The 72,089-nt window shown below is 34.8% G+C and overlaps 2 protein-coding genes and 2 pseudogenes across 3 annotated transcripts; 1 reads left to right on the forward strand and 3 right to left on the reverse strand.

Moving 5' to 3' along the window:
- The first annotated feature begins 36,507 nt into the window (after positions 1 to 36,507).
- On the forward strand, positions 36,508 to 37,364 carry LOC143539233 (uncharacterized protein At5g65660-like). Its single transcript, XM_077032605.1, has 2 exons — positions 36,508 to 36,819; positions 36,977 to 37,364. Exons 1-2 carry the CDS (start codon positions 36,583 to 36,585, stop codon positions 37,151 to 37,153), a joined length of 414 nt encoding a protein of 137 aa, XP_076888720.1. The 5' UTR covers positions 36,508 to 36,582; the 3' UTR covers positions 37,154 to 37,364.
- A 5,063-nt stretch (positions 37,365 to 42,427) lies between these two features.
- LOC143539216 (uncharacterized protein At4g37920-like) lies at positions 42,428 to 44,811 on the reverse strand. Its single transcript, XM_077032595.1, has 6 exons — positions 44,637 to 44,811; positions 43,679 to 43,956; positions 43,437 to 43,602; positions 43,111 to 43,355; positions 42,849 to 43,036; positions 42,428 to 42,768 (listed from the first exon to the last, which is right to left on the reverse strand). Exons 1-6 carry the CDS (start codon positions 44,809 to 44,811, stop codon positions 42,564 to 42,566), a joined length of 1,257 nt encoding a protein of 418 aa, XP_076888710.1. The 3' UTR covers positions 42,428 to 42,563.
- Positions 44,812 to 45,834: 1,023 nt separating this feature from the next.
- Positions 45,835 to 48,249, reverse strand: LOC143539234 (L-type lectin-domain containing receptor kinase IX.1 pseudogene; annotated as a pseudogene).
- A 757-nt stretch (positions 48,250 to 49,006) lies between these two features.
- LOC143539254 (organellar oligopeptidase A, chloroplastic/mitochondrial-like) lies at positions 49,007 to 53,311 on the reverse strand (annotated as a pseudogene). Its single transcript, XR_013136403.1, has 15 exons — positions 53,044 to 53,311; positions 52,726 to 52,893; positions 52,511 to 52,634; positions 51,767 to 51,986; positions 51,409 to 51,639; positions 51,225 to 51,315; positions 50,997 to 51,118; positions 50,796 to 50,903; positions 50,484 to 50,729; positions 50,250 to 50,395; positions 50,059 to 50,176; positions 49,831 to 49,990; positions 49,686 to 49,717; positions 49,391 to 49,528; positions 49,007 to 49,251 (listed from the first exon to the last, which is right to left on the reverse strand). The product of XR_013136403.1 is annotated as an organellar oligopeptidase A, chloroplastic/mitochondrial-like (transcript).
- Between the last annotated feature and the right edge of the window lie 18,778 nt (positions 53,312 to 72,089).

Here is a 72,089-nt window from a genome sequence, read left to right on the forward strand (position 1 = left end):
AAATTAGAGAGTCTCGTTGCATCATTCTAATCAGACTATGGTGTTTTAACTGAGACCACGTTGGCTTCAGAGTTTAGCTTAGGCATTCCCCTGGAAAAACATACCGCCAGCTGTCACTTGGCGGTCACTGTGTCACCACAAGAGCAGAATTCTTAGACATAACACACGGTGTGACGAAAATCCGGGTGGGCTCGGGATTCAAATTGACAACCTTGCATAAGGCTTAGCTCAAATCTTTCATTGCTTTAATCCACAAAAATTGGCACAAATGATTATCGAACTTGTATATCCACTTGAGAACCTAAACCTCCTACTATTAGGGCACAAGTGATGAATCACAAACTTCTTTTATAGTTGACATGTAACTTTTCTTTTGTTAAATACTGTAAAAGTATAAATTTATTAACACATTGATTAGATTATGTTTGAGTTAAGCCACCCAAAGATTTCAGGGAAGTCTTAGGTTCAAGTCTAACCCACGCGGTGGGGGGGGGGGGGGGGGTTAAAAGCAGCATTCTATGGCATAACACACAGTGGGACGGAAATCCGGATGCATTTGGGATTTGAACTGACAACCTTGCACAAAACATAGCTCAAATTCTTCATTGCTTTAATCCATAAAAAGTGGCACAGGTGGTGGTGGTGGTGGTGTGTGTGTGTTGGGGGGGGGGGGGGGATCGAACTTGGATCTCCAATGGAGAACCCAAGCTCTATCACCAGTGTTGCAAAAATCCCGACTATGCGCCGATTAATCGTTAGTCCTCACTTCACTAATTAATTTTGGGTTAATTGGCCAATTAACCGATCAATGGTCAAATCCAACCAAAATCAAAATTAATCAGACTTAATCGGTTTTTTCTAATAATGGAATGGAATAAAATGGCTTGAATGAGATTGTGATGGTTGATTTTATTCCATTAGTCAACCAAACACCTTTTTTTTTCATTCCCTATAATCAGACTTAGTGTTTATATTTATAAATTGAATATATTATTCATTTAAGAAAATGTTAACCCGTTGATTATGACATTTACCAACCATCTCTAATCTTATCCGGTTTCCAATTATTAAGAGTATATTTTTTTTCACCCCCTATCTCGCTCTCTCTAAATTTACAAAGATTTTAGTTGTTAGAAAGTCAAATAATACATTCTAAAATTTAAAGAACTTAAAAATGAACTCCTGAACTTTTTTTGTCTTTCAAAATAGAGTTTAAATCATTGCAAAATAGAGTTTAAATCATTGCAACTTGTAACTACAAGATCAAAGGAATTTTAAGTGGAAATCAATTTGTTGTTAAAAAAAAAGAAAAAAAGTTAAATAAACGAATATGTTTATCAACTTACACTCATTAATACAAACTCATGTCTCGTCTTATTATCATATCAATAATTCTAGTAAATTTGTAGTTATATTAAATAATATCAGAATTATTTATCAATATTTTGGAGCAATTTTAAGATTGCTATAAATATAAAACAGTAATATACTGTTATTCTTGTGTCAGCTACTATATTATTTGTTACTATATATAAACGAACTCAGATTTTCTAAAAAAAATCAGTTTCACTTACTTCAATTATTTTTCACCAAATCTTGAAACGGATATAACTTTTTTTTTTAAAGTTATATAAAAAAATTAATTTTATAAATATGACATGAGTGAGGTAAATGAATCAATTTGATAAATATGACATGGGTGAGGTAAATGAAGTAAAAATGGACACATGGCAATAAGGGTATTTACGGTCATGTACCACCAGTTAATACGATTTTGAGTTGTTTAACTAGTTATAGCTTTAAGAAACGGCAAACCAAACTCGTTGGGCTAGTTGAGTCAGCCGAACCGGCCAAAGTGTTACAATTTGACGGTTGGAGTAGTTTGATTCGGTTTATAAGAAGATAATGGTTGAAATCTCGAACAACTTGATTTGATTTGTTTTGGTTTGGTTTAGACGGTTGAGTCGTTTTAGTGACTTATGAACACCGGTAGGGGGGTGACAGGCAATGCTAATATGTTCTTTTAAAAGAATCCTTCTACCTGTAAGATTAAAACAAATTATAATATCAAAAGGAAATAATGAAAAGAGAAAATATAAGGATGCTAAATATAATCATTTTGACACGGATTTACCCATTTAAAATTGTTTTACTTTTTATGATTGCAATATTCGTTGTCTCCTTCCACAAATTCTTTTCTACAATAATTAATTATATACTTTTTGTCACTAGCTTTATATTTATTTTAAGACTAGGTTAGTTACCCGTGTAGCACACGTGTTAAAATAAATAAATTTATTTAAATAATAACATAATGTAAAATACAAAAAATATTTTCAATAAATATAAAGATATATTATATGGTATAATAAATTACAAAATACACAATATGGAAATAAAAAGTTGTAACAAAATTCATAAATTTTAAAATATTTCTTTGTACACAATATTTGTAATTTTATTTGTAACTTTATTTTATATATCAAAACTTAGTAGTTTCACATTGTTTTTGCTTTAAACTCTAAATAATCCAACACATAACTGACCATAAGCTAAATAAATTGCCTAAAGATTAAATTTAGTTTTTATTAATCGTCATTGCAAAACAAAAATAAAGTGAAATTTCATTATTTGAAATTGATTATTTTATCTAAAGGTGTAGGATTTTTTTTACGAATAAAAGTATGTGTTCCAATATTAATTTTGGATATGATTTCGGCTTTTATAGCACGACTATCATATTGTATTTTCATATGTAGTTTAGTTTCATTGCATAGACCAATTTTCTAGTTTTTTTTTATTTTAAGTAACATCACTTCAACATCGGCTTTAGGACTAATCTATGACTTGACAACCTTAGATTTGAGGCCATTTAAAACATCATAAAACTAATACTTTCTTGTAACGTATCATTTTACTGAAAAATGGTAATATTTTCATCTCCCGGACACATGGATAACAAACGTTTGCTAATTTTTTTGTACGACCTCATTTTTTTGGTGCAAGTACAACTCATTCACTAAAGAATTCTATATTTTTGAAAACTTCAATAATAGAAGGATATACAAAGTCAATTTTTCATCTAATTAACAGTGTGCTAATGTCTAACATTTGTATGCCAAAGATAAGAAGTTGTCTTATGTGACATCTGCCCGAATCCGACCCGACCCAGGTACCCGTTTTCTGATCCGATTCTTTTTATGATTTAAAAATTTAATTATTTTCTTTTAAAACTTGACATTTAAAATATTTTTATAATTTCTTTCCGCCGTCCCGCCTCTTTCTCTCTCTTGTCGCCGTCCCGCCCTTAAGCCTTGAACCCCTTATCTTATTTTGTTTGTCCTTTGTTTCTTCCCGCCTAAGGATGTCTGCGCAGCTCCACGCACCAGACTCCTTACAAGGAAGCCTGCGTGAAGACCATCTGTTACTGCGATACGCGAGGCGAACTGTCCCCGCAGCGCGCTATGGATACAGTTCTTCCCGCGGCGCGCTAAGGTTTGTTCTGTCTGCCTTCGCGCTCACGCGCTCGATGCCTTCTCGCGCTAAACCCTTTGAGTCTTCTGTTTAATCTAGCCGTTTACTTTTGTGATGTCTTATCTTCTGTGCTGTTGACCTGACCTATCTTATGTCTGAAAAGTTACTTTCGGCGCAGCATGCGCACCAACCCCATTGGTTGGCAGAAAAAGTGACTGACATTATCTTTTGAGATCTGCTTTTCCATGCTTGACCAATACCTTTATCTGACCCGCCCATGCCTGTTTACTGTTACCTGTCAGCTTTTCCTTGTCCCCTGCAGCTGCCATATCTTTTGATATCTTTTGCTTTTGGAATCTTTTGCTTTTTGGAGATCTTTTCCCCTTTTCTAGGGATTGTGTTCCCTAGGGTTTCCCTATAAATAATAATGCTATTTTCTTAACACTACACACACAAATACTTATTATCTTTCTCTTCCTTTGCTCTCTGCCGTTGTCCTCAGTCGCCTCCTCTCTCTGCCTTCGTCCTCTCTCCTGTTCTGCCCTGTTTTCCGGTAATCTATAATATATATATAATAATTTGTTAAAGATACATATTACTATGCTATCATATATTCAAGACATTAAAACAAATCGTTAAAACAATAATCTTATTTATAGGTTAACTTGTGCTTGTTTAAAGTTGGTTCTTGCTTTATCTTTCACCACACCGTTTATCAAGTGAGTAATCTCGTACCTAATCCCTTTTTATTTTTAATGTTTTGGGATGTTCATGTGTTCATACAAACTTAGAGTCTTAAACTTGTTTATGAACTTTAGTCGCGCAGTATCCCATGTGTTGAGGACGTAGACTTGGCTGTTTATTTGTATGTGTGGATCATTAACCGTCTTGTCGGTCTATTCCGCAGTTCTCATGGTACCATTAGATGAACACGGGAGAACTATCGTTTATGATTTTCTCTTTTGTTTACACTTGCACAGTTTTCTTGTTTTTATGCTCAATTGGGAGCACGGATTGACTATGAGCTATGAATCTTAGACTTGGTCCCGATCTGATTACACCCTTGTTGAAAACCAGACATACACATGTTGCGCGCAGATTTATTGTTATCTATGTATGGTATTAAACTTGATTTCTCACCAACATGCAAGTGTTTGACGTTTTATTTTAACACATGTTCAGGTTTGCTGTAGCTACATTTGGAGCTTGTGGACACGTAGGACGTTTTTACTTTTGGACCTAGATTAAAATGTATCAAGACAAGTTATTATTGTTCGAATATTTTGTCTTATAATATATTGATTTATGTTGATTTATGTTATCTTGTGTTTACGTTGCGCGTGCGCGAATGAATATATTTATTAAATATTGACACCCAAATAGTGTCACGAGTAATGAAACAATATGTGGCGCCCCGATGTATAATCCGCCTTTGGTCGGGGTGTTACAGATTGGTATCAGAGCTCGTTGACTTTAGGATAGGTGGTTAGACGTAACGGCCTAGAATACCTAAGAGTCCCTTCTCGCGCATGAGAGAAATCTCATGTTTGCGCGCTTATTGTTAATTACTCGTTATTTATAAATATGCTTGCGCAGACGCAGCGTATGGTTTTATGTTTTATTTCGCGATATTTCGATTTTTGCTGAATTTCGATTTTTATTGATTTTACTTACATATTCGTTTGTTGGGATTGAAAATCCGAAAAGTCATGGTGATACATGAATAGTTGATTTTCAAATTCCATTTACGATTATGTTCTGAGGTTGGAGACTTGAAAAGTCATGGTGATACATGAATTGTCAACCTCCAATACTCATTTTCTTGTATATTTTATAGAGGATTGAAAAGTCATGGTGATACATGAATCGTCAATCTCCAATACTCGTTTACTAGTCATTTTAAATTGAGAATTCGGAAAGTCATGGTGATACATGAATTGTCGATTCTCGATTCGAATTTGTTATCTGTATTAAGTTTGCATTCAAATTCATGTTTTACTTTAACTGTTGATGGTATCTAACCCCGCGAAACCAAGCTTTATAAGATTATACTTTGCGCTAAGATATTAACAAAATTAAAACTTTTATAGAATGCCTCCGCTATCTCGCCATCATCAGAGGAGAGAAGCATCGCGCAGGCGTAGACAGCAACGTTCCCAGGAAATGGCCGCCGCAATAGCCCAAGCCTTAAACCGAAATAATCCCAACCCCTCCGGTTACAATATTAAGTCCTTCAATGCGGGTAACCCTCCAAAATTCACAGGACTTGAAGTGTAACATCCTAAAATTTATAATGTTGAATAAAGAAAGTTATGTTAGTGATTTCGCGTTTTTAATTATTATTATCGGGTAGGAGCGGGTCATGGACTTGGATTAATTGAGATAGGATAAATGAGAATGGGATTTCAGGGATATAAATACCCCCAAAATCCCAAAATATCTCATTTCTCACCAAACTCCACACACACTCCATACACTCCTCAAAACACCGCTTTCTAACCGATCAAGATTCGAAGCCGAGACCCGAGATTTCGTTGATAGATCTGAGTTGGTAAGGTAAGAACAAACCCAACAAAGTTAATATTACTGAAAATGGTTAGGATTGGATGGGTTAACCGGACCCGAAACCCAAACTGCCCAAATCGGACCCCTAAAACGTCGATTTTAGGCCGATTTGATGGTTGGGATTTGTAGGCGCCGATCATACGATTCCGTGGGTACCAAAATCGAGTTATTTGGCTAAGAAACGAAGGAGTTATGGGCAAACAGATCTGCAGCGCGATAACTTCGCCAGCAAGATTAAATTCGCCTGATGAACTTCGCCTTCAAGCGTAACTTCGCCTTCAAGCGTAACTTCGCCTACGGCCAAGTTCGCCTAAGGTATAACTTCGCCTGAAGCCAAGTTCGCCTAAGGTTTAACTTCGCCTGAAACCAAGTTCGCCTAAGGTATAACTTCGCCTGAAGCCAAGTTCGCCTAAGGTTTAACTTCGCCTGAAGCCAAGTTCGCCTAAGGTTGGTTTAACTTCGCCTGAAGCCAAGTTCGCCTAAGGTTTAACTTCGCCTGAAGCCAAGTTCGCCTAAGGTTTAACTTCGCCTGAAGCCAAGTTCGCCTAAGGTTTAACTTCGCCTGAAGCCAAGTTCGCCTAAGGTTTAACTTCGCCTGAAGTGAAGTTCGTTTATAAAATAAATTAAAAAAAAACCTAATGGAAAATGTGTTAACCCCAGCCAGGGGCTCTGCCCCTTGGACCCCGCTAGGGGCTGCCGCCCCTAGAACCCCGCTGCCAGGGGCGCTGCCCCCGGACCCCCGTTCGTTGTGGGTCATGTATAGATAGAAATATGAAACGAGTAGTAGTTAATTGATATGTGTAAATATTATACAGTTAGCCGAGCCCAGTTAAAGAAAGGAATTACGATCAACGGCGAGCGTAACAGGATCCAGGTGAGTTTCTAGCCCCATTCCTTGTTATGTTTTCGGGGCTGTGTGCATACTTGATGTGTTGTTAATACATTTATCCTAAGTGATAAGTGTATGCCATATGTGATATATGTGATATGTATGAATGATTGCTTGATGGTTCGTGAACGATCTTCGGATATTGCACGTACTGTCAGGTTGTAACGTTATAAAGCCATATGTGATATATGTGATATGTATGAATGATTGCTTGATGGTTCGTGAACGATCTTCGGATATTGCACGTACTGTCAGGTTGTAACGTTATAAATATGGCAAGTATGATATGAATGTTTATGTGTATGAACGTAATAAAGTTAATAAAAGAAGGAAATGACGGTTGTATGGTTGTATGGTTACGAAAAAGGTACCGAGCCCTAATAATACTCGAGGTATGATGCATGGTTGTATGGTAACAAAGAGGGAATGAACCCTACTAATATTCGAAAGCAAGGGACCAGACCCTTATAATATCTGTGATGTTAGGGACCAGACCCTTATAATATCTGTGATGTTAGGGACCAGACCCTTACAATATCTGTGAGGATAGGGACCAGACCCTTATAATATCTGTGATGTTAGGGACCAGACCCTTATAATATCTGTGAGGTTATAGGGCGAAAGGCTCTTTAAAACGTATGATTATGAATGTAAAGAAAGTATGTAAGTAAGAAAGAAAGTATATAAGTAAGAGTGAAGGTATGAGTACTTATGTGTGTATGAAAGAAAGTTATGAGGTTAAGTACGTATGTATGTAATAAGGTATCGTATGGTATTGTATGATTAACTAGAACTCACTCAGCGTAGCTGACTTTTAGTATGCACGCAGGTGAGTAGGATGAGACAGCTGGCTTGAGTGGAGGACACATGGCAGAAGACTAAAGCCTGGCATCTGAAGAGCTGATATGTTTTATAAGTTATGTTTTGATTTTGAAAGACAAGAGGAATGTTTTAAGAGATGATTATGAATTGATATGTAATGTTTTATGAAAGTTTTATATTCCGCGTAAAGTTTTTAATTAACTCTGATATTTAGAACTGTGTTTATGAGTAAATCCAACACGAAAGTAGGGTTACCGGTAACGGGGCCTTACATGAAGGAGCCACCGTTATGCTCCAGTGGCTCGAGAAAATTGAAAACACTTTCCTCCATACCCAATGCCCTCCAGACCGACGAACCCTATATGCTTCCAGTGTCCTGGAATCTAGAGCGCTTACATGGTGGAATGGAGTAGCTCATACGCGTGGCGCAGAGGCTGCTTCCATCATGCTCTGGGAGGAATTTAAGGATCTCTTGACGCGAGAATTCTGCCCTCCCAACGAAGTAAAGCGCCTGGAGGAAGAATTTTGGAACTTGAAGCAATACAGTGGCGAAGCGCGCGAGTACGCGACGCGCTTCCATGAACTAAGCCTGCTTGTCCCTCACCTTGTTACCCCTTCCCGCCGAGCCATCGAGAAGTTCCTTGGGGGTCTCCCCATGGAAATTCAAGATTCTGTATGGGCCAGAAACCCACTAACCCTCTCTGACGCCGTCGAGTTGGCCGCTGTGCTCAGCGACAACCATGTCAGAGCAGGAACCCTGTTCCTGCGGGGAGCTGAGAAGACCAAACCCACCAAGACTGCCCCTGAACCAACAGAAACCAAACCAGAACCCTCAAACCATAACAACCCGAAGCGTAGGCGCAGACAAGTTTACGCGCTTACCAGCCCACCCATTGTCCAGCAACCCTACCTACCTCCAGTATACGCCCCTACCCCACTGTCAGCCTACCCAACACCTCCTGTAGTCCACAACTATGCCTTAACCAATCCCGCACTCCCTGCCCCGCCACCTAAGAAACCTTACACAGGAAACCACCCCTTCTGCCCAACCTGTAGATTTCACCACCCACCTCAAGCCCCATGTCGACTTTGTCACCGATGTGGCCGCGCTGGTCACATGGCGGAAAACTGTAGAATCCTTCCCGCCAACCCAATCGCACAAACACCACCAACCTACCCGCAAAACCCTCAACCAACTTACCCTAATCCACGACCCAGGTCATGCTTTAACTGCGGTGATCCCAGTCATTTCCGGAACGCGTGCCCAAGGCTACAAGTACAAATTACGCAAGCAAATCCGGTTAACCAAATCTCGAACCAAGTGACGCGCGGACGAGCTTTTAACATAACCGCGCACCAAGCGCAAGCGAATAATGACGTAGTTAATGGTACATTTTTGCTTAACGGACATTATGCTTCCGTACTTTTTGATACTGGCGCCGATAGAAGTTTTATTTCCCGCGCGTTTGAGCAGAAGCTTGCGCGACCGCGCGATAACTTAAAAGAAAATTTTTCAGTTGAATTGGCTAATGGTGAAACTGTTTTAATTAACTCCGTGATTAAGGATTGCACGCTTAACCTTAACGAAAACGATTTTCTAATCGACCTCATCCCCATGCCTCTTGGAAGTTTCGATGTTATCATTGGTATGGACTGGCTCTCGAATAATCGCGCCGAAGTTATTTGCGCCAAGAAGTTGATTCGCATTCCTCGAGAAAACGGTGATCTTCACATCTACGACGAGAAACCCTCCAGTGGTCTTAAGCTTATGTCTTGCGCCGAAGCCCAAAGACTCATGCGGAAGAAGTGTATTGCATTTTTAGCCCATGTGGTTAAACCCGATGAAGGAAAGAAGAAACTTCGCGAAATCCCTATTGTGCGTGACTTCCCTGAAGTTTTTCCCGATGATCTTCCTGGTATCCCTCCCGCTCGTGAAGTCGAGTTTCGTGTTGATCTTGTCCCTGGTGCTTCCCCCGTAGCCAAATCTCCTTATCGTCTTGCACCCGCTGAAATGCAAGAATTGGCAAGTCAACTTCAAGAGTTGACCGCTAAAGGATTCATTCGCCCTAGCTCTTCGCCCTGGGGTGCTCCGGTGTTGTTCGTTAAAAAGAAAGATGGTTCGTTTCGCATGTGTATCGATTACCGCGTGTTGAACAAACTCACCATTAAGAACCGGTATCCCTTACCGCGTATTGACGACCTCTTTGATCAACTCCAAGGTGCCTCTTGTTTCTCCAAGATCGATCTCCGCTCTGGCTATCACCAGTTGCGCATCCGCGATGAAGATATTCCCAAGACTGCTTTTCGAACTCGTTATGGACACTTTGAATTCTTGGTCATGTCCTTCGGTTTAACCAACGCACCCGCCGTTTTCATGGATCTAATGAATCGGGTGTGTAGGCATTTCTTGGATAAATTCGTGATTGTGTTTATCGATGACGTTCTGATTTATTCCAAAACCAAGGCCGAGCATGAGCAACATCTTCGGTTGGTGTTGCAAAAGCTTAGAGCCGAGCAACTCTTTGCCAAACTCTCCAAGTGTGAGTTTTGGTCGGATGAAGTACAGTTTCTTGGTCATGTAGTAAACAAGATGGGTATTCATGTCGACCCATCCAAGATTGAAGCAATCAAGGACTGGATTACGCCATCCACTCCTACCGAAATCCGTTCCTTCTTGGGCTTAGCTGGTTACTACCGGCGATTTATTTCGAACTTCTCAAAGATCGCATTGCCTTTAACAGCTCTGTAGCACACGTGTTAAAATAAATAAATTTATTTAAATAATAACATAATGTAAAATACAAAAAATATTTTCAATAAACATAAAGATATATTATATGGTATAATAAATTACACAATACACAATATGGAAATAAAAAGTTGTAACAAAATTCATAAATTTTAAAATATTTCTTTGTACACAATATTTATAATTTTATTTGTAACTTTATTTTATATATCAAAACTTAGTAGTTTCACATTGTTTTTGCTTTAAACTCTAAATAATCCAACACATAACTGACCATAAGCTAAATAAATTGCCTAAAGATTAAATTTAGTTTTTATTAATCGTCATTGCAAAACAAAAATAAAGTGAAATTTCATTATTTGAAATTGATTATTTTATCTAAAGGTGTAGGATTTTTTTTACGAATAAAAGTATGTGTTCCAATATTAATTTTGGATATGATTTCGGCTTTTATAGCACGACTATCATATTGTATTTTCATATGTAGTTTAGTTTCATTGCATAGACCAATTTTCTAGTTTTTTTTTATTTTAAGTAACATCACTTCAACATCGGCTTTAGGACTAATCTATGACTTGACAACCTTAGATTTGAGGCCATTTAAAACATCATAAAACTAATACTTTCTTGTAACGTATCATTTTACTGAAAAATGGTAATATTTTCATCTCCCGGACACATGGATAACAAACGTTTGCTAATTTTTTTGTACGACCTCATTTTTTTGGTGCAAGTACAACTCATTCACTAAAGAATTCTATATTTTTGAAAACTTCAATAATAGAAGGATATACAAAGTCAATTTTTCATCTAATTAACAGTGTGCTAATGTCTAACATTTGTATGCTAAAGATAAGAAGTTGTCTTATGTGACATCTGCCCGAATCCGACCCGACCCAGGTACCCGTTTTCTGATCCGATTCTTTTTATGATTTAAAAATTTAATTATTTTCTTTTAAAACTTGACATTTAAAATATTTTTATAATTTCTTTCCGCCGTCCCGCCTCTTTCTCTCTCTTGTCGCCGTCCCGCCCTTAAGCCTTGAACCCCTTCTCTTATTTTGTTTGTCCTTTGTTTCTTCCCGCCTAAGGATGTCTGCGCAGCTCCACGCACCAGACTCCTTACAAGGAAGCCTGCGTGAAGACCATCTGTTACTGCGATACGCGAGGCGAACTGTCCCCGCAGCGCGCTATGGATACAGTTCTTCCCGCGGCGCGCTAAGGTTTGTTCTGTCTGCCTTCGCGCTCACGCGCTCGATGCCTTCTCGCGCTAAACCCTTTGAGTCTTCTGTTTAATCTAGCCGTTTACTTTTGTGATGTCTTATCTTCTGTGCTGTTGACCTGACCTATCTTATGTCTGAAAAGTTACTTTCGGCGCAGCATGCGCACCAACCCCATTGGTTGGCAGAAAAAGTGACTGACATTATCTTTTGAGATCTGCTTTTCCATGCTTGACCAGTACCTTTATCTGACCCGCCCATGCCTGTTTACTGTTACCTGTCAGCTTTTCCTTGTCCCCTGCAGCTGCCATATCTTTTGATATCTTTTGCTTTTGGAATCTTTTGCTTTTTGGAGATCTTTTCCCCTTTTCTAGGGATTGTGTTCCCTAGGGTTTCCCTATAAATAATAATGCTATTTTCTTAACACTACACACACAAATACTTATTATCTTTCTCTTCCTTTGCTCTCTGCCGTTGTCCTCAGTCGCCTCCTCTCTCTGCCTTCGTCCTCTCTCCTGTTCTGCCCTGTTTTCCGGTAATCTATAATATATATATAATAATTTGTTAAAGATACATATTACTATGCTATCATATATTCAAGACATTAAAACAAATCGTTAAAACAATAATCTTATTTATAGGTTAACTTGTGCTTGTTTAAAGTTGGTTCTTGCTTTATCTTTCACCACACCGTTTATCAAGTGAGTAATCTCGTACCTAATCCCTTTTTATTTTTAATGTTTTGGGATGTTCATGTGTTCATACAAACTTAGAGTCTTAAACTTGTTTATGAACTTTAGTCGCGCAGTATCCCATGTGTTGAGGACGTAGACTTGGCTGTTTATTTGTATGTGTGGATCATTAACCGTCTTGTCGGTCTATTCCGCAGTTCTCATGGTACCATTAGATGAACACGGGAGAACTATCGTTTATGATTTTCTCTTTTGTTTACACTTGCACAGTTTTCTTGTTTTTATGCTCAATTGGGAGCACGGATTGACTATGAGCTATGAATCTTAGACTTGGTCCCGATCTGATTACACCCTTGTTGAAAACCAGACATACACATGTTGCGCGCAGATTTATTGTTATCTATGTATGGTATTAAACTTGATTTCTCACCAACACGCAAGTGTTTGACGTTTTATTTTAACACATGTTCAGGTTTGCTGTAGCTACATTTGGAGCTTGTGGACACGTAGGACGTTTTTACTTTTGGACCTAGATTAAAATGTATCAAGACAAGTTATTATTGTTCGAATATTTTGTCTTATAATATATTGATTTATGTTGATTTATGTTATCTTGTGTTTACGTTGCGCGTGCGCGAATGAATATATTTATTAAATATTGACACCCAAATAGTGTCACGAGTAATGAAACAATATGTGGCGCCCCGATGTATAATCCGCCTTTGGTCGGGGTGTTACATCTTATCTACCTGAAAACCAAAACATGTAGTCTAGTGTTTATATATATATTTTTAATTTTTATGATGATGAACTTAACATAAACGATTAGTTGATTAAATAATCAATTAAAAAATGAAGTTGTAAATGGTTAATTTTTAAACCAACCCGTGACCGAACTCGTTCTAATCATAAACTGCTTTAACCTTAACCATGTTTGATACATTAATCAGTTAAAAAACCGGCTCATTTAAACTAACATAAACACTGAATTTGTCTTTTAAGGTTTTGAAAGAAAAAACTTGAAATTTAGTGAACAGTCATATATATTTAGACCATGTGTAGTCATAAAGCTCCACTACCAGGGGTTATGCGTCACGTGGCGCCCAGTCAGAGTTATGGTTTTGTACAAAAACAGGCTGTAGTCATAACTCTCCACCCCCAGGCATTATGCGCCACGTGGCGCCTGGTCATTATTAATTTTATTTGTTTTTTTTAAATACTAAATCATTTAAATAAATTAACATAAAATTAAAAATTACATTAAACTTCCAAATAAAAAATACATTAAACTAAATTAAAAAAAATACATCAAATTAAAATAAAAAAACATAAATAATACTAATAAAACTAAAACTCATTTATATTTTTCTAAAATTTTCGCTCGTCGAGCGGCTTTTAGAGATTGGACTATCGGGTCGTCTTCGGATAGCTCGTTTGATAAACACTCGATGTCTTTGTCCATCTCATTCATTCGAAGTAGGTCGACGGCGTCCAAATTTACTTGAAGTCGTTGGGTTCCAAGTTGGTGTAAATCTTGGAGTCGAGAGTTCATTAATTAGAATTGGCTTTCCAATTCGGGATTCGAACCCGTTGCCGACGACGAACCGGCCCCTTTCCCCTTTCCTTTGCCTTTGGTTCTTCTACCCCCAGGCCGAGGCATGTCGGTAGTATTCACGGGGTCATTATCGCTTAAGTTGAAGTTTCGAGCATCGGAACTGGGCGTGTCTGGATCAATCGAAGACGATGTTTTAGACTTTTTTTTTACTCGGGCCACCGTCGTTCGGCTTCGACACCCAACACCAAGCCCCATTTTGGGTGAAACCTCAATAGGTCTTTCCAAATGCCAAAGTAGTTGAAGGTCCCGCCGACCTTATGTTGAAACTCAACCAACGCGTTATCCATGACTTCCGCGTCCGAGACACCGCTACTTCTAATTCGATTCATCTGAGAGAAAACCGTATGGAAAGCCATGCATTTAGTGTTTATGTCGCCCCATTTCGATAGTAATGAATCTTTTTCTCGACGCGAGTCCCCGCCAAGGTTGTGAAACCTCTCTATAATTTTGTGCCAAAATACCCCCGTTTTTTTATAGTTCGCTAAAAAAATAAAAACATTACAATTTTAATGTTTGTTATAAGAAATTTAAAAAAATATATATGCATGTTAAAAACCTACCGCATTTGGCATCTTCCGATATCTGGCACCAAGCACGAGCACATAGTACGCACTCGTCGGGACTCCACTAGATCACCGTCTTTCTAACCCGAGGTTCCCCGGCGGGCTTCTTTGCGTGTTTTTTCGAACGTCTGCGTTGGCTCGAACCGCCTACGGTCTCCGGGACGGGTTGTGTCTCCGGCCCGAACTCGACCTCGGGTTGGGTCTCTGGGGCGGGTTGGGAACCTGAACCGGCAAAAATGTTCGCCGTCGGGTTTTGAAAACCGGGCACCGCATTTGGCATAACGTTTTGTAGATATGCAATGTACGCGACCATTTGCGGGTCATACATTTGCGGGACGGGTACGGTTGGCGTCGGGGCGGTAGATTGCTTCGGTTGTGGATTTTTGTTGGGCTGACGGGCATATTGACCGAAACCGAGAATATTTTGGTTGTTGTTTGGAAACATGATGGTAGAAATATTAGTGTAAAATATATAAATATTTGTGTAAATTGGTATAGATTGGAAGGAATATGTTAAAAAATATGAGTTTAGTTTGTTTATAAAGTATAAATATAATTAATATAATTTTTTTAAAAAGCCCAACGGCTCCAAGACCAACGGTTTTTTTTGGATCTACGTGCCATTCTCCGCGTTTTAGATACAACGCACAAAAAAAAATAATCAACATAACGCGGGGGGCGGGCGAGGGGGGGGGTGTACCCCCCGCGTTTTCACCAAAACGTTGGCCACTACACCTGGTCTTAGTAGGTAAAAGTTTATTGAAATTTTAAATTTAAGTTAACCTTGTCTCTTCATCCAATAATATCATTTATTATAAAATCTTAATATTAATTAACTAATTTATAATATATTTAAAACATTAAAATTTTCAATCATTATTCAAAATCAATGTGAAAATTGGTTACTTACAAAAACTGATATTAATAACCAATACAATAAATTTATACAAAAAAATAACATATTTATGCTGGTATTTAATTTTTTAAAATCAAGAAAAAAATTATTAAAAAGAGAAAAATGAAAGATTAAAAAGAAAAAAAATGAAGTACAAAACTATTAATAAGAAGGATAAATGTATTTAATATGAAAGAGAGGAGGAAAAATTTGGTAAGAAACATTTTGGTGATGACATGTGGCATTAGAAAGCTTTATTTATTATATAATATAGATTCCTTTTATGTTAACAAAAATACATTAAATTTAAAAGTTATAAATTAATCAGTGCCCATGATTTACGTTAGTAAATTTTGACCTTAATTAAAGCAATTATAAATTGGGGTAAATATATATTTATATAAGTCAAAAGTTAACATAGATAATGGATTGAGCATAAATCAGTCAACCTAAAAAATTATATATTTAATATAAATTTACCTAATTAAAGAATTATTGAATGAGCGTATATTAGTCCGAATTTTAAGCTGCATAAGTATTCAATTTTCGTCATGATTAATATAAATTTAATGTCTTTACGAAAAAAAATGTGTATTATAATTTATTTGAATGTCTATTTTTTTTTATAAATTTTTCGTTTCTCATGTTACAAAAAAAGATTCTCTTTTTAAAAGTCCGTACTTAACATAGTAATTTGATTGAGCATAAATCAATCAAGTTAACAAATTGTATATATAAAATAAATTTAACGAACAACGAATGTATTCAAGTTGATGACAGAGTAATATAACTTGATCTAACTTAATTATATAAATAACTAACGAATACCGAAGATGACGCTTATTAATCAATTAATGCCTAAGTAGATAATGAAGTCGATTTAGTGTTTATATAAATAATTAACGAACACCAAATCAAATGAGAAAGCAACTTAACATACCGGCGGTCCGAACATGCTGCTGCAACACCGGAGAAGTGGAATCGATTAATGCCTAAATACATAATGAAATCAATTTAGTGTTTATATAAATAATTAACGAAGACCGAATCAAATGAGAAAGCAACAACTATAACATACCGGCGGTCCGAACATGCTGCTGCAACACCGGAGAAGTGGAATCGATTAATGCCTAAATACATAATCAAATCGATTTAGGGTTTATATTAATAGTTAAAGAACAACGAATCAAATCAGAAAGCAAAAACTATAGCATACTGGCGGTGGCGATGGCTGGTGCTGTGGCGGTGGCGGGTGTTGCAACAGAGTAATATATAAAATAACTTGATCTAACTTAATTATATAAATAACTAACGAACACCGAAGATGACGCTTATTAATCAATTAATGCCTAAGTACATAATGAAATCGATTTAGTGTTTGTATAAATAATTAACGAACACCAAATCAAATGAGAAAGCAACTATAACATACCGGCGGTCCGAACATGCTGCTGCAACACCGGAGAAGTGGAATCGATTAATGCCTAAATACATAATGAAATCAGTTTAGTGTTTATATAAAATAAATTTAACGAACAGCGAATGTAATCGAGTTGATGACAGAGTAATATAACTTGATCTAACTTAATTATATAAATAACTAACGAACAACGAAGATGACGCTTATTAATCAATTAATGCCTAAGTACATAATGAAGTCGATTTAGTGTTTATATAAATAATTAACGAACACCAAATCAAATGAGAAAGCAACTATAACATACCGGCGGTCCGAACATGCTGCTGCAACACCGGAGAAGTGGAATCGATTAATGCCTAAATACATAATTAAATCGATTTAGGGTTTATATTAATAGTTAAAGAACAACAAATCAAATCAGAAAGCAAAAACTATAGCATACCGGCCGTGGCGGTTGCTGGTGTAGTGGCGGTGGCGGGTGCTGCAACAGAGTAATATATAAAATAACTTGATCTAACTTAATTATATAAGTAACTAACGAACACCGAAAATGATGCTTATTAATCAATTAATGCCTAAGTACATAAAAAAAGGAAATCAGTCTTAACGCTACAAATTTAAAATGTATGTATGATACATTTTCTTTTTTGAAAGGCCAATATATATTATTAAAAGAACAAAAACCGGGAAGCCTTACAAGAAAACCGAAACATATAACACATTTATTTAACTTATTTTAACATGACTAAAAAGGACTAACCGATACGGCTCATGCCATAGTTTTGGAATTCATTTTCAAAGGCAGCTATATTTGTTTATACATATAGGGACCCAATTACCCAAAGACGACAAGAAGTTTCGGTTTCAAGATGCATGCTTTCTGCTTTAAATCTTTTATTTTTTTTTGTAATATTTGCCATGTACAATAGGATTTAATTTACAAAATGTTAGCAGACAAAGTTTGTTATGGAACCAGTAAATTAATACGAACCAATTCAATTAAAAAAATGCTCACCTATTATTGTCAACAAAATTAACACGCATCCAAATATAATAATCATTATCGTACTCAGTATAATCCACAAATAGTAAAACTATGATAGGGTAACATGTAAACAGTCATACCTCTACCCTTTGCTAGGAATAGAGAGGCTGCTTCGGTGAGACCCCGGCTCGATAGTAGTTTTGCATCAAGCCTTGGACATAAGACACATAACACTCAACCATCGGGACACACCCAAATATAATATTAAATATTTTTATAAAAATTAATGATAAATCTTTCATGTTTCATATGAGATCGTAACATGGGAAGGATACGTGAATGTGATGTGAACTTTTAAAAATTAACTTTATAGTTTATAAAAATAATTTTTTATCAATATAAATTATCTCAATATAAAAACTTACTCTTTTATCACATAGAAGTTATTAGAGTTGTACACAAGTGTTACATATTATTTAGAACCAGCTTATCAATTATCATGGTTTAAACGTGTTTAACGTTGGCAAAATTAGGCAATAGTACATTAGCATGTTATGATTTGTTATTTTTTAAGGTTAAATGCATGTTGATGGATTTGCTTAATATTGGTTTTATTATTATTATTATTTCGGGACAAATTTGGCATGGTCCAGACGAGCGTGAAGTCCTCTCTAATCAATACTGTTTAGTATGTATCAACTACATATACCTACGACTTATCGTCTCTATAGAATTAGTAAAAACCCAAAAATTATTAGAACTGCTACAAAAATGTCATAGTCATCTTTATAGGGGTGAACATAGAAACAAAGGAAAACAGCTGTACCATTTACATGTAAACGTAAAACCCACCCCCACGTCCCTTATATATATCCACCCCCACACCCACCCTTAACAAACAAACTACACACCGCCATCATTAATATTCATTCACCTTAGTTCTTCATATATCATATTCATATCTATATATATATATACCATATATTGATGGAAGTTGTGAGACTAATGGAGGAAGTAAATACTTACTCCCCACCACCACAACATCATGAGTCATCTCATCCAATTATAGGCTTTCCACTTGGCACCGCGTTGCTTTTAATCGTCGTGTTCGCCGTAAGCGGCATCTTCTCGTGTTGTTACCATTGGGACAAGTTTCGTCACCTACGTGGCGTAGTTGATCTCGATTCGGATTACTCACCTTCTAAGCCTAATCCTGTTTACCCTGTAAGTATTACCTCATATCCACAAATGTAATTTTTAAAAGACTTAGTTATGTTATTAAAAAAATAAAAAAAGCGACGCAGCTTATTGCCTGTCTAATGTTATTTTTTCTGTATTATTATTTTGTTGTACTTACTAGTAATAATATTGAATTGAACAGGAAAAAAGGCGAGAGGTCGAGGAGAGTTTGCCGGTGATAATGGCGGGAGATCGGTTCGCGAGGTTCATAGCAATGCCGTGTCCGTGTGAGCCACCGAGACAAGGAAAGATCACGGTCCAGGAGATCCAGACGACACCAAAACCACAGGATATTGATATAGTCATCTCGACGAATTGATCATATCTTAATATTGACAGGTGGAGGGCCGACACGAAGCATGAGACGAAACCGTTCAAATTGCGGTCTTGGTAAGCTTTTTGTGAATATGTCGGCAACCTGGAGATTGGTAGAGACGAATTTCGTGTGTAACCGACCAGAAGATACGAGTTCTCGAACAAAATGATAATCAATATCTATGTGTTTAGCTCGTTTATGAGAAACTGGATTTTGGCTAAGGAATATGGCACTTTTGTTGTCAAAAAGTAGTGTGGGCCGATCTGGTGGCAAAGCATGAAGCTCACGAAGCAAGTGAGTAAGCCAAATGATCTCGGCAGCGGTATTTGCCATAGCCCGATATTCGGACTCACAGCTGGAACGTGACACAGTGGGTTGTTTCTTGGCACTCCAAGACACAAGATTTCCACCAAGATAGATGGAGTAACCATAAGTGGACCTTCGCATTTCGATACATCGAGCCCAATCCGCATCAGAATAACCAACTAATGTTATAGTAACCGGTCGATCAAAGGTTAGACCAAAAGAGAGTGTTCCTTTGACATAGCGTAAGATACGCTTAACTGACTGAAAATGAGCCGTGGTGGGTAACTGAAGATGTTGACTTGCTTGATTGACGGCGAAAGATAAGTCCGGTCGAGTGATGGTGAGGTATTGGAGAGCTCCAACCAATGACCGATAAAAGGTAGGATCGTGAAACGGTGTCCCGTTGGAAAGGAAAGTGTCTGATGTGGTGAGTGGAGTGGCAACAGGTTTGGTGTCTAACAATCCAGCTCGAGACAAGATGTCATAAGCATACTTGGCTTGACTAAGGAACAGGCCCGATGATGTGTGGGTGACCTCAAGACCCAAGAAGTAGCTTAAGGCCCCTAAATCTTTGATATCAAACTCCTTGTGAAGCTGAGAAATAAATCCAGTGATAAATAATTTATCATTTCCAGTTAAAATGATATCATCGACATACACAAGGAGGTAAATAAGCAAGGTATCCTTTTTGAAAATAAATAGTGAAGTGTCGGCTTTGCTACAAGAGAAACCTTGATTTGTAAGAAACGTGCTGAGTCGATGGAACCAAGCACGGGGTGCTTGTTTGAGTCCATAAAGGGCTTTTCGAAGGAGACAAACATGATCGGTATGATGTTTGTCTTGGAAACCGGGAGGTTGTTCCATGTATACAGTTTCATTGAGGTGACCATTAAGGAAAGCATTTTTTACATCCAACTGGTGTAAAGGCCAGTTGTATATAGTGGCAAGAGCAAGAACAACCCGAATGGTCGACGCTTTCACAACCGGGCTAAAGGTATGTGAATAATCAAGCCCAGGTATTTGAGTGAAACCTTGTGCCACTAAGCGAGCTTTAAATCGATAAACTGTCCCATCTGATTTGTACTTTGTATGATAAACCCATTTCGAACCGACAACGTTTGCATTCAGAGGACGCGGTACAAGCTCACAAGTTTTATTTGTTTGTAGAGCAAGCATTTCCTCTTGCATGGCAAGAACCCACTTTGAGTGTTTCGCAGCCGATTTGTAGCCTTTGGGATCATGAGCTACAAATAAGGCATGATGAAAAAACCGACAAATCAGCATGATGTTTGGGTTTATAAATGCCAGACTTGGATCGGGTATTCATGGGATGAATGGGTGTGGGTGGTTGTTGGTACAAGGAGGTGAAGGGATTTGTAGGATAGGAGAATGTTGGTGATCAGGTTGGTTGGTTTGAGATGGGTTGGTGTGATGAGTGGATGAGGTTGAAGCACTGGTGAGTGGGAAGTGAAGAAACGTGGATCGACTCACTGGTAGACGATCTACTTTCCTCGGGTGTGATTATGCTATTTCACCGATGGTTCTCTTGGATCTGATGGATCTTCCACCTACAAAATGAACAGCACCGTGAACTTACCCCTCAGAAAGGGACAGAGGGGTCCTCTTTGGGGTAACCCTCCGGTGTGAGAATAAGTATTTGTGGGAGAAGATAATAATATGTGAGAGTAAGGAATTTGGAGTGTATTGCTTAATAGCTGAATACTCTGTAATTGTCTGTTTCAGTGTGTTATCTGATGATATTCGATGATCTCCTCCTTGTGGAGTTGATGTGGTATTTATAGTGCTAGGGTTTCTACTGATTGGGCTTAGACCTAATCAGGGCCTTGCTGGCCTCCTCCAATTGCTTTGCGCCACGTGTCCTTGGGGACACCTGGTGCTTTTTCATTGGTTATAATCACGTGGTAGCACATGGTTTATGCTGAGTTGTCCACCTTTCATTGGCAGCTGTCAACATCAGCATATTCTTATTCCTTAAAAAGATACCTTCTGGAAGGTTGTCTGACGTGCACAATCAAGGTTGCCCTAATCCTGATTTGGATAAGGACGAGGTTGATTATGTGCATGTGTGATATGCGCCAATCCTGAGGATGCGCGAGGTCTTCTCTTTATTCTCACGCGCAGATGTGATATGCACGAGCATGTGATATGCGCCGCGCGCTGATGCGCCACGCGCATATGTGATATGCGTGAGCATATGTGATGCCTGGGCATCTGTGGTGCCTGGGCATATGATGCCTGAGCATGTGTGGTGCCTGGGCATATGATGCCTGAGCATGTGATGCATGAGCATATGTGATATGCGCCATGCGCATAGGTTTTGGCTTTGTGCCTTCGTAATGTCTTGATTTCAAGCCTCTTGTCTATATCTTGTGGGTTGACCCGCCTTGCTCGGTGTTGAGGCGGGTACATACCTCTTCAGGAAGGTTGGTATATGTGAGGTAGGATAATGGGCTGGTGAAGGTTGGTGTAGTGGAGTGCAAGTCTCATTTAGAGGAAGTGGGCATAACGGACAGGTGGGTGAGTGTGATGGTTGATCCAATGGAGATGTGGATATAATTTGGATGGGGACGGGATTGATTCATCAAAGTTTGAAAAAACCAATTTAGCCTCGTCAATGGGTGGCACATGTCCGGTGAACGGAAAAACATCCTCATCAACTTGAGCATGTCGAGTAACATAAACTCGAGAAGTGAGAGGATCAAAGCATCGATATTCTTTATACTTAGGACTATAACCAATAAAGATGCATGAAGCACTTCGTGGTGATAGTTTATGTTGGGCATAGTCTCTTAAGTATGGGAAAACACGACACCCGAAAACCCGAAAGTTTGCATAAGTTGGGGCATTACCAAATAACACTTCAAAGGGAGATTTGAAATCAAGAAGGGGTGTGGGTAACCGATTTATAATATAAGTAGCCGATGTGAATGCATCAACCCATAAACTTGCCGGGGCGTTGGAGTTGAAAAGCATGGCAAGACCGGTTTCGGTAATGTGCCGACGTTTGCGTTCGGCTCTCCCATTTTGTGGAGCGGTGTAAGGACATGACAATCGATGATGAATGCCATGGTGTTGAAATAATTTTTGCACACGATTGTTTGTGAACTCGGTGCCACCATCGCTTTGAAACACTTTAACGTTGCATGAAAATTGGTTTTGTACAAAGGGTAAAACACAACCAATGCATTATAGAATTTCGACTTGCTTTTTAAAGGATAGAACCATGTAAATCGAGAATGATCATCAATAAAGATAGCATAATATAAAAAACCATCCAAAGACATAATCGGTGCGGGTCCTCAAAGATCACAATGAATTAAGTCTAAAACATGCAAAGAACTTTTGTGATTTAAATCAAACGATAAACGACGTGACTTTGATAGTTGACAAGACGAACTTAGTCCCGGTTTAGGCAATAATGAAGTAACACATAAATGACCCATTTTGTGAAGTTGGAAATTACATCAAATGAAACGTGACCAAGTCTACTATGCCACTTATTGAAGGAAGCTTTAAGGTGGTGAGAGGAAAGCGACGCAACGAGTGCTGTCGGTCCTTCCCTAAGAATATAAAAACCGTTTTCACACGTTCCTTTTGCTAGTACCGCCTTCGTTTTTCGATCCTGAACGTTAAAGTAGGTGTTAGAAAATAACACATCAACAGGGGAATCATTTGTGAGTCTACTGATGGATAGTAAACTCTTAGTAAGATGGGGAACCACGAGAACATTTTTTAAAGGAATTGCATGATGAATAGAGGTGTGACCAACTTTGGAAACATGTAAGGATTGTCCATTTCCGAAAGTCACAGAAGCATTACCAGGATTTGTGTAAGGAGCATAGACATCATCAGGATTTGGAGTCATGTGGGCGGTAGCACCAGAGTCGACATGCCAATCCGGATAGTTGTTGGTAACGTGACAGTGCGCTTGAAAGGCTTGTGCTAAGTTTGCATCGAGAGGCGGAGCGTGCTGAGCATATGTCGGTAAGCTAGGACAAGAAGTGGCAGAATGTCCTTCTTTTCGACATAATTGACAGGTTTGAGGTGACCGGCGACCACGACCACGAGCATACGAGAACCCGCGTCCGCGTCCCCGATTGGAATTGTGTGACCCACGGTAAGTGCAAGACGAACTAGTAGATCTGGGCTGGGCAACAAAGGCAGCCTGTGTGGTGGAAGACACATGTATTGCTTGCATGAAAAGTTCATGATTTTCTGCTTTAGACAAAAGTTCGCGAAAGGTTGAAGGGGTAGGGAGAGCGCGGTGAGTAGTGGAGAAATTTTCAAAAGCGGAACCGAGACCGCATAAAAACCAGTGACATTTGTCGTGTTCTTTAACCGGATGACCAATGGCTGCAAGTTGATCACAAAGGAGTTAAACTTCCGACCAAAGTCGGATACGGTGGACGACCCTTTCTGCAATTTACGAAGGGCGTCTTGAAGGTAGTAAAATTATGCTAAACATTAAACATACTCAAAAGATGGAGCATCGTTTTAAAGTTACTAGTTTTCTTGACCAATTAGTATTTTACAGAAAAGGTTTTATAACTGGAAAGATTCTTTGATTGTTTTCAACTTGATACATGATCATGCTTTAGTATGAAATTTAGCTTTCAACTTTGTTAAAATTCCAACTTGAGCAAGTAATTTATATCATTGCACACTATTAAGGGAGAAAGGGTCCCCGCCGTATAGCTCAGTTGGTTAAGAGGACGTAAGACTTTGAATAATAACCTAGAGGTTGTGGATTCAAAACCGATTCTAAACGCCAATTTGTCTTGCCTCTGAGAGTTTGAGTGAGGCATGTACAATGTGGATTAGTATGGATTTGGGTACTTTGGGCCATCCCTCCCTTCCTAAATTAATATTCCACAAATTTTACGTGGTTATATGTGTTTAATGGAATATGGAAATAAGTTTTTCGGTATTTTGTGTTTAACTAAAATTTCAAACCTTTTTTTATGATACTGAATTTGATGATCATATAAGTAGCTGATAATAGAACAAAAACCTAAACACGGGTTAACATGTTTTTAAACATGATTTTATGTTATCTGGTTTTACATATAAAGACTTGTAGAACAATATTATCTATTATACATATAAAGACATAAAACAATTAATATTCTATATGTGTGTTTAAACATAGATGGTTATCAACTTTACATTTAAATATATGCAATAAAAGGTATCTTTTTTTACAAGTTATTTTGTTTAAAGTATTTTGCTAAAATATTTATAATAGACTAAATATTGACATAAATTGAAGTATAACTTTTTATAATTTAAAAGAAATATTCTTAAATACTTAGACAGCTCTTTTCTTACAAATGTTTTAATATTATTTTAACATATAACTTTCATATCTAGTTATATCAATTAAAAAATAAGGATGAGCAAATTCGGTGTCGGTATCAGTACCGAAATCGGTGTCGATTGGGTACCGTCGATACCGTCGGTACAAAAGTTTCTAAGTTTTGTGATTGGTACGGTACCGGTATTTCCCGAATTTTTACCTTCAATACCGGTACTGTACCAGTAACGAACCGAATATTTCGGTACCAGTACAAAAATTTTGTGATTTTCGAGATCGGGATTTTCGGTACCGGTACGGTGTATCTCATCCCTAAATTTAAGTTTAATTTGAAATATAAATCTAACTATCTATATAGTTAACTGTCTACCATAAAATCCTACGTGTCGCTCTCACATCGCTCCCCACCCTTTTTAGAGCCACTAAATTGCTTGATTTATAAATAGAGACTACTCATAGATTTAACCCGATTTGACCCATATAACTCACACGGGTCATAACATCTCAAAAACTCTCAATTTAGTCATCTGATTCCTTTTCACGGGCATGAGTGTTCTAATGGTGATTATATTCTCTCAAGCCAAAATTCATTCCTGTTTTTCCATTCCATTCTCAATAATACTATTGAACACTCATCTATCCTTTCAAACCCTAACTCCATTCCATTCAATATCGTCTGATTCTCTTCTGACCATTTTATCCTATTAGGGCTAAAGCTTGGTGTCAGATCTGAAACCCTTAATAATATCTGTAAGTTATTCACGATTCGTGTTTTGTATGTTGTTCAATTTCATCTACTTGGATTATCAAATCGGGAATTAGGAAAGTCTAAATTGAAGACTGATACGTGAAGTTCTATCTAGCGTGCATGCATTAGGGTTAATGGTATTGCAGGTGTGTTCATTGGTCAAATTTTAGGGGTTTTCTGGTTTAGGTTTTATCAGTTTATGCATGTGCAGTGATATAAAGTAATAAGAATTAAGAAATTGGAAAAGATTATTGTCACCTACATGATTATCTGAATTTGTTACATAATTTCATGATTACACTCTTCAAATGCTATGATTAGGGCTTTAAACGAACCAAATCGTTAGCGGGAGTTCGTTTAATAAACTAACAAACATGAACAAGAAATGTCGTTCGATTAACTATATGAACGACACGAACAGAGATACATGATTTGTGTTTCTTGAACATAGTGACATGCCTAAACGAAGACAAACTTAAACGAGCTTTCTCGCATTGGTGCTTTGGGTATCTTCTTGGCTCTTATAGAGTTTATGGTTTTCTTCTCTTATAATCATATGTGAACTAAAATATAGAAATAAATCTGGAGAGAATGGTATATAAGATTATTTATAATTCCATATCTCCAATAAAATGGCAAGTTACATTCCTACTGCTCATTTTTTATCTAACATTTTTCTATTTGCAGAATGAGATATATTTATGCCATATCAAACTTCGTCACTTAAAAAGGAGACTGGAACTCTGGAAGTATTGTAAGGCAACACTACTCTGCTCAGGACTTTGTCAAGCAATATATTTAGGAACTTCCTAAATAATAAAAAGATTAAAGAGCGTCATGTCTTGATGGTTTAAGAAAATTAGTAACACTGCAGGTAAAATTGTTAAAAAAAATATATTTGTTGCACAACAATTTTGACTTTATGTTTCACCTTCTAATACATATAAGCTACGATTTAGTAACTAAAGATATTATTCAACGATGGACGTACCCGATGTCACGTTGTCATCGAACGAAACATGATTTATTGAGCCTCCGGAATATCGCAATCGCGTATGAATGAAATCGGCCCGTTTACGTGTATTGGGAAAGGAAGTAGTATTAGAAGTAAATGAGTTATAGTTTTATTTGTTGTTTGTTATTAATATATATTATTTTTTCAATAATTATTTAGACAAAGATGAGCTAGGATTATAGGTTGATTGGACTTATGATTTGAACATTGTGAATGAGTTATAGTTTTATTTGTTGTTTGACCTATCATTATTACCTTTAGATACCAATCAACCAATTTGACATATACAACCTTATATTGATCCCCTGAGAAAATGCCCCATTTTGGGTTGAATTGCATCGACTTTAATGTGGTTTACAAATTGTTAATAAAATGTTTTTATACACTTTTTTCATTTTCAAATTGCAAAGTGGCTTCTAATTGAGAAGAATCGAGTATGTGCAATACAATAAACAAATCTATGTAAGTATCATCAAATTGATCTAAAAAAAATTTAAGGTTTGAAAATATGAAAAACCCTCCATGACTGCCTTGAGAGCTAAGTCAAGTACGAGTAGCCATGAGGGTTGGCTGATAACCGAGATCAAGTGTTCACGCATCTCAGCTAGACAAACAAAATTCAGAGTGGTTCCATTTACCGATCCTGAAAGCTATGGACATGTTAGTAACTTCACAATTTTCTAAACAATCACATGTTTAGAATTTTCAAAGTGTTTATTTCTGTTTATTAACACCAGTCATAGTTCTTATGAATTTAGGACCCAATTTTTTTTCCCTTAGAGGCTCATTTTCTAACGGGCAGAAAGCAGTAAGAAACTAAAAGTTCATTATAATTAAATCTTGTCCTTTTTTGGTCCAAAGTTTTACTGTTAATATTCTGAAAATTTGAATCTTGATAAATGGGACGGTAAGCTTAGTAAACGTGCCTCCAAGTGACCAACTGTGTTATTAGCAGAGCGAGAAGAAGCTAAGGCTGTGTTGCACATATTATTGACAAATCAAGGTACTCTCTGTTCGTGTCGTTCATATAGTTAATCGAACGACGACATTTCTTGTTCATGTTTGTTAGTTTATTAAACGAACATAAAACGAACTCCCGCTAACGATTTGGTTCGTTTAAAGCCCTAATCATAGCATTTGAAGAGTGTAATCATGAAATTATGTAACAAATTCAGATAATCATGTAGGTGACAATAATCTTTTCCAATTTCTTAATTCTTATTACTTTATATCACTGCACATGCATAAACTGATAAAACCTAAACCAGAAAACCCCTAAAATTTGACCAATGAACACACCTGCAATACCATTAACCCTAAAATTTGACCAATGTTTCGGTTTCAAGATGCATGCTTTCTGCTTTAATTCTTTTATTTTTTTTTTTGTAATATTTGCCATGTACAATAGGATTTAATTTACAAAATGTTAGCAGACAAAGTTTGTTATGGAACCAGTAAATTAATACGAACCAATTCAATTAAAAAAATGCTCACCTATTATTGTCAACAAAATTAACACGCATCCAAATATAATAATCATTATCGTACTCAGTATAATCCACAAATAGTAAAACTATGATAGGGTCTGAAGAGGGTAACATGTAAACAGTCATACCTCTACCCTTTGCTAGGAATAGAGAGGCTGCTTCGGTGAGACCCCGGCTCGATAGTAGTTTTGCATCAAGCCTTGGACATAAGACACATAACACTCAACCATCGGGACACACCCAAATATAATATTAAATATTTTTATAAAAATTAATGATAAATCTTTCATGTTTCATATGAGATCGTAACATGGGAAGGATACGTGAATGTGATGTGAAACTTTTAAAAATTAACTTTATAGTTTATAAAAATAATTTTTTATCAATATAAATTATCTCAATATAAAAACTTACATAGAAGTTATTAGAGTTGTACACAAGTGTTACATATTATTTAGAACCAGCTTATCAATTATCATGGTTTAAACGTGTTTAACGTTGGCAAAATTAGGCAATAGTACATTAGCATGTTATGATTTGTTATTTTTTAAGGTTAAATGCATGTTGATGGATTTGCTTAATATTGGTTTTATTATTATTATTATTATTTCGGGACAAATTTGGCATGGTCCAGACGAGCGTGAAGTCCTCTCTAATCAATACTGTTTAGTATGTATCAACTACCTATACCTACGACTTATCGTCTCTATAGAATTAGTAAAAACCCAAAAATTATTAGAACTGCTACAAAAATGTCATAGTCATCTCTATAGGGGTGAACATAGAAACAAAGGAAAACAGCTGTACCATTTACATGTAAACGTAAAACCCATAACAAACTTTGTCTGCTAACATTTTGTAAATTAAATCCTATTGTACATGGCAAATATTACAAAAAAAAAAATAAAAGAATTAAAGCAGAAAGCATGCATCTTGAAACCGAAACTTCTTGTCGTCTTTGGGTAATTGGGTCCCTATATGTATAAACAAATACAGCTGCCTTTGAAAATGAATTCCAAAACTATGGCATGAGCCGTATCGGTTAGTCCTTTTTAGTTATGTTAAAATAAGTTAAATAAATGTGTTATATGTTTCGGTTTTCTTGTAAGGCTTCCCGGTTTTTGTTCTTTTAATAATATATATTGGCCTTTCAAAAAAGAAAATGTATCATACATACATTTTCAATTTTTAGCGTTAAGACTGATTTTTAAATACTGACAATATTTGTATTAATTATGTTTTCTGTATACTTAATAAGTTATTTTTTCCAATTAGTTGACTTATTAAATGAAGCATTAAATTCCGAATAAAATCTAGAACGTGATTATGAGTAAATGCTACTGTATTTATAGAAATAAAGGCTAGTTTGGGAATACCTTCTAAAAGAATTAATGAATTATAAAAAAAAATGAATTTCTTTTGTTTGATTTACCATTCAAAGCAAAACTAGTCAAGCAATGTATAGATAAAAAATCAAAGTTGGTACCATTTAGGTACAAAATAATGTAGTTAGAGAGACTAGCTTGTTGTTTAGCAGTATATGTATTGCATTAACTAAAAACAGTGAAGTTGCACATGATCAAATAAGGGTGATCAAAGCTCTTCATGAAGCATAAAGTAACAGGCAAAAAACATCTTGAAGAACCAGGCTTTTGGGATTTGATTAAAGACCATATAGATTCTTCTTTAGCAATTAATCAATCATACATGATACACTAGGACGTACGAGTCAAGAAAGCTGTATGGTTGTGCCACATAGATGTGTTTGTCAAGTATTCATATAAAGATGCATCGTTGACGATATATGTGACAGATTACAGATATCCTATCCATTACAAATAGGCTATTAAAAGAAGTGGTTCGTAGGTTAAACAATGAGGCTAGATGTATGCGTAACTAACGCCCTAAGACGAAAGACACCTTAAGCAACAAGGCATGCTTTGTATAAACCAAATGTACAATTGGGATTCTTTTTAATATTGTATGTCAATTTGCATAAAAGAATATTAGCTTGGGGAAGTGCATGCACCAATACTCAAGCACGATTCAAGTACACTGCATAAGTTTCTTTTCTCATAGTGTCTTATCATTTTGCCTTTTTTTTTAATATCTAGATCACTGAGAAGAAGTGATGTGATAAAAACATGATTATAAAAAGATCTAGGTTTAAGGTTGTGGTTTGCTGATAGATCAGAAATGATAGGATTGTGATAGAGTAACGATAAGATCGGGAAGACGATGAAGTACGTAGAGGAAGAGGTGAAGGTGAATAAGAAGAAAAAGAAATGGTGACTTGGTGAGAGATTGGATTGGATCATCAGGAGTATGTGAAGTAGAGGTGTGTCATTGAAACAATAGAGTGTGAAGAATTTGTAGATGGGTAGAGTTTTAGAGGCGAGATGATCATAAGAAGAAGAAGAAAAAAAGGTGACTTGGAGAGAGATCGGATTGGATCATCAGGGCATGAGAAGTAGAGGTGTACCAACTACCATTAAAACAATAGAGTGAAGAATTTTTAGATGGGTAGAATTTTAGATGTGAGAAAATTTTACGGGTATGTTTGGCAAAACTAGCTGGTAGCTGTTAGCTGAAGGCTGGAAGCTGGAAGCTAGAAACCGGTAGCTGGTAGCTGTTAGCTGTAACTTTTAAATATTTAGGTGTTTGGCAGAGTAGCAGAAGCTTTCAATAAAACTAGCTGGGTGCCCACATGGTGCGGCGGAGTGGGCGCACAACCTAACATCAACCGCATAATTAGTATCGGTACATGATTCACCTGATGACAGTGCATACATAACCTAAATGTAGGCGTGTGTAATTCATGGAAAATCAGTAAGCTTGTAAATGATGTCGAAAATCAAGAAACAAAGCTGAAATATACAGTAATTTTCAAATAGATAATTTTTTAAACCAACATATTTTGATATGAATCCCTTTCTGAACATGCATTGTTTTAATATGAAATATGTTCTGACCTTTCCCTTTCGACTCAAAAGCGTACCGACACGAATCGAAGTAATTTAACAATTTTTGTATCGACTCGTTCTGACCCTAATTTGGTCTTACACATGACTCAAGTTCATCTGACTCGACTCCTAATTTGGTCTTACACATGACTCGAGCTCATCTGACTCGACTTTTTACCGATCCTAACCGATAATCACGTAGTATGTTAATTTTTTTAAGTTAAAGAAGTATAGTAATATCATACTCAAATTAAAGAGAATAAAATGCTCATTTTTATGATGTAATTTGTTTAAAAAATTATTAACGTATGAAAAAATCATGGCTCCTAAAAAAGTCACGGGGATAATTAGTTTTGAATAAGGGTTGAATGTGTAACTATTATATAAATTAACAAAAATTGATATAAGTTCAAGTACCAAACTTGTAAATTCAAATGTAAAAACTTATAGAACTTTTTCTCAAACGTTTCAATTTTGTACTTTTTCTCATCCTCTAAAAGCTTTAAACTCCTCTTACCAAACAATATTTTTTTATTAGATATGAGCTTTTTCTAAAAGCTTGTAGCTTAAAGCCCCTAAAAAGCTCCTAAAAGCCCTTTGCCAAACACGCCCATATAATCTACGGGATTTTGAAAATTACTAAAAGTTTCTAAAGATTCAAAATAAACCATACTTTAAATAACTAAATTTATAACAAAATATCTCCCTCTAACAAAAATATGTTCTTTTTTATATAATTCACAAACAAAAGTGTCATTTTCTCGTGAGATTTTGGTTAAATTTTGCTTTGAAAGTTGACTAGATCTATTAATCAATTTCTTAGCATATATATTTATTTTATCAAAATTCCAAAATACCATTACTTTTAGTTGTTGGGTAATCTTATCCTATAATCAAGGATTTGTTTGTAACGCAAAGAAGATATATTCACTTTAAGGGTTGTTGGCAATTTTGTGTAGAAAAATTAAAAGAAGTGATGTATTAAGAGGTAGACTTGTGATTTTGAAACTTACCTGAACCATTAAGCTGAGTATTTTAACTGAAGTAAACACAATTTACATATGGCCGGTATTATATTTAAAAAATATTTATAGAATAGCAAACTTAAGAAGGATAAATAAATGCTATTTACGTATTACATTACTTTAGACATATAACTAGTTTATCACTTTTATTAATATATAATTAAATTAGTGTGTGAACGTTAAAAAGAACTAAATAAATTGTTTTTGTGAGTTTTCAAATATAAAATCTGATTACAATCTTTAGATAAGTAGTTGAATGACTGAATCACATACTTATCCTAGGCTTGTCAGGAAAATCACATGGGTTTTTACAACGTGGCATTTTCAAAATGTATTATTTTTAATTAGATTCAAGTAAAAAAAAAATGAATTAACCATAATGGGCCTTTGGGGATCTCAAAGGTCACCATGGACTGCATGGGGTGGTCATTTGTCTTCTCTTCGGACGTTTATTCTTCTTTCTTCAAAGAATATCTTTTTTGTGCTACGATTAAAGAAACCCGTAAGTCAATATATATATAAATACTTATGCGAAAAAACCGTATCTGAGGCAGATCTTGTAACCAATTTGTATCTGTTTTATTTCCTTCGACAGTTATATAATATTTGAGTAAACAACAAAAACAAGTGACTTTGTATGTCATGTAATGTCAAGGTACTACACTCAAGAATTACTAAAACTTATCCAATTTACTATTATTCTAATATATTTACACTAATAAATTTAAACAAAATGTTTGATCACGTAGATGTATGTAATTAAAGTTTTACGGTCATTCCACTAATTATTAAATCCTAGTGGTGGGAACAAGAGAACTTCATAGTCTATTGGCACGTTTTGCTAATTGTAATAGTCGTCAATTCCGCTCATTTTTTTCTATATTTTCATTTTATTTTGGTTAGTTAAGTCATTGATGTTCCCACAGTCGCAGCCGTCACGTATCGTTCTGGCTGCCACTTGCCACCAGCAACCTCCTCGCTCGGGCTATGTTGTCGTGGCGGCATATCTCCAGGTCGTCATAGATCAATTACAGTTTTTTTCCCCAACTCCATTAAGCACATACACCATCGCCTCCTTTTGTTAGATATTTTTTTCGGGGCCCATTTCATTTAAAAACGTACACATGAATCATGTAATAAGAACCTAAAAAGTGAGTATTTTAAACGACTACAAGTTAATAAATGCATATATTAATTGTTACATGATAAATTCATGTGCAAATTACTTTTATTTTGCTAATAGAAGTTACCGCTGCCGTTCAAAAAAAATAAGTAATCTATCTGCTAACTCAGAAAGTTGTATTAATGGCAGGTTGAGATTAAACCAACATGAAATTAAATATAGGTTCGACATCTTGACCATTAGCTGGTTAAGTTGACGATTTAATATAAAAACAGAGATGATGTTAACTATTTTAATACTGTTTGTTACTAGTTAGTTCTAGAATCTAGTCTAAGTTGTGAGTTTGTTACAATACAAAGTTAATATATTTGATATATATATCCTTTAACCATACTAGTTTTTAGCCCGCATGTCACGCGGATTATTTAGGTTTTTGTTATCATTTTGTAATTATATATTCTTAAATTAATTATTTAATTTTCCACCGAGTATTTTTTTAATTTAATACGTATATATTTCGTTGTTATGTTAACTATACTTTTTAACATTTGGGTTCTTTCTATTGAGATTAATAGGTTTATAGTTGGTTGTGGTTGAAGTTGATTGAGATGAGTATGTTTATAGTTAGAGTTTAAGTTTAATTTATGGATTGCTAGTATGTTCGTATGGACTTATTCTCACAAGCTTATTTTTGACTTACATGGGTTAAGGGTTTGAGTTTAAGTATATAGTTGTCATCTAAGAATTATTTAGTACATGATATTTTTAACAGGTTTAATATTTGTTTTTTGGTTTGTTTGTTATTAATATATATTATTTTTTCAATAATTATTTAGACAAAGATGAGCTAGGATTATAGGTTGATTGGCCTTATGATTTGAACATTGTGAATGAGTTATAGTTTTATTTGTTGTTTGACCTATCATTATTACCTTTAGATACCAATCAACCAATTTGACATATACAACCTTATATTGATCCCCTGAGAAAATGCCCCATTTTGGGTTGAATTGCATCGACTTTAATGTGGTTTACAAATTGTTAATAAAATGTTTTTATACACTTTTTTCATTTTCAAATTGCAAAGTGGCTTCTAATTGAGAAGAATCGAGTATGTGCAATACAATAAACAAATCTATGTAAGTATCATCAAATTGATCTAAAAAAAATTTAAGGTTTGAAAATATGAAAAACCCTCCATGACTGCCTTGAGAGCTAAGTCAAGTACGAGTAGCCATGAGGGTTGGCTGATAACCGAGATCAAGTGTTCACGCATCTCAGCTAGACAAACAAAATTCAGAGTGGTTCCATTTACCGATCCTGAAAGCTATGGACATGTTAGTAACTTCACAATTTTCTAAACAATCACATGTTTAGAATTTTCAAAGTGTTTATTTCTGTTTATTAACACCAGTCATAGTTCTTATGAATTTAGGACCCAATTTTTTTTCCCTTAGAGGCTCATTTTCTAACGGGCAGAAAGCAGTAAGAAACTAAAAGTTCATTATAATTAAATCTTGTCCTTTTTTGGTCCAAAGTTTTACTGTTAATATTCTGAAAATTTGAATCTTGATAAATGGGACGGTAAGCTTAGTAAACGTGCCTCCAAGTGACCAACTGTGTTATTAGCAGAGCGAGAAGAAGCTAAGGCTGTGTTGCACATATTATTGACAAATCAAGGTACTCTCTGTTCGTGTCGTTCATATAGTTAATCGAACGACGACATTTCTTGTTCATGTTTGTTAGTTTATTAAACGAACATAAAACGAACTCCCGCTAACGATTTGGTTCGTTTAAAGCCCTAATCATAGCATTTGAAGAGTGTAATCATGAAATTATGTAACAAATTCAGATAATCATGTAGGTGACAATAATCTTTTCCAATTTCTTAATTCTTATTACTTTATATCACTGCACATGCATAAACTGATAAAACCTAAACCAGAAAACCCCTAAAATTTGACCAATGAACACACCTGCAATACCATTAACCCTAAAATTTGACCAATGTTTCGGTTTCAAGATGCATGCTTTCTGCTTTAATTCTTTATTTTTTTTTTTGTAATATTTGCCATGTACAATAGGATTTAATTTACAAAATGTTAGCAGACAAAGTTTGTTATGGAACCAGTAAATTAATACGAACCAATTCAATTAAAAAAATGCTCACCTATTATTGTCAACAAAATTAACACGCATCCAAATATAATAATCATTATCGTACTCAGTATAATCCACAAATAGTAAAACTATGATAGGGTCTGAAGAGGGTAACATGTAAACAGTCATACCTCTACCCTTTGCTAGGAATAGAGAGGCTGCTTCGGTGAGACCCCGGCTCGATAGTAATTTTGCATCAAGCCTTGGACATAAGACATATAACACTCAACCATCGGGACACACCCAAATATAATATTAAATATTTTTATAAAAATTAATGATAAATCTTTCATGTTTCATATGAGATCGTAACATGGGAAGGATACGTGAATGTGATGTGAAACTTTTAAAAATTAACTTTATAGTTTATAAAAATAATTTATTATCAATATAAATTATCTCAATATAAAAACTTACATAGAAGTTATTAGAGTTGTACACAAGTGTTACATATTATTTAGAACCAGCTTATCAATTATCATGGTTTAAACGTGTTTAACGTTGGCAAAATTAGGCAATAGTACATTAGCATGTTATGATTTGTTATTTTTTAAGGTTAAATGCATGTTGATGGATTTGCTTAATATTGGTTTTATTATTATTATTATTATTTCGGGACAAATTTGGCATGGTCCAGACGAGCGTGAAGTCCTCTCTAATCAATACTGTTTAGTATGTATCAAGTACCTATACCTACGACTTATCGTCTCTATAGAATTAGTAAAAACCCAAAAATTATTAGAACTGCTACAAAAATGTCATAGTCATCTCTATAGGGGTGAACATAGAAACAAAGGAAAACAGCTGTACCATTTACATGTAAACGTAAAACCCACCCCCACGTCCCTTATATATATCCACCCCCACACCACACCCACCCTTAACAAACAAACTACACACCGCCATCATTAATATTCATTCACCTTAGTTCTTCATATATCATATTCATATCTATATATATATATATCATATATTGATGGAAGTTGTGAGACTAATGGAGGAAGTAAATACTTACTCCCCACCACCACAACATCATGAGTCATCTCATCCAATTATAGGCTTTCCACTTGGCACCGCGTTGCTTTTAATCGTCGTGTTCGCCGTAAGCGGCATCTTCTCGTGTTGTTACCATTGGGACAAGTTTCGTCACCTACGTGGCGTAGTTGATCTCGATTCGGATTACTCACCTTCTAAGCCTAATCCTGTTTACCCTGTAAGTATTATCTCGTATCCACAAATGTAATTTTTAAAAGACTTAGTTATGTTATTAAAAAAATAAAAAAAGCGACACAGCTTGTTGTCTGTCTAATGTTATTTTTTCTGTATTATTATTTTGTTGTACTTACTAGTAATAATATTGAATTGAACAGGAAAAAAGGCGAGAGGTCGAGGAGAGTTTGCCGGTGATAATGGCGGGAGATCGGTTCGCGAGGTTCATAGCAATGCCGTGTCCGTGTGAGCCACCGAGACAAGGAAAGATCACGGTCCAGGAGATCCAGACGACACCAAAACCACAGGATATTGATATAGTCATCTCGACGAATTGATCATATCTTAATTAATTTTTTGTCTGTACATATTTTGTCAGATTTACTTTGAGATTGAATTTGTGATTCTTCTACATACATTCATTCTATTTTGACTTATTAGGGGGGTTTCAAAGTTCAACGATGGAAGTTAAATTTTGACTTTTACTGTAGACTGTCAGATCTTTTTGTTAAATTGATTTTTTTTTATTTCCTTTTTTATTTGTGATGGTATAGAAGATGTCAGTAAAAACCAAATGTGTTGTAACTTGTAACTGTAAGTGTTTATGGTTCGATTAAAACCTTGAAATCGTTTAAACCGGTCATTGTTTTGACTTCTTTTTTCTTTTTCTTTTTTTACTTTCGGTTTGTTGGTCGGTTTCAAAACTTTCAAAATATAGTGAACGGTTGGTTCACGGTTTATACTGGCAACCAACCATATGAAACCAACCAGACTGTAAATATTGAATGCATTTTAATGTTTTTATTATTAATTATTAGATATGTTTTTGTAATATATATTAGATATAGTTAAAATTTAATTGAACATAATCTTTTTATTACAAATAACTTGGCTATACAACTTCAAATTAACATAATTGCAGTATGATTTTCATTTTATGATCTTTGTTGTTATTATTTCACGTCCTAGATCTTCCATTAATATTTACTATTTATGTGGCTAAAATTATCATTTTTTTATTTATAATCCTCTCAAGTATCATATTATGTTGGTGTTTAGTTTAAATTGATGGTACTTTTAAATTAATAATTATTTTAAACTAAATTTATTATTAAAGTTTAAACTGTGAAACCAAACTGGAACCATGCCGTTAGTAACGATTTGGTTTCAACTTTCAATGGTTGTTTTTGGTTTTGGACGACAAAAAAATCTATATTAACGGTTGGACTCACAAGTTTAACTTAAAAACCATCAAAAACGACACTGGAGCTGAAGCTTAGCTGCAGCCACGAGATCTTCGCTTATTTTGATACTTTGTGCTGCATTCCACTCTGATTCCTGTTCCTTACCCATATTACAGTTCTCACCTACAAAAATACAAACGACTCGCAGCCAGTTAACATGTGAATCTGACCAAAAAAAGAGTTAAACATGGTCTAAAGTAGGGGTGTGCATGGTCAGATTGGGACGGTTTTTATGCCAAACTGTTAGTAATGGTCTTTTGTTATTGTAAACTAAAGTCAAGCCGGTGACAATTGAAACCAAACCAAATCAAATAGTTTGTTTCGGTTTGTGCTGGAAATCATGCAAGAATAAATTTAAATATGGAAAAATAATAATGATCAAAATTGGTTCAATAATGCGAATTGTAAAAACTAAAAAGTTATCGGAATATCGGGCGTGAGCTATTCGGTTTCTTAAAAGTTTGAACTGAGCCGGAGACTGAACTGGATCTGGTTATGGAAATACCACAACCAGTTTGACTAAAAAAAGTCAACACTTATTACAAAGATTCATGTAAGTTTGATCACTTCAAATGTCCCAACGTGCAAAGAAAGCATCACATAAGATGATCAACATTCGTTAGCCAATCAAAACACAAATATCGTGTATCGTTTCCGCATAATCCTCCATCAGAAATACTCTGATCATGATTGTTTTCAGATTCAAGTTTTCTTTTTATAAGTTTTATAAACGCATAAACACTCGTTAGAAGCAACAACTTCAGAAAAACACAAGACGGATTTAATGCTTCTAATTAGTATATGTATTTAACTCTTTGTGTCAATAATATACTTTTCTACTTCCAAATTGTTTAGAACACGGATATTCATGCGTGTATATGTTGAAACTGTAAATAAAAGCGTCCAGTTTTAAACTGTAAATCAATATTTGGCAGTCATAAATCAATTATCAATAAATCATAATAGACAAAAGGTTTTGTTAAAATGGAATAATCAACCACATGATGAAGCAGTAACTAACCTGTTTATATTTAATGTCATGATTTGCAAACCAAAAACCATATTATTTAATCTTCCTGTAACGAAACAATATCAATAAAATAATTCCAAATAAAATACTAGTTACCTGAAGAACAAAACCACCTTCAGACTGTTTGATTCTGTAAGTTTAATGTTTGATGGTTGGGAAGTTTTTTGTAGGCACGATGATGATACTCTAACTCACGCAATGACGCAAATGTACTAACTGTACTACTCTCACCATTTCACTACATGTACTGCTTGTCTGCTTGTACGTGTACTTGTAGAATTGTTACTATAACTAATAATATAATAACTAGAGAGTCTCGTTGCATCATTCTAATCAGACTATGGTGTTTTAACTGAGACCACGTTGGCTTCAGAGTTTAGCTTAGGCATTCCCCTGGAAAAACATACCGCCAGCTGTCACTTGGCGGTCACTGTGTCACCACAAGAGCAGAATTCTTAGACATAACACACGGTGTGACGAAAATCCGGGTGGGCTCGGGATTCAAATTGACAACCTTGCATAAGGCTTAGCTCAAATCTTTCATTGCTTTAATCCACAAAAATTGGCACAAATGATTATCGAACTTGTATATCCACTTGAGAACCTAAACCTCCTACTATTAGGGCACAAGTGATGAATCACAAACTTCTTTTATAGTTGACATGTAACTTTTCTTTTATTAAATACTGTAAAAGTATAAATTTATTAACACATTGATTAGATTATGTTTGAGTTAAGCCACCAAAGATTTCAAGGAAGTCTTAGGTTCAAGTCTAACCCACGCGGGGGGGGGGGGGGGGGGGGGTTAAGAGCAGCATTCTATGGCGTAACACACAGTGGGACGGAAATCCGGATGCATTTGGGATTTGAACTGACAACCTTGCACAAAACATAGCTCAAATTCTTCATTGCTTTAATCCATAAAAAGTGGCACAGGTGGTGGTGGTGGTGGTGTGTGTGTGTTGGGGGGGGGGATCGAACTTGGATCTCCAATGGAGAACCCAAGCTCTATCACCAGTGTTGCAAAAATCCCGACTATGCGCCGATTAATCGTTAGTCCTCACTTCACTAATTAATTTTGGGTTAATTGGCCAATTAACCGATCAATGGTCAAATCCAACCAAAATCAAAATTAATCAGACTTAATCGGTTTTTTCTAATAATGGAATGGAATAAAATGGCTTGAATGAGATTGTGATGGTTGATTTTATTCCATTAGTCAACCAAACACCTTTTTTTTTCATTCCCTATAATCAGACTTAGTGTTTATATTTGTAAATTGAATATATTATTCATTTAAGAAAATGTTAACCCGTTGATTATGACATTTACCAACCATCTCTAATCTTATCCGGTTTCCAATTATTAAGAGTATATTTTTTTTCACCCCCTATCTCGCTCTCTCTAAATTTACAAAGATTTTAGTTGTTAGAAAGTCAAATAATACATTCTAAAATTTAAAGAACTTAAAAATGAACTCCTGAACTTTTTTTGTCTTTCAAAATAGAGTTTAAATCATTGCAAAATAGAGTTTAAATCATTGCAACTTGTAACTACAAGATCAAAGGAATTTTAAGTGGAAATCAATTTGTTGTTAAAAAAAAAAGAAAAAACGTTAAATAAACGAATATGTTTATCAACTTACACTCATTAATACAAACTCATGTCTCGTCTTATTATCATATCAATAATTCTAGTAAATTTGTAGTTATATTAAATAATATCAGAATTATTTATCAATATTTTGGAGCAATTTTAAGATTGCTATAAATATAAAACAGTAATATACTATTATTCTTGTGTCAGCTACTATATTATTTGTTACTATATATAAACGAACTCAGATTTTCTAAAAAAAATCAGTTTCACTTACTTCAATTATTGTTCACCAAATCTTGAAACGGATATAACTTTTTTTTTAAAAGTTATATAAAAAAATTAATTTTATAAATATGACATGAGTGAGGTAAATGAATCAATTTGATAAATATGACATGGGTGAGGTAAATGAAGTAAAAATGGACACATGGCAATAAGGGTATTTACGGTCATGTACCACCAGTTAATACGATTTTGAGTTGTTTAACTAGTTATAGCTTTAAGAAACGGCAAACCAAACTCGTTGGGCTAGTTGAGTCAGCCGAACCGGCCAAAGTGTTACAATTTGACGGTTGGAGTAGTTTGATTCGGTTTATAAGAAGATAATGGTTGAAATCTCAAACAACTTGATTTGATTTGTTTTGGTTTGGTTTAGACGGTTGAGTCGTTTTAGTGACTTATGAACACCGGTAGGGGGGTAACAGGCAATGCTAATATGTTCTTTTAAAAGAATCCTTCTACCTGTAAGATTAAAACAAATTATAATATCAAAAGGAAATAATGAAAAGAGAAAATATAAGGATGCTAAATATAATCATTTTGACACGGATTTACCCATTTAAAATTGTTTTACTTTTTATGATTGCAATATTCGTTGTCTCCTTCCACAAATTCTTTTCTACAATAATTAATTATATACTTTTTGTCACTAGCTTTATATTTATTTTAAGATTTGGTATGCAGCATATTCGGAATCGTCACTCGAATATTAAAAGTTCTTTTAGGCATATTGAAAACAAGCAAAAGACTACAAAGACAATTATTTACAATACATTTTTCTCACTAGATATATGAAGCTGTGTTATTTTATTTTTCACCTTTTAATTATTATATATTTGATCAAGTGACCAGTGTATTGACTTTGGATCACTCCTCACTAAGACCAATTTGTTAAAAATATTATAGTTATATATAAAATTGAAACTAAGAGAAAAAAATAATATAACTGAAATGATTGCAGATAAATTTAAATGTGCAATTCGCTTTAATATTGTTTTAGGAAAGAAAAATAAATAAGTTAATGCATTTTCTTTTCATCAAAACACTTAAAAATATTTTGTTATATTAAAAAAACACGATAAACTAAAAAAAGTTACAATTGTGTTAGATTACCTCAGAAAAAAAGTCATATTTTGACAAAATAGATCACATTGTTATAACAAAATAACATTCTTAGCGTGTGAGATAATGAGCCACAACAGGTGCAGGTCAAAACGGGCACGAGCTAAATCGAATAAAAGTCAAATTAAGTCACAGATTATGAGCCAAAACGGATTCAAATCAAAATGGGCTAGAGATAATGAGCTAAAACGAAAAACAGATACGTGCAAGATATAAAAAGCCAAAATGGGGCAGAGATAACAAGCAAAAACATATTCAAGTAAAAATGGGCCAGACTTGTCGTTAAATATTCCGTTTCGTGAATCAATTATATAAGTTATTCTAAGTAAAAACTACTATTAATAAAACATCTTAGCAAATTATATAACCATTTGAATACAAAATTTATACATCCAAAACAGTACAATCCTATGTTTCCTAAATCAAATAATAACAAACTACAAAGAACTTATGAAAACAATAGTGAATAGTACCTTAAACTTCTACATCTATGTCTTTTTTAGCTTCAGGAGTTTCCTTTTCCAAATACTCTTCTTCAATTGTTTCCTTGAGAATTGTTAGTCTTTGAATAACCATCGGTAAATTCATCTCCTTCGCCTCCTCAATATCAGTTTCATCTTTATGAAGCTGGTACGCATCAAGCATGACTGTAATCCACTTGTGCAGCTCCTTTGGAGTTCTGCTCCAAACATTAAACAAATCAATAAAAAACATTTTATATTAAAAAAAAAAAAGATAAATGGCAGGCAGGTGGTTTACGTGTATATCGCGTTGGGATTTCTCGCCTCATTATCTTTACCGGGAGAGAAAGCCGTTGCTAAAGCCGAGAACCGCTCTTCAGGATCCGTGAAGTTTAGCAAATACTTAAGTAGCTTTATTTCTTTCGGCGCAATGCTCTTTAAGCTTTTCTTTGTAGCTTTGTATAACTCATACATGATCGCTTTCACCTGCAAATTTAGCTTAAATTAAACTGAACACTCTTTTTTAAAAACACATAGGCGATAAAAGTTGTAATTTTAACCTCATCTCTCATGGTTGTTGATTCTTTAGCAGAAGCCCAGGCACTATTTATTAATAAAATCAAAGACGAATCAAGTTCTTTAGCCTTTGCAAGACTCTTAATCTTGGCACATGCGGCTTCTATCGAAGGCGAGTCCAAAATATCTTCAAATTTGGCCTGTGCAGCATCCAATGTTTCAACAGTGTCTAATGTGTTATCAAATGCACTCACTGCAGATATGCATCTTGCTCCAAGTCTAGCAACAGCTGCTTAAACAACCAACATGAGAATAATAATAATAATAATTTAAATTGGGATATTATAACTTATAAGTCATAAGACATTACCATCACGGTCCTCTAAGCTATCATGTGTTTCTTGAACAACGGTCAAATAACGAAAAAATTCCCCTGTAAAATCCTTACGACGTCTTGTAACTATCGCGTTTATGTCCATAGGGCTATCTTCTATTTGCTTTAGAAGCTCTGCATGTTTTTCCATGTCATCATCAACCTGTAATGTTAAACCGTAATTTGCATAATGACATAATGTGACAAAATGTTTGAAAATCATAGCTATTAGAGTTTACCCTTTTTACTTCTGTTAACAATGTGGTCAAACGCCGCTTCATGGTGAAATCACTTTCATTATCCGCACGCGATTTACACTGATTATAAAATCTGTCTCTGTATTTATTCCAGTCTTCTCTAAATATTAAATAACTCATCCAGTCTTTAGGTGTGGGTTTCTCATTCAAGAACACATCAATCATTTTATCACAGAATTTAGTCATTGTATAACCTTCGGCAATTTCAACTTCATGGTCGTCCTCAAGTTGCGCCGTTGTCAAATTGCTGCATAAAATCTCTGTACCAAAATTTAAAAAAAAAACATTCATGGTGTTCTCTGATGGGAAAAACTAGTGCGATGCAGTTTGACTTATGTTGACTTGAGTTAGTTAGATGAGTTGTTAGTAGGGGCGCACAAACATTGGTTCGCTTATTAACTATAACCGAAACTGATAACTGAAAGCGGTTCGGTTATTTTGGTTAGTATGTCGTCTTTTCGGTTCGGTTAATAACCAAATCCAAACTTGGGCTAAAGTTATAAACTTAACATAATGAGCCAACCAACTTTTAATACAAGAAATGCGGGGATAAATACATGAAATGGAAGTATAAAACATGTCATACATGAAATGAGGCTTTCATAAAAGCTAGAATAATATCAAAATATGAAGGGTTCGGTTTCGGTAAATTCAGTTAACTGAAGGTGCCAAAAAAAAAACATAACTAATCTTCGGTTAATTTCAATTTGGTTTCGTCTGTTTCCGGATTGTTAGATCGAAGTAAGTCAACTGTGGTAGCTCTTCTCTTAATTTAAAATATGTTTACATATGTAACTTAGTTTTCTTGCAACACAACTAGTTAATTCATAAATGATTAAACTTGTTACAATTTCTACCTGAAAAAGATATTATTTTCCTAAATTCCGTAATCAATGATGTATGAGGGGAAAAAATATTGGTTAAAATTGAGAAAACTTACTGGTTGTTTGGAATCCGTTGAGTCTGGTGGTTCGAGTTTTATTGGGAAAGAAGAGTGTTGAAGAGGTTTTTAGGGAGACTTCACTGCTCAAAGGAACCACAGTTGTGTTAAATAGAAATAGAGATGTCTTTGCGACGGTGGAGATTGAAGCCTCAATATGCAGTAGGTTACTCATGTTATCCGCCCGGTCGGAGCTGAGATTAGGATACCAACTATTCACTGTTCATCTAGTTTTTTTTTTTTTTTTTTTTTTTGATTTTAACAACTATTAATATGTACATGCTTTTGATCATACTCACGTGTAACATGTGTTACTGTTGTTTTTTGAATACTGGATGGTGATTGGGATTTTATTAATGACACTTTCTTAGTTTAACAAGTGGAATTACATTTTTGTTCCTCTTTCCATTTCACATATCAAAGCATCTCTCACAATCACTAGTTTTAGGTTTTTAAGTAAACCTACATGCATCAAAAAAGTAATACATTTATGTTTTTAGTTTGAGCTTGTAGGTTTCTATATCACAATTCTGAATCTAAAGGGTTGACCTGAAAAGTCAAAATGGCAATGTTGTTCTTAAATTTAAAGTATTCAGTACATAAAACCGTCCAATCAGCTTCGAATGAATGTGTAACTGATGAGTAGTGGAGGCAAGTAAAGAATGGGCAAAAACTTGAATGGTGATGGCCACAAGTCCACAACCTCAGTTTTGCCACTGCAGATTCTTTACACTATTTTGTTACTTGTTTAGTTGTTTTAAATTGATTTGAGTTATGAGATGATAAATAATAACCATATTTTTCTGCTCAACCATTTGATTTCTGATAGCATAGAGACTGTTATGTCTACTCATTAATGGTATGATGACAATATCTATATTTTATGATTTTTGTTAACTATGGTTTGCTATGATTGACAATATCATGATATTTGCTTATATGAAAGTTGCTGCTGCTGCTTAAACCTTAGAGTGTTTATTTTAAAGAATGCTTGTTCTTTTGTGTTGTTTTCCCCTAATTAGTTCATGGCAGCATAGATTTTTGTAAAGGCAAAAAAGATTCAAGCTGAGCTCGACTTGTTTAACTTACAAGAACTCGAGCTCGAGTTTGGCTCATTTATATTTCTAAGGCTCGAACTTGGATCGTGAGTACTGAGTAGTAAATACATAACAATACAACTTATGTTTATATGTCCGAGAATTGCTCACTTGAACTAACATACACCATTTGTTTAACGGATCAGATCAATGCTAGTGTAAGTTAGCGAACCGCCTCCAGAACCAGAACTACCTTCATGAGCATCTGGTTCTGGTTCTGCACAGTACATCGGCACTGGCATATTCATCGGAAGATTTGGGACCGCAACCTCAAACTTCAGCGCCTGTATTGCTTGTCGGATCGACGGCCTTAGATTCCAGTAGGGTGCACACACCATAACCCCACCATCATCAAACACTCCACTTCTTTCGAGTCAAACACCATGTTCAGCCTCTGGTCAACACCCGAAACCAGCTCACCTTTCCCAAACAAACCCCAAACCCACTGCACCAACCCTTGATAGGAATCCGGTTCAACTCTATTTGTCGCCTTCCGCCCTGAAGCAATCTCTAATGCCACCACCCCGAAGCTATAAACATCTGACTCTTTACTAGCCTTCCCTGTCGTTACATACTCAGGAGCCATGTAACCAAGGGTTCCGGCTAAACCAGTTGTTTGTGGACCCAACTCATCATGGTCCATAAGCCGAGCCAAACCAAAGTCGCCAAGCTTCACGTTGAACCCCGAATCAAGCATAACATTGCTTGTCTTAACATCACGGTGCAACACACATTGCTCCCATTCTTCGTGCAGATACAACAACGCAGAAGCTAAACCCGTAGCAATCTTATACCTCACATCCCACTCAAGGGTAGTCTTTTGTCCGAATAGGTGCGAGTCAAGGCTACCATTTTCCATAAACAAGCAAGAACTTAGTTTCATCGTGGCACCAACCGACGAGACGCACCAAGTTTCGGTGCCTTAAACTACTAATAGCCTTCACTTCCGTTCTGTATTCTTTCTTCCCCTGTTTTGAATTCTCTGAAATTTTCTTAATCGCAACCACTGCTTTTTCCTGTAATAAGTATCCCTTGTAAACACACCCGAATCCACCCTGGCCTAGTTTTCTGTCATCTGAGAAGTTATCGGTTGCTAAAACGAGATCGTTGTAGGAAAACCTTTTCGGGCCCGCTCCTCGCTCAAGATCATCATTCATGGATGTCAAGGCGGCTGCTTCTACCGGGATCTCTGCAGGCCTTCTTTGTTTTCTTCTCCTTTGTTTTCTTCTCCAATATGCAACGCATACTGCAACGATTATTAAAACTAGAACACCAAGAGGGACTGCTATCTCCACTACTAGTTTCCAACCACTTGAATCATCTTTACCTTTTTCAACCATTATTAAAGTTGAACTGAACTCCCATGACTGAAGGACATGTCTTTCTACATTAGCACCCGTGGCAGCTGAAAACCCGACCATTGCTCGTTCAGGAAGAACCTCCCTGAGGTCAACTTGATAAGAAAGATTCCCTCCAGAATCATTTCCTACGCTGTAACTCCACCGCAAGTTCAGAATCTTAGTGGTAGCATTGTAAGATACCCACGCATCTGTATTGTCTCCACTGTGTGAACCAGCATCCCATGCAGCGTAAGTAGCTGAATGAACCGAGTTCTTGTTAATACCCACGTGTTCAACGTCGGGATCCCATTCAGGGTTCACAAAAGAGTCGAACTCGATGAGAATTATTTGGTTTTTGGGTGAATCGGAGTACGTGGTGTTGAACAGGCCTAGAAAGCCACCTGCTGAGTTGGGTGGGATTTGGAAGTCCACTGGGGCAAGAAAGAAGGTGAGGCCATTACCGTATGGGGATCGGCCTTGTGTGTCGATGAAGAAGCTGAAGTGAGTGGTGAATTCGGTTAGCTTGCCTGACTTATGGTCCCAAATGGGTAAGGTGTCATAGTATATGGCTTGGCCTACACGGTTAATGTAGTTGACTTTGTTGAACTCTATGGTTCCAACAGAAGGTATGGCATCTCCTCTATACATTACGTCTGTTGCTTCAGCCTCGAAACGATCGATCTTGAAATCTAACGGTTGAGAACATGGCAGCAGGAATAAGAAAGCACAGACCCAGAATATCATACCGGTAATTACACTGCTTGTGTTAATGACGCCTTAATCATAATCTTAATGTCTTATATATAAATATCAGGGAAAGTTAAAATTCGATGAACGATTAAGCACGTAAAGTTAACATTTAGTTAGAAAGTAACTGATTCTGTCTCTTTATTTTAGAATATATTTTCCAACTTCAGTATACAACAGAAAATTTACGCCATCCAAATATAACCGGCCAAAGAACATTTTATATACAACCTATTGATCACAAGGTCCAAAACCATGTTGTCATGGAGTGTTTTAGCATTGGCAGCAGCGACATTATACAATTAGTATTGCTCAATCAACATCCAGGTCTTTTATTTATTGTATGAACACATCTGTTTGTGAACTTTACGCCAAGTTAAGTTATAAAAATTAGAAAAACAGTCCAGTGTTATGTCAGCGTAGGATGTGTGAATCTCACTCATATGATAGAGTCTAAGGAGAGTAGGACGTTGATACAGAGACCGCTCCAATTAAGACCCAGCTCCAAAAAAGTTTTGAGTGTAATAAACTAGATTTAACAGATAAAGTGTAACTATGAGTCATAATAACAAATACTAATAATAAAGGTGGTACTATATTAGTAACATAGAGGTGATGCCAACACTAAAATAGTAACAACTAAGCGAGTAAATCACATTAAAACTATAATAGTAACTAAGTGAACAAAGCACGAGAAAACTAATAGACAATCGGCACGTGCCCTTTGTCTCCACAAAAGCCTATCTACAATCATCGTCTAATCTATCAAATCCTATCTAATACGCTCGTCACATGTCAACATAGGTCTCCCACCACCTTAGTTATTTCTAATGCACCATGTTCAATATATCAAACTCTCATAGTTCTCAACATTTTTTCGGTTTTAAAAAAAAATGTGTCTATACTCTATAGAACGCACACAGTGTATTTTAGGCTTGTTTTTATTTAAATTCAATTTACGATTACAATCTCCATTTGTATATATAAAAGCAAATTAAACTCTAAAACATACTCGTGATCCTGGATATATATCATGTGAATGGCATATAAATATATAATTATCATACATAGGAGAATGATAAGATGCCAGGAAATTTGCTCAAACAGTCTTGGTTGTCAAACCTGACTGAATCATCAGGTCAAAATGGACTCCAAAAGTAAAACAAGGCATCTTAAACCACCATATAGAGGTCCTAAAAAGGGAGATTTTCATTGTGCAACTGCTAAGTAAATTAACTAGTCGATAAAACATAAGGAGTCTAGAAACATCATGTCAACTGCAATCATGATTTAGATCCAAGAAAAACAAAAACAACTTTCGGATCAGCAATTTGCTCCTGTCATGAATCATGCTGATGCACTTTGTAACAGACCATTGTGCCTGAGCAGTGGCTCAGGTGAGGGTTCCCGCCCACGGAATTCAACAAAAACCTGTGTATTCCATTCAACCATTATTTTCTTCGTATTGAAAGTGGTCACAAATTACTCATAAAAGTACTAGTAAGAAACCAGTTGAAATTATGTAATTGATAGGGGAAAAAACAAGTATATGAACTCTGAATGAACTAACCGTTAGTGGATCTTTTCCACCTCCTAGCGCAAGAATAGTTTCACGGAACCTGCGCCCTGTCTCTTTGACCGCCTTGTCATCATTTAATCCAGCATCCTCAAAAGCCGAGAAAGCATCAGCAGACAATACTTCTGCCCACTGTAGAAATTACGTTCACAATCAGAAATAGTGCCAATAGAGAAAAAGGTAACAAATATACAACCTAAACGCTGTAAAACTAGTACTCTACTATTTAAATGTGTAATAATTTGTGGAAAATTTAAACCTTCACAATAATCAAGGACACAAAAAATACCTTATAACTGTAATATCCAGCAGCATACCCACCTGTTAATGGCAGACAAAATCATAATAAGGTAATAGCGAGATAGTAATAACATTCATCTGCAAACTAATTATCATTGACAAGATAATATAACAATATATAACGAAGAACCAACCTGCAAAAATATGGCTAAAGCTGCAAAGAAAACTGTCCTCTGGAAGTGGAGGAATTACTTGAGTTTTTTCACTGACCCTTCGATCAACATCATAAATCGATTCAGACCCACCAGAAATATACTTGCTGTGTAGCTCCAGGTCAACAGTTGCAAATTTTAGCTACAAATTAACATAAGATGTTAATTTTTAGAAAAGAATTAATAATGATGTCATACACTCAAACTCACCTGACGAAGGCTAAAACTGCCAGCACGGAAAGTTCTAGCAGCAAGAAGCTTCTGATATATCTCTTCAGGAAGGCTTTCTCCAGTTTCATAATGTTTTGCAATACTCATAAGTGTATCCCTGCAAAAGCCATTTAGTTACAATTAGATGTTATCTTTAATAGAACTCTAATTCCAATATGAAAATATAATACCTATGATAGCACCAATTCTCCATAAATTGAGAAGGTAACTCAACAGCATCCCATTCTATGCCACGTATACCAGCAACAAGACCCTCATCTTGTTTTGTTAGCATGTGCTGAAGTGCATGACCAAACTCATGAAACACGGTCTCCACCTGTAAACATCACACACCATGTATTAAACAATATAAATATTTAAAATTTTGCAATGCTTTCCTTATGTAAATATGTATTGCAACTTACCTCACGAAATGTCATAAGGCTTGGCTTATCTCCAACAGGTGGCATTTGATTGCAGACCATATGAGCAATGGGCAACCTAACCGAGGTTTTGTCATCTGATAATACTCGACTCCTTGCAACCACCTCATCCATCCATGCACCACCTCGTTTTTCAGCTGGGCGAGAATATGGATCAAAATAAAAGTATGAAATAGGTTTGCCTGTTGAATCCTTGATTCTGTAAAATCTGACATCGGCATTCCAAACCTACAAACAAAAACAAAAGAATTAAACATGTTGAATCCTTAAACAAAAGATAATAAGATATCTTACCGGTGCTAAACCGTCAGCTGGTTCAACATCAATGCCAAATAGCATCTTCACGAGGTTGAAAAGACCATCCATAACTTTAGGCAATGAAAAGTAAGGTCTCAATTCTTCCTGCGATATCAAGAAATTAACTTATGAGCGAACATTTAAACTAAAAACAACACAAAGATGTTATCTTTTTGTATACAAGATCTTCAAAAGAACCTCATTTATCTCGTATTTTGATTCGCGTAGCCTCTCACTCCAAAAGGTGGTATCCCAATGAGTCAACTCATTAGCTTCAGGAGCACCTTGACTTTTAGAAAACTGTTTGAGATCTTCCATGTCTACAAGATATGAAGAAGTTGGTATGATGAGTGTTTAAGCCATTAGATAGAACATTACTTAAAAAAATATAAACAATGTAAATAAGAAATATGTATGATATATTACCTTGAATTGCAGCATTCCAAGAAGCACTTCTAAGCTTCTCTAGAAGCTCTTCAGCTTTACTAACAGTGGCCATTTTAGTTGCCATGCTTACCTGAGAATTATTGTCAACCAACACACCAATCACATAAAGAGAATAAGAAGCAATACTAGACAGAATGTAAGAAAAATGAATACATATTTAGACCTCAGCATAGTTATTGTATCCAAGAAGCTTAGCCTTTTCCAACCTAAGTTTTAAAATTTGTTCAATAACTGAAGTATTATCTAATTCTCCACTAGAAGCACGAGTTACATAAGCGCGGTAAATTTCCTCCCTTAAAGCCCGATTCTTAGCATGTTGCATGACAGACATAAAACTTGGAGCATCCAATGTAATCATCCATGGCCCGTTTTCAGCAGTAGCATTTTCATGACCCTGAAACTCAATATGTATTAAAAAAAATAAAGACAAATAGGACACTGGTGTGTTTTTATAAAAGACTAACAAGATTATCTTTTTAGGTAAAGACTAGAGAGCATGAATAATAACATTTTTTTAGGACTTTAGATGAGGCAGTTTGTGCAGCCAAACCAAGAGCTGTAGGCGGCAATCCTTCAATTTCCTTTTTATCTGTTATTAGTTTTTCAAACTTCTTAGTGGCATCCAAACATTCTCCTCAAACTTTCGAGAAAGTTTTGTCAGTTCTTGTTGAATTTTGTTGAATTCTTCTCTCTTAGAATCTTCAAGAGAGACACCACCAAGAACGGCCTCCTTTATTGATGCTGCATGTGTACACATGTCATGTCAAACCAAATTCACAGATACTCAATATTAGGATTAAAATCAAAAATAATTTTTTTGGACACAGACTTGCAGTAGTAATAAATATTCAAGTCGTGAAAAAAATAAAAAGGTATTGCAAACAAGAAAGAATCAACTCCATGAACAAGTTTTTGTAACACCTCAAAATCCAGATTTAAGTATTTAAGGAATAAAGAAAATGAAGAGTAAAGAGAAGCTTTGGAAAGCAAATTAATCTTCTGTTGATAGAAAATCATGCATGACATTTGATGACAACAAAGAAACACTTTAGGTTACATCTTTTGTTACTTTCACTGTAATTAGTAAACTTCTGTAAAGGTGTTAGCTTTAAATATATCAATCAGAACACATAATATTTAGCATGTTATACATATTATCACAGGCATTCCTTTTATTCTATACAACTAAGTCAACATCAACCGGTGCATGTCCCATAAAGCTTTACCACAACAACAAACGAACTTCAAGAGAAAACAATACTTACATTCAACAATGCGTTTCTGTGCATCACTCAGTTTATCCCAATCCGGTGACTCCCTAATCGCCTTAAAAGCATTATACAAAGGTTTACTCTGACCCAATTTCAGGTCAAATTCCACTTTCTCAGGCTGCAATCAGAATATAACCAATCATGCTACTGTTTTCCACATGCATCAATCAAATCAAATCAACCAAAAGCAATAATAATAGCTAATAAACCTGAATCTCTTCGATTGCGGACCGGAGTTCAGCGGTATCCTTAACCGCCTTGAGATGATTAACAGCTCCCCAAACAACAGTCAACCGATCCATCATCTTCTCCAACGGCTCAACCAGCTTCGGCCACGTAGGCTCCACAGTCTTCTCCAATTCCGCCAGATCACTATCCTGTAACATATTCCCAAAAATTAACAGCCTAATAAGCACAAATCAATAACCTAATAACCTAATAAGCAGAAATCAATAACCTCTCAATAGCCTAATAAGCACGAATTAACAGCCTAATAAGCACAAATCAATAATCAATAACAGACTTACAAGCTTCTTCAACAAGGCACGCATCCCTGGGCGGACATGACTAGCATCGATCGTATCGAAAGGTGGAAACTCGAAGTTGTTGAGTAACGGATTACTGTTATCGGAAACCGTCGTCGACATTGAATAATGATATGAAGGAGTAACGGCGATGAGAGGAGAGTGACGGTGAGATTGACGGAGGCAGATGAAGAAGGAAGGAGACCAGAGTGGGCAGATGCGAGATTTAAAAAGGTGTTTGGGGGTTGCAAAAGTGGAGTAACACAAATGGGGCGATGTATTTGTAAAGAGCGTCTGATAGATATGATGGTGGCCATTGTTTGGAGTTTGATAACAAATGGGATATTTCTTCCCTTTTTTTTTTTTTTTGTTATTTTTTGTTGTGTATAGGTAACAAACTAGGTTACCTACCCGTGTATCACACGGGTTAGAATAAATAAATTTATTTAAATAATAACATAATATAAAATACAAAAATAATATGTTCAACAAATATTAAGATATATTATATGGTTGAATAATACACAAAATAGAAATAAAAAGTTGTTACAAAATTCATAATTCTCAAAATATTTCTTTATACACAATATTTGTAGTTTTATTTATAACTTTAATTTCTATATTTATTTCTCGGCTCATCAGTCGAGGTGAGTACTTTCATACCCCTTTTTCCATCTTTCGTTTTAGGGTGACATGTCACACCCCGAAAACCTTAACTTAACACAGCGGAAGCTTAACTTTAATTCGTCGGGTTATGACAGACGCCGATAGTCAACAATAATAAACAATTAATAATAAAAGCATCATCTTTTATTATAAGGAAATATTTTACAACATCAGAGTTTACTACACGTGCTAATGCACGGTTTACAACACATCACTTTTGTTCAAACACCCCACGCTCTCATTTCCATGCCACCTCGAAACCTTCACTTTCCTGCAAAGCATATTTAAATAATTTTTGGGTCAACACGAATGTTGGTGAGTTATTCCTGAGAAGAAAAACTTATTATATAAATATAAACAATTTATATATAAACAACACATGAATATAATGGTGTACGGCCATTATACTCCCAATTAAAGACCGATCAAACACGGGACACACAATAACGAAACCCGCATTTTACCTTTAAGCACAAAAAGCGTTAGTTGTAGACTAGCTATGAATACAACGCGTGTATGACTACCAATTTGATAACTCGAAACGTACCATACTCAAAATATTCCCACTTTTAACCCAACGCGAATGGAAGTGGGGGGCGTCACCCCGATTGATCTACCAACATTCCTGTGCCCGCCGTCCGGTTAACAGTTATTTAACCAAATTGATTCATCCCACAATAACGACAATTTGTAGTATAATGCGTTTTCAAAACATATATATATAAATACGAATATAGATATACAATATGCTTTTCGGAGGAAGAACTCACCTTTGATTTCGGGTTTTTGAATAAACGCTCGTTCCTATATTAGTACACGTTCGTTAAATATATATATTCTTATTCTAAAAATCCACACAAGCACATAACGCACAAAGTTTACTACTTATAATCTTATAATTCTATACTTAAAAATTATAAACAAGTAATAATCAACTAATAATTGTTTTATTTAATAATTTAATTTAATTATTAAAATTTATAAAATTTATTACCTTTAGTTGCTGGAGTGTTTTGGAAAAATTCAAGTTATCATTTTATTTAAAATTTTGACTCTATTATAATCGGTTTTGTCGGTTTTGCCGGTTTCGTTGGTTTTGAGCTTAAAAACGAACCGGTTGCCCTTTTTATGAAACTTTTAGTTTTAAATTATCTAAAACACTTTTTATATGGTTTTTAGTCAAGTTTTATTGGTTTTTCAATAAAAATGTTTTGGTTTTTATTTTATTTCCAATTTCTTAAAAATGCCAATTTTTAACGTTTTCGTGACGGTTTTCGCGACACGAACCGTGTTGATTTAAGTTTTGCTATTCTTGACTTTTCTTATACTTTAACTTATGTTAAATATAAGAATATTATGACTTTAGGAGCTGTTTTAATTCAGTTCCAAAAACTCATGTCGGTTCACCTTAAAAGTCGAACTTTCCGATTGTTAAAGTCACCGACAAGCTATTTAAGTCACAATGTCAAAACCAAACCATTTGGTACAGCAAATATACACATAATAACAAATAATATATCATCATATACATGTTTGATCATCTAGCATCAAGTATGCACATAAAACAAATTTTTAACTACACATGTTCAAGCCTTAGCTTAAGTTTTCAACTATACAATATACATGTTATTTCTTCAATCTCTACAAGGTGTTTATGTACCAAAATTTCCAGATCTTACTAATCCATAGTAACATCTTATTTCATCCCATAATTATCCTTTAACAAACACATTCTTGATTTCTTTAACAATAAAGTTTCTATTATTAGTAAGTAGCAATTTTTCATAACCTTATTATCATACTAACAATCTTTACAATGGAGTTTACTAAAGTAATCCTAACCACAAGTCTTTAATCATCCACACAAGACTATGTTCACTTATCAAATCATTTTGCAAAACATCTTGTACAATTTATAAAGTTTCCTTTATTAGTAAGTTTAACACAAACTCTTGTTTATCTAAGTTATTATGTTTCATGCATCCTAGTACTTCTAGTAGATTTCATTCCTTTCCATATGTCCCATTCAATCACTTAGTTTGTCATTTTCAATCCATATAAAACAAGTATGAGCTTTATGATAAAAATCAAATTTTGTATTACTTGCATGTGTAAGTGACTTTCCATCAAAGTCAAATCCCTACACTTTTGTCAACCCTTTTCCAAGATTCTTTCAACACCATTATTATTATTACTTACAACTTTTTCAAGTAATCAAGTATGTGGGTTTTCAAAATTACCTTTCTTCTTTAACCATTTTACCATTTAACAACTTATAACTTCAATCAAATGCCAAAATCAAAACCCATGGTTCTAATGAGTGTTTTTATCCATAATCCATTTCCAATCTTTTGACCATTTTCACATTTACTTCCAATATTAAAACAATACTTAAACTCATTTAAACAAACGCAAGTAACATCCATATGGACAATCTATATAAGCTTAAATGCAACCATATCAAGTCCTATAATCAACAAAACCTATCTTATGCATTCCTATATAAACTCACGGCCACATACATACATGCATATATCCATATCATGCTTGCATGTATACTACCAAACATACTAGAATCAAACCTTAAACATCAAATAACAACTAGTATACACAAATCTTTGAAGTGGGTTACCTTGGGTTTCGGATTTGGTGCCTATGGAGGTGATAATGTGACCTTGGGTTGGCTATAATCCTTCCTTTGACTTCCTACTTCTTGTAATATGCTTAAACCTCCACCAAATACCTCCTAATCAATTGTTGTGTGTGTAAAAATTTGAAAATGTGAGATGGTAGGAAGGTGATGGGGTGGCCGGTTATATAAAGGGAGGAAGAGAGGGGTATAGGTAGAGGTGCACAAATCGGTTTTTTTAAAAAAACCGGTTCGGTTAATAACCGGACCGGTTAATAACCGGTTTTTGTATGTCAAAACCCTAACCGGTCTAACCGGTTAGGACCGGTTTAGAAACCGGTTAGAACCGGTTAATAAACCGGTTTTTTTATTAACCGGTTTTTTATTAACCGGTTTTTAGGTTAACCGGTTTTTTTTTATTTTTTTTTTTAAATAACCATTATTTTTTCACAGTATAAACAAACCGGTAACTACAAGGCAAACCGGTAACTACAAGGCAAAACGGACTGACCGAAGCCATTCTTTGCTTTCGTTGTTAGGGTTCTTTGCTTGGAAGATTAAAAACACATAACTTTCATTTATAGTTTTTACATTAAAAATACAAACATTAAATCGTTATCGCATATTCGTAACTCAAAAATACAAACATTAAAGAATGCTTAGACACGATTACATGAACAACTTGCTGTTTATTACTCATTATTTGCCTCGAAGTGGTTGAAAGGAAGTGTTTGTTGAATCACAAAGTTTGAAAACTTTTGACGTACCGCTTCAAGTTCGTACGTAAACACCGCTCCTTGATTCGTCATCTCCGGCTGCGAACTACTTCCCGATTCGTCCTTCAAGGCCTTGCAAAAGGGCTTTTGTACATGCGCTTTTAAAGTGGAGTTTGCATCTTTGCCATAAAACTTCAAACAATGTTTGCATCGAGCTTTTTGGCTACCGTTAGACATTTCGCATAGGTCGAAATGTTGCCAAACATCTTGGTTTCGTTTCGTGGGGATGACCCGAACGACCGTTTCTCCCGTGTTCGAGGCACCCATGTTGACGGATGAAGCAGCACTTTGGGAGGCCATGATAATCGACTACGAAATAAGAGCGTATGGAGTGGTAATGTGGTATAATTGAGCGTGAGATAACAAAATAATCGCGTATGAAATAAACGTTTAGAGCGTACGGAGTTGTATAATCGAGTGTGATCTAACCAATACCCAACCTAAACTATATATAGATGTTTGTGGGGGTAAAATGGTAAAAAAAAAAAAAAACGGTCAAAAAAAAAAACGGCCATATAGCCGTTATACAACGGTCAAAAAAAAAAACTGGTTTTTAACCGGTTAACCGGTTATGGAGAAACCGGTTAACCGGTTTTTCCACAACGGTAAAAAATCGGTTTTTTTTTTAAACCGGTTAACCGGTTTTTCCATAACCGGTTATTAAAGAAAACCGGTTTTTTCATTAACTGGTTTGTTAACCGGTTTTTGATCTAAAACTCGTAACCGAAATACGAACCGGCGGTTTGTAAACCGGTCAAACCGGTTTTTAAAAAACCGGTTTTCTTAAAAACCGGTTTCCGGTTTAAACCGGCAAACCGGTTCCCTAACCGGTTTTTTTGACCATCTCTAGGTATAGGGTAGTGAGTTGGATGGTAGAGTGTGCATGTGTCCATATTGAAGCTTCTAGGTAATCATTGCATAACTACATGTGTGTTTCTTATTGGTGGGTTTGGGAGGTGGGGTTGGATTGTGTGTGTGTGGAGGCCGAGAGAGATGGGAGAGGGAGAGGGAGAGGTGATTTGAATTATGGCATGTGCTAATAACTAGGTATTAATGTTTAACGTATCTCGTAATTTATCTAGCCAAACGACTTCCGTTTCTAATAATTTTTATCAGACTTTGAGCGAAATTAGATTACAGTCAATGTCTGCCTAAAAACATAATTTTCTGTAAAACTTAATATCGGGCTCTTACGGTGTCCTCTACTGGCTTTCGGTTACTTATTTTCTAATTTTCGCGATTCGAACATTCTAAAATTAAGTTTATACACTATCTCTAATATCCTAACATAAAATTTTATTTTTCGAGGTCATCTTGACACGTTTATGAATTTATCCGTTTTGAGATATTACCCGGTGTCAATCTGTACAGTGTCAGCTACACGACAAAATTGAACTTTTTCGGGTTCCATATATTAATATTCAACTAAAATCAAAAACTTTGAGTGAAAATATTATTCCTATATATTTACCTTACTAATTAATACGCGATTACGGTTAATATAATTACCAGATTAGTCTAATTTTTGGCGGTTGTCACATGACATTTCATACTTATCAAACTAAATGCTTTATTTATTGTCATTTAAGTACGAGTCTCTAACCATTAACAAATTAACCGATAATCCGATTTACAACCGAACCTTCTCGTCCAATGTTTCCAATATAATTTCATTATGGTTTCAAGTTCATTAATATATATTACGTTATTTATTTTAGCTAATGTTTTTATCGTTTCAAGTCGGATCTTTCGTTTACCGTTCGAGTTTCATTTATTTATCTATTTATTTCTCGGTTCATCAGTCGAGGTGAGTACTTTCATACCCCTTTTTCCATCTTTCGTTTTGGGGTGACATTTCATACTTATCAAACTAAATGCTTTATTTACTTGAATCTTAAACCCACAAACGTGATTGTATACCTTACTTGAATAATTGCTCGATTTGGTGTTCTATGCTTACATGCTTATGTGTTTATCGCTTTTGGATGGTGGAATTATAAATCCTATACCATTTGGCAACCCCTCATGGCAAGGTGTCGTTAACGTAATGCAATTAACGATAACTATAAAATCCTAGACTACTTGGCAACCCCTTGTAACTAGGTGGCGCTAACGTAAAACTATTAGCGATTGTTAGTTAATCCAAGTTTATAGCTTTTATTTATTGTTTTGTATACAAGTTTTGTGGCTTTTTATTACTATATATTTATATGCTCAATCTTATGAATTGCTCACCAACCTTTGTGTTGACAAACTTTATTTTATGAAATGTTACAGGTTTTGACTTTTTTTGACTCGAGGACTTGACGAAAACGTTACCAAGACCATTAGGATATTAGTAAAACGAACAATATAATTGTTACTTGTTTCCAACTTGTTTGTGTGGATGAGACGTGTTGTTTATTTGAATTGTTGAAATAAAATGAGTTAAATAAATATTGTCACTTTAAATAGTGTCTTGTGTATTTTTCCAATCACGTTGCACCCCGGCATGTTCCGCCGCCTTTGGTCGGGGTGTGACATATTAGTATCAGAGCCACAAGACTATAGGATAGGTGGCTAGACGTAACGACCTAGTATAGTCTTTACTTTAGGGTCTTTATACGTGATAACTCTACTTGATTGTTCAATGCACTTGTTTATTTATATACTTATTTATTTTATCAAATCATAAATATACACGTACACACACTTTCATAGTACTCCAAGGTATCCTTACCTTAAAACGCAAAAACATTAGATTTTTATTGTGTTTTATGGATCACGAGCTTAACTTGGATCCCGTTGTTTCAAATCTCCTTAAAGATTGTCTCATATGAGATGACCACTTTAAGTAGTCGAATGCGAGCGTTCCGCTCGCCATCCTAATTTTCGGTGTTGAAACAATAGAACCGCGGTGGTTCGTGGACTAGTGTTTTGACATGACGTTGTATCTCGATTAATTGTATTATTATTGTTATTTGAGTCAAAAACATGAAAAGTCGCGGTGGTTCGTGCACATGTTTGGACTCCAACGTGGTGTTTTGTAAATGTATTTTTTTAGAGTTGGGATATCAAGTCATGGTGGTTCATGCACGATTTTTCCATCTTTAAATTCTTAAGACATTGTTTACAAATTTCAAGAATTTATACCATTTTTCCTTTATTTTGTTATAAATTCTTATCACAAGTCTTCATTTATAAATGTTATATTTTTCTTATTGTTAATAATTCTTTTATATCCCAATTTTATATGGTAAAGTTTTACACCAATTTTCTCATTTTGATTTCACAAGAATTTTTATTGCAAATTTCGTTCATTAAAATAAAACCTCTTCGATATAAGTAAAAAAAAATAAATAAATGTATATATATAGTTTGATCTATTCATAATGATTTTTAATATGTCATATATTTTCATTAAAACGATTTATAAACAAAAAAAATCTTGTTGTATAAATTTCATTATATTAAGAAAGTTTTATGATAAATTTCACCTCAACTTTTCAAGTAAATCTTCTATTATATAAACTTTAAATTTATTTAAAGTCCTTGTACAAAAAAATTTGTATAAAAATTTCATTTTTATAACTATTCCGTTTATTTTGAACGATCCTTCACAATATTAATTTTTATAAACTTTTCACGACGTTTTCATTATATTATATAATGCCCGTGGTAAAATTTTCGCTACCCAAATTTATTTTCATAACAACTTTCATCATGCAATATTTGGTTCGTTATAAATTTTCGCAAATAAAAAAAAATTACGTCATACGATTTTACGCGTTTTAAAATTTTTATGATAGTTTTGCCATTATCTTTCAAGAAAGTCACAAACTTATAATTTGTAATCTTCTTGAAACTCTCATGCAAAACTTCATAGAAATTTTACTTTAAAGATCAAAATAGTTTACTTATGATTTCTTGATTTACAATGCTGGTCATTTAACTTACCATGATATTTTTGTTACACGATATTAAATAACGAACTTGGTAAAAAAAAGGGGGATTTCATTTCGCAACTTTATATTTCCAAGACGACATTCATCATTTAATATTGGAACCTCATAACAAATTTTGACATTCAATTTACGTATTTTAAATTTCCTCATAAGCAAAAAAAATTATTTTAATCTTTATAAAAAAAAGAGGCGTGTGATTCACACACTCGGATCTTAGAAAAATTTTCTAATTATATAATATATATACTTATACATATATTAACTTTTAATTTTAATTATCAAAATTTTCATGGATGCTTCAAACATTTTTATAAATTATGATATCTTCAGTTTAATACTTATTATGAGTCAAAAATTTCCCTAAACGCATCCACAAGTTCCCAAACACCCGTATCCCATCTCAAACTACCTCCTTAAATCGAACCACCCTTCAACTTCAAAAGTTTCCCGAGCACTCAAAATCTCTCCTCAATATGAACGAAACCTAACACATCAACGTTATATCCTCACCAACTCAAACCCCATGCAAAATCCAAGATGTACAACATTAACCCAACAAAAGGCCTTAAATACCGACACTCCCATGCCACGAAAACCTATCAAACTCATTATCCTAATACTTCAAAGACACCGATAAACATACTCACGAATGCCTTGAACATATACAAACCAAAGTTTACCCAACTAAGACTCAAAACCATTCGACCCATACTGTGTCGAGTCACAAACCATATCGCCACAATATTTCACATCCAACCATAGAGTTTGATATCAAAATAACAACCCAAACACTCCTTACAAAATACATGTATAAACCAAATCTCAACCCAAACTAGCCAATATCAAAATTATCCAACCCATCAACTTAACCCGAACTCAAATAAGCAAAACCTCATCTATTAGCCCAACCACTACCCACAGAAATCATCCAAGCCTAACCCACTCAAAAGACCTAAACTCAACAAACCCTATCGATTCAACTCAAGAAAACTCAACTACTCAAGCCGACCTAAACACTCTCACTTACTACTAAATTTCCAACCCATTCACCGTACGAAGCCTAAGACCCCTCCCTACGCATGCAAGCTTCGTTTTCCCCGAAATTTTTTATATGTATATGTATACCTACATACAACTTGATTATTTATAACTACCTCAAATATTCAAATAATCGCTTTTAAATTATAAACTTTTACAAAAAGGGGAGGATTTACGTATTATTATACTCACATTTTATAAATCACTTTTGAAATATCTAAGATTGTCATGACAAAGAAAATTTATTATGAGGATTTGTATTCAAAGATTATTAAACGATTATATGAGTTATTTCAAGATTTATAAATATTGTCACCCAAGGTGATAAATCTCATAAAGACTTTATAAACTCGAGGTTTCATTTTGAATGTTGAATTTAAGTTTTATTCAATAACAAATTTCAACTTTCACCATATTACATAAACTCAATGACCATGTCTTTGCAAATCTTTTAGGACGCGTTTATAAACATTTTATATTGCTACACAAATTTTTGCTCAACGACGATTTACGCAAACTATTACTTCTTATTATCGCAAGCATTATTTTATACATATTTTTTTATCACGACCGTTTTAGGTATACAAATTCCTTTAACAAATTTGACTTACAAGATTTACACTTGATAATGATCAAAACGTTTCTCTAGCTACACGATACCGCGATATATTGATATTATTATTATATTCATTTTCTTGGAGACAATAAAACGACTTTACTTGAGATTTCATTTTCAATGTTATTTTTATATTTTCAATGAGCATATAAAACGCGATTTACATATTTAGTCATAAATTCGAGTCACGCAATCATTGCGATTTTTCTTTCATTTGATGAGATGTTTCGATGACAATATTATGCACACGAGATTTCATTTTGTGTTTCGATTATTCATGACCGAATGCAAACTATTCAATAACAAATTGTGTAATACTTTCATAGCCTCAATTTCGCTACAAATTTTGTTTATCTTTTAAACGATATTTCCATGACTATGTTATTATATTTGAGTATTTATGTAAACACGAATCTATACCTTATTCTAAATCATTTCATCTAATCTATTAACGGCCTATGTGTGGCTGTCTACAAGTTTTGGCGCTATTAGAAACCATTATTATAATGACGATTATATAAATGGTTTCACAATAGTGGCCGTATTCACGTTTTATCACATTTCATCGATGGTTTTGGTTGTTAGCCAATACTATTTTATTTATATTGATGCACGTATGCGTCACCCCAAAGGAACTCACCTTATTCTCATGTTATCACATTTCATGAATCATATCCTCAAATACTTATAGCCTCAAGTTTGTTCACCTGTGAAACTCATCGTACGACGTTATTGCAAGTTGTATAATTGTTTATCCCAACTTTATGTGATCATTTATTGGACTTTTCATTTCTATTTATCGGGTTTCATCTTATCAATTTTATTTAGTACCTCGATTTATAGACTTTGGTAACTATCTTGATGACTTTTGACTTCGAATCTTATTTCATATTGTTTACCCTGATTTTTTTTTTATTTTTTTTTATTTGATCGTCTTTACTTATTTAAACAAAAATAGTTATTTTCACCTTGGTTATACTTTAAGATTTTAATTGTTTCATTTGTGTATCCCAACTTCCTACTTATTAAATAGTCGATCCTGAAAATTTTCAATCGCTAGTACTGTTTTACCAATATTGGTAAAATTCAAAGAATTTATTTACACACTTAATAGTTAAAGATTTCAAAATAAATATGTCCCTTAAACCACATAATGGAACGAACCATGTGGACCATACGACGATCGAAATAATTATGGGTGCACACTTAATTATCGAAATCCCCGTATGGAAGTCATGGTAAGTACGGTTGTGTGCGATAACTCAGACCCGAGGATGATGGCAGAAAAAAAACGATAAAAATGCGAATCCTGATAAGGGCATGGTGGATACGCCGCCGGTACATCCTATATATAAGTGCCTTTATTATGTTTCTCATTTTTACCATTTTTCGAGTCATGCAAGGATTTGACGTTATTCCTTTGCTAATATATATATATATATAATAATAATAATAAAAAATTTGTTCATACAATTATCATACTAAAGACAATATTCGTTAGTAATTATTTTCTTTCTAGTTTATTTTAATTTCGGGACGAATTTTCTAAAAAGTTGGGAATACTGTGACATCCGTCAAATTCGGGTCTCGAGTCGTTTTCGTTTTGTAAACTTTTATTACGTGAACCCGACTCAACATTTTTTTTAGAACTTTATTTATTTATTATACAATATGATATTATATATTTCGATAACCAATAAATCGATGTTTGTCATATTATAGAGTCGTCAAGAAAAACATAAGTGTTTCAAACTAATTTTCGTTAAGTTGTTATAAGCTTTTAGAACCTTTAAACTCGTTTTAAACATTGATTGAAACTTGAGGGGGTGTTTCTGTAAATATGTATATATATATAAAACTTAAAATACCTAAACCTAATTCACAACACACACAGCCGACCTCTCTTTCTTTCTCGCATGTCCGGCGCCGTTTTCCGGCGATCGGCGAGCTCCGGCGACCCCGATTCCAGCCATCATCTCCCCCGTAACCCGACACCACCACAACCGCACCTTCTTTCTTCTTCTCTGGATTTCTGACCGCCGCCCCCTGACGGCTCGTTTTTCCGGCGATGCCGATTCCGGCCACAACCACCACCTCTCACCGCACACCACCACTCTCCGCCTCCCTGTAGCCCAACCCGACGCCGACCACCCCGTTTTCCCCTTCTCTGTCGTTTTTCCGGCGACCGAAGATCCGGCCGCCATGTACCGTCGGTGCTCCGCCACTCTCTTCTCTCTCTCTCTATCTCGCTATCTCTCTCATCTCTCTCTGTTCGTCTCTCTCTCTCAGCCGTCTCTCTCTCTCTCTCTCTGGTAGTTTCGACCCGTGAACGACTAATAGGTATAATTCAATTCGGGTTTTGTTATTATTAATTTTCATATGTCGATTTGTCGGAATTAGATTGTTAATAATTGGCTTGGTAGTATCGGTTATGTTTTTGGTCAAATATTTTGAAACGAATCGGGTTTGCGTTGTTGGTATGAATTGGGTAAAAGATTAACACTCGGGGAATGGATATAATAAGTTATTGGGTTTAATTATTTTGGTTCGGTTTGGTTGGTACGTTTATTAAATTAGAGGTCTCGGGTTAGGGTCATCCTAGATCGGTTTTTTTGGTATTATTATTAATAAAGATCATATTATTATTATTTAGTAAAATCATATTTTTATCATTTGTTATTAACAATAATATTATTATATCTATTTTATGAACTCGTTTAGACCTCGAGCCAACGTCGAGTATAGTATCATTATTTACTATCAATATCATTACTTGTTATTATTACTATTTTTATCAACAACACCTTAAAATTAATACCAAGATTTTATTCTTTACTTGTTAAATCAAATCATAAATTGTTTCGTACAAAATTAAACAAATAAAACAATTAACGAATGTTCTTCGAGGTGTTGGGTTTCCCATGAGCTTTCCATGGGATTTTGTTTCCCCAAATGATTAGCATACCAAAACCAAAATAAATGTGTGAGTTGGCCTCCCATGAGCATTACATGGCAATTTGAATGGCCCAACTTAATTAACGAATCAACGAATCAATTGAGTTTGTCGGCCCATGAGCGTTACATGGCGATTTGACCGACCAAACTAGATAACGAATAAACAAACTCAAGCATAAGTAGTTGAAACATCTCGTGTATCACCACGGATGATAATGTTCCAACAAAATATCGCAAATATAACAAATTTTGCAAATGTACAGTTGGCGTGTCCATGGCGTCTCATGGGTTTTACACCCGACTAGACATTTTAACAACTATAAAACACAATAAATGGTGTAACCGTTTATCCGATTATGTTAAACGCTTAAAGTGTCGGTCGCATGACAATTTTCACAATGGCGGGGAACCTTGTCACACTCTCTAGTTTTAAATGAAAAAGAGCAAAAACAAAGTTAGGAAATTCTCATGAAAATTTCCGATAATAAAAGACAATATGATATAATTCAATAGAAATATTTTAAGTTTGAGACATAGCCTCGAAGTTATAAATATATTTTGAGGATGAGACATAGTCTCGGAGTAATAAAATATTTTGAGAGTGAAGCATAGTTTCGGAGTTGTGTGTGCATGACAATAAAATAAACAATTAACTAAGCAGTTAAATAATATCTAATCTAGCAAGCAATTACGCAAGCAGTAAACAATCAAAAAGAACACATCAGGTAAACAGGTAAGCACGTATGGGGTTCCTAAGCATGTTACAAAGGCACCACTAACGACCTATTCTTAAACATTCGTCTCTGATACCAATCTGTCACACCCCAACCTACGGCGGAAATGCCGGGGCGTGAACTGATTGCCATAGCTCGCAAGGTTACTATCATGCAATGGTAAAGCGACAATATCTAATTAGTTTATTAATTGTCAACGAACATTTAAGTACAACAAAAATAGAGAAAATTACAATACAAAACCAATTATTCGTGTTTATATTTAACATCCTAAGGTCATCTCTACGTGAGCTTCAATTCGTTAAGCAATCCAGTCTATAACCTGCAATGCGTACAAAATATATATATTTGTCAACAACACATGTTAAGTGAGTAGATTCACCAGTTTTGACACAAACAAAATGATAATATATAATGATATAAATAATAGAGTAAAATTAAGCAAAACTGTTATCTGTGAGTATAAACAATGAAAGTTTTAAGCAAGTAACGAGTGTCGGTGAAACCATTGCCAATGCGATCGGGCTCCGGCCACTACGACGGTCGTATGATCATACTATAATGAGGTTATGCTGGACCTCTCCGAATGTGATTCAAGTAAGCAAGTAAGCAAATATCAAGTAACAGACAATCATTCAATTGATACACAGCACAAAGATCACAGTTTGCGTTTAAGAAATAATAAGATAAATGGTACGCAAGTGTCCCCAAAACATTTGAAAACAAGTAAAATAGGGGAGTGATTACTCACCTGATTAGATGCACAAAAATACGAGTGAGGATGTGAGAATGATTGAACCCTTCGGAAATATATCGTCGAGGATTCCTAGTTAAATATGATATGAATTAATTATAAGAGATATAACATGATTTAATGAATGAGGATTCCGATGTTATTTGGGTTATGTTGTGATTAGAATGGTTATTAATTAGACGTTTGACTCAATCGGTGATTGTTATTATGAAAACAATATCATTAGTCGTTATTTAAATTAAAAGAATTGTTTGCTTATTATATAATCTAAGTTGTAATAATTAATTTAAATAAATATGATTTACGATATACTATAATAATAAACGTTTAGATACTTAGTTATAATAAGTTTGATGTTTTAGAATCTTTAACGAAAACCAAACATTAAAATATAACTTGTACTATATTAAATAATTTGATACTAACGTTAAATATACATATTTATAACACAATATGTATATTGGGATATTTATCAAAAAATCAAATTTTATAATTAATACGTTTAAAATACGATTGTTACAATTTACAGAATGAAACATATATATAACATTAATAAAAACAAATTTATAAAGACGTCTAACGACGAGTAAACACCAATAATGGTGCCGGGTTTTTAAGAAAATAAAGATAATTTATAATTATTAAAATATACTTATATATATATATATATATACACCCGAAAAACTAGTACGCGAGATTAATTGCCAAGACACGATAACATAATGAGGTCGGTTTAATAAAATAATGTTTATTTTATATTAAATATTATTTATAACAATTTATAATACAAATTAAACATTTAAAACAAAATTAAAAGACAAACCGCGTCCAGGGGGCTCGAACATGCGCCCCTGGCCGGTTCTTTGAACTGGACACACACATGCAAACCAACTGAGCTGGGCTACATGTTCGTTATGGAAAAGAAAATTAATTTAAATATAATACGGCAGATAAATCCCAAATTCTTATAAACCCTTATTCACAAACTCGTTCAATCCGTTGATTTGATGTAATTAACATTAGGGCTATCACAGATTTAAGAACGGCGAACATTATTAAGCATTCAATTACCTTTAACACTGACGGATCGATGATGGACGACTAGTTTCAGTTGACGGCCAATAGCAGGATCCAAACGCGATATTACAAGCTATGTTAACGTAATTAAGGTTAGGGTTACTGAAGACGATGATGGTGAGATGGTGCAGGCCTTTTTAATTGCGTTATTATGAGTGTTTTTTGTATATGGACGATCAAATTATCGACGAGTTAATAATATACAATAATCGTATCAATTTGATCTTTGTTTCCAGATTAATTGTGTCGGTATTATTCATAATACGCGTATATACGATCTAGCGAAATCAATTCGCCCAAGAAATCCATATGGGTCATTGTTTACGGGTTACGGGTTAATAAATCCGGATCAAGATTGGGTCGGGTATTTGGTTAATCGAGAAAAACCTGAGTTGTTACAAATGTTTCCAATATAATTTCATTATGGTTTCAAGTTCATTAATATATATTACGTAAATATCATTATAACCCATATTATTAACTGGATATTCGTTTACCAAACCCGACCCAATTACCCTTAGCGCGACTCGTAACCCTCAATTAACGATCCAAACGCGTTTAAACTTTGAATTCGTTATGGAAATAAGCATATTCGTTGTATTTTCGGCTCCATGACTCGGATAATTGTTAATTCGCGGCTTCCTCGTTCCAATCTCCCATAAATAAGTTAGTCAAACCCTAATCTGCAAACTTATATAAATCGTTGATCATAACGCAATTAAACTCACAATTTCAACCTCATAACCGTCGCCTACGTTTCCCCCAACTCTAATTGGATTTTAGCAGCCTCTGGACACTCGTTCTTACACCTCCTTATCGTCGGCCCTAGCTGCTACCGTTCACCCTCATCCGATCTTCGTTTAAGGTAATTGATTATATGGTTCGAATCGCGATTCATTGTAGATCAAAAGCCCTATGGTTAATTAGATCCAATATAACGTATTGGATCGATTTCATTATTAGGGTTTATAAGCAAATCTGATTTAATCATCAGTTGTATATATATTTTTGAATCTGGTTCCTAAAACATCTCGTCTTTAGTCCAGCTGGTAATCACACTTGAATCACAGGGGCAGGTCGCGGGTTCGATCCCCTACCCTCGTATATTTTTTTGATTATTATTGTTTTACATTCTTTAAAACATTTAATAATTTTATTAATAATAATAACTATTATTTAAAACTATTTTATTAAAAACTGACCCTCTAATACTTGTGTTTCTCGTACCTCTCGTTCGTGTATGTACGCATATGTGTAATTAGTTATGCATATATATATATGCGTATATATAATAGCACGAAAACTAATTATTTAATATATATAACAAGTAAACTTTACCTATAAATATGCAACTGATAATATTTTTAAAGATGTATTTTACTTCTATATTTTAATTTAAAAACTAATGTTATAATAAATACAAATCATGTAAACAAATATATATATATATATTTAGAAAACTAATAATAATATTATTAAGATGTGTTTGATCTATATTTATATATTTGGAAATTAATTAGTTATAAAATATGTGTCTTACTTTTATACAAATACTTTTATATAGTAAAATATTATAACACACATTTAAACGGATTTAATGAATCACTAATACTATTAAAGATGGATTTTACTTGTATAATCTTTAGTAAAGTATTATAATGTACTTTGTTTATAATTTAACAAACTAGAGATTTTTCATGTAATATTTTATAAGATAAAATATTATTTAATTAAAGAGAATATAATATGACTTAATAATAATTATATTTAGCGAGCTTTCTTAATCGATCTAGTTCATTAACTTAGTATTTTCGTATTCTATTATCCTTATTAGGCTTGATCGTCAGAGCGCGTGATCCGCTTTCGGCTTACTTATTGTTATCTAATTCCTTTGTTCGTCTATCGAGGTGAGTACCACATTCCCCTATTTTACTTCCTTTTTACACGTTTTGGGGACATATGCGTAAATGGTATTTTTCATATATACTTATACACAAAACTGCAACTCTGTCTTATGTCTTAACAACTTATACCTTACTTATTTATGTGCTTATTTGCTTTATATGCTTCCGCATTCGGAGAGGTCCAACATAATCTCAGTCTAGTATGATCATACGCCAGTCGTTATAGCTTTGTGCTTCTCGACATCTTAGTTATACTTGCTAATTTGGTTAATTTGTTATACTCATATAACTTGTTGCAAATACTTATTTTCTATATAAACATTTAAACTGGTGTGTTTCTCACTCAACCTTGTGTTGATAAAACCTTTTCTATTTTCAACGCATATGCAGATTATCATTTGATATTCAAGCTTGTTTGGAAGAAAAACTTAGGATTGCACGTTAGAGAAAATAAATAAGATCATAAACTTTGATATAATTGTATTGTCTTATTTATTTGAAATACGGATTTTGTATTTGATGTTTTTGATTATTTAATTAACTTAATAGATATTGTCACATTTATTATTGCATGATAGTAACCTTTGAAAAGCTGTGAGCAATTAGTCCGCCCGACATTTCCGCCGTAGGTTGGGGTGTGACATTAGGACTGAAGTTTATTTAGGGAGAAAAACGACAAAACTGGTTGCCACGTGAGGGGCGCGCAAATGGATTAACGACCAAAATTAACGAGGTTAATAAATTCGGGTTTGATTGCAAGTGATATGAAACTACAAGTACGAAAATTGCAAACTTGAAACTATTGGACTAAAACCGCAGATTTTGACAAACCAGAAGGACGAAAACCTCAGTTCACTAAAATAAGTATTATAATAAAGAAATAGTGAAAAGACATATCTACCCCTGGCTTAACGATTAAATTTAACGGTGTTAGTGATTTGGATGTAATTGGCAACAACTGGAAAACGTGGAGGGTCCATATGCAAAAAATAAACTTTTTGGACTAAATTTGCATTATTTGTCAAACAACAAGGACGGAAATGGCACTTTACTCTTTTCTTTAAATAGTATTTATCATGGTATACATGAAATTATTGTATCAAATAACTTAAAATTTCCATTTCGTTGTATCCAATATTTTTTTTTCAATCATATGAAGATACGAAGAATGGATGTTGACTCATCAGCTGAGTGGTTCGCCTCTTGTCAAAATTTCCGGTTGTTATGGTAGACGCAGACGGGATTGGGCGTAAAGCGTCTATAGGTGCCTTTTTAAGTCCGCCGTCAAATTCGAGCTCTCTTGGAATAAGTTCGACAGCGGATCACGAAATCTTGGTTCGATATTCTGGTGTCCTAGGCGTAGAGGAACCACACCAACCCATCCCTCTGGATTTGAAATCACTGCTTATATATCCGGTATTGACGAGTTCTTTTTTTTTTTTAAAAAATACTTCTAGTCTACTCCTATAAACCATCTATTTTCATACCTTATAAGATTTGAACCCTCAACAATGGAAAAACATCTTACCACTATGTCACTTGGAGACATCAAATAACTTTTAGTTGTGCCACACGAATAAAGAAAGAAGACAGAGATCATGTTTGGCAACAAATTAGGTGATGATGCATTTTGTAGTTCTAGATATTCATTAAACATCGTTTTGAAAATGATAAGAAAAGGAATTAAATATGTTAATGGTTGCTTATACAAACTTTGTGGGGATAATGCACACTGCACAACATGACGTCACTAACTAACATTATTACTTACTCCACCATAACTAACATTAACTTGGTGTCTGTTTTTAACGGCTAGGCAAGTTTTATTATCAACACAAGTCTAGCAAGATGTTAGATGAACTAGTCAACGAAAAGAAAGAAAAATACGGGGGTTTATAAGTATATTAGTACGCGGTTCGATCACCCTGGTAAGTTTAAATTTAATTGTTTAAATTC

The sequence above is a fragment of the Bidens hawaiensis genome, unplaced genomic scaffold (genome assembly GCF_021521415.1).
Source record: "Bidens hawaiensis isolate Kalapana, Puna unplaced genomic scaffold, B.hawaiensis_p1.1 tig00011830_1, whole genome shotgun sequence".
NCBI lineage: Eukaryota > Viridiplantae > Streptophyta > Magnoliopsida > Asterales > Asteraceae > Bidens > Bidens hawaiensis.

What these genes read in the sequence shown, in the direction of transcription:
- LOC143539216 (XM_077032595.1), bottom strand. Translation starts at nt 44,811, where the DNA reads ATGAGTAACCTACTGCATATTGAGGCTTCAATCTCCACCGTCGCAAAG. An exon ending in CAACAACCATGAGAGATGAG is followed by an intron (nt 43,037 to 43,110) that starts GTTAAAATTACA and finishes CTAAATTTGCAG; the next exon opens with GTGAAAGCGATCATGTATGA. An exon ending in AATCCCAACGCGATATACAC is followed by an intron (nt 42,769 to 42,848) that starts GTAAACCACCTG and finishes TGTTTGGAGCAG; the next exon opens with AACTCCAAAGGAGCTGCACA.
- LOC143539233 (XM_077032605.1), top strand. Translation starts at nt 36,583, where the DNA reads ATGGAAGTTGTGAGACTAATGGAGGAAGTAAATACTTACTCCCCACCA. An exon ending in AGCCTAATCCTGTTTACCCT is followed by an intron (nt 36,820 to 36,976) that starts GTAAGTATTATC and finishes TGAATTGAACAG; the next exon opens with GAAAAAAGGCGAGAGGTCGA.